A 71,229-nucleotide genomic window follows, 5' to 3' on the forward strand; every position below is an offset into this window, starting at 1 on the left:
TCCGTGCTGAGCTAGCGGGGGCTCAAAGCCCACCGCAGGCACTGCCGAGGAGCCGCGGCCGGGCAGGGTAACGACGGGGGTGGCATTTTATGCCCTCCTTACGCGGGGCCACGGCACAAAACTGGGTGCAAGGTTCGGTGCGCCAGGCAGAGCTGGAGAGGGGACCCGGCTTCCTCGCCCAAATGGCTAGTTGCAGACGTGGAAGGATTTTGGTCCCGGAGCTGTTAAAGTATTTTACCTCACGCCCGTGAAACCTAAAATACCTTGAAGCAAGATGGCAGAGCGGGACTCAGGCTCCCAGGGAAGCGCCTCTTTGGCGCTGGGCTACGATGCCGTGTTTCCCCTGGAACAAGAAGAAAGGGCCGTGACTCAGGTTTTCCCTGCGCAGGGCGCTGCGTCAGACAGGATAAGGTAAGGAGCGCCCCTGTCCCAAACGCCGCGGGGCAGGGCAGTGAGTCAAGAGCCACGCAATTGCAAAACCTGGGGCTGCCTGCGGGCAGGGCAGAGCGGGGCCAGAAGAGCCTCGGGGCTGAGCGGCCACGCTGGCGGGCGGGCAGGGCCAGCAGAAGGCAGGGCCACCCTGCAGCCCCGGGAAGGTAAAACCGTGTCCCCCAGTGGGACCCCCGCAGGGCCACAGGGCCCGGCCCGGGCGGTGCCACGGCGGAGGCAGGGCCCGGGATCCGTCCTGGGGAAGACGGCGCGGTTCCATCACCGAGAAAAAGGAAATGTTTTTCACTGGCATCATAATGGCCCACATAAGCACGTTTACTTTTGGGTGCCTGGAGAAAAGGTGGTGGGGGGTGAAGAGCGGGGAGGAAAAAAAACCCCAAACCCAAAAGAGAGACTCAGAGTAGGAAGAGCAGACTTGAAGTTCCACTCCTGTTGGCTTTATAGAGCTTAAAAAAAAACCATCAGAGTTTAAGAGACAGCGTTTCATTGGTCAGGACACATACTGATGGACACTGTACTTTGTTTTGAGGTTATTGTCCTTGCGAAGGGCTGAGTTCTGCTACAGAGAAAGAAAAGAGAGGTCTGTATTAAAGAAAATTGGCTTTATTGTAAACAAAGTATAAAGTACAACATAGGAAATGTGCAAATCTTTAAAGTAGTCACAAAAAGCGTATCTACTACACTACTTTCAAACTGTTCACTTTCTGATATGTGTCCTCAACATAATATGATAAAATAGAAATAGCGAAAGTCGATGCATTATTTGTCACAAAAGCTACAGTTCAAATTCTAGGCCGGTGTCTTTGCTGCCTCCTTTTACTTTTTGAATCACAACCTTCTAATTTAAGACAATACATAATATATCCATTTCATTTTTAGTATAAACCGTCTTTCAAAGAATGGCGCGATCAAGAAGCCTAAGATTCTTGGTTTTCTTCCTCAAGCAACCCGCGCAGTTTGCAGTTACAATGTTTCTCTTAAAAGTGCACTGTATCCCTTTACGAAAAACGCAGTGGTACAGAACTGTGAGAAGGTATGAAGGAAACCATACGCAACACAAAAGCAGAAGCATCGTACGATGCCCAGGTACAACCAACTGTAATAATCACAAAGCTTGCCAAAGAAGCTGGGGAAATACTACAAAGCCGAGGAGGATCCAGAAACGTTCCGACCCTCCAACTGCCCACGCGGTGCCCCTTAACACCCGCTCCAAGCCCCTCGGACTGCAAGGTAAAGCCGGGCGTGTTGAACGCCCCGTGCGGGAGGATAGGTCTAAAATCTCCAGGAGTTTGGCACCAAATCATCACCTATGACTGGGCCGGAGAACAGATAGGAGGAAAAGATTCCTACCAAGAAAAGGTGGCAGAAGTAGGAAAACCCGTTTAGATTATCTCACGCAGGTGCGTTGTGGGCTTTCAAGCCTGCGCCCGTACGCTGCCGTCTTCCTAGTCTGTGCTGTACTGAAGATTGACAACTGAAAGTTAAAACCAGAGCTGGTCTCAAGCGTCAGCAGCAAGCCTTCAGTAACACTTGGGCATGGCTGATCTAGAGAATATATGAATAGTTTGCAAAATTCAAAACGGGCACAAGGTGTGCTGCTCTGCTCTAGAACCTTCCCTCCCTCCCTCTCTCTCCTCACCAGTGCAAAAGACACCCGCTACTCCAGTCAGCCACCGGTTCTCCCAGCAATGTTTTTTGTGACGGAGCACAGGCTGCCTCTGCCTCTGCTGCACCGCCATCAGCAGCCGGCGCCCGAGAACCACCGACCGGGAGCAAAAGCCTTTGTTTTAGCTGGCGTATCCCAGCGACAACAGTTAATTCCACCGTCTTCAGAGTGAGTCCTTTCACTGCGCGGTCGCAGATGCCGGCGGCACGGCAATATCGTTTAACTTGCTCACTTCCATTTGCCAGTTTGGCAATTTCTTAGCCGATAAGTGGCGGCGCGCATGTTTCGTTAAGTGGTCGCTCCTCATGAACCGCCGCTCGCACATCGGGCAGGCAAACTTCTTCTCCCCGGTGTGCGTTCTGCGATGGCGAGACAGTTCATCAGACCGTGCAAACCTCCTCTCACAGCCTTTCCAACTACAACTAAACGGCTTTTCTCCTAAAAGAAAAAAAAAAGACAAAGAAAAAAACCCCGTGAGTACTAACCGAGCAACAAACACTACTGGCAGGATTTGATTTTTTAAAGAAAAGTTTCTATTACAACTGTTGAGCCAAAAATCTGCACAAATATTATTTTTATATATATGAAATGTGAAAAATCGTTCACATACCAATATTTAAACATGCAGACTCACTATCCTCAAGGCTAAGTAGTACAAAGGGTTAGCAACTCTCTGGAACCAAATAGTTTGGGATGCTCTTTACATCTCCAGACAGCTGATTTTAACTCTCAGCTCTGCATGAGCTGCAGATCACGATGACTTTGCATTCCCCCGAACTACCCTCTGAAATGCAACCTGTAATATTTTATGTAACGGAGCTCTGGTAGTGCACTGTGAGCCAATGAGAAAATACACATGACTCTCCCCGCTACTGCAACTAAAAGCTGAGGTGTGGAGATGTTACTCTAAAATAACCACGGTAGGAATAGTTTGGAGTGGATCCTTATATTCTTTCACAAAAGAATCTCTTTAAGTTTTACCCACTTCTGACAAAGGCATTCTTGTGCAGAAGCCTAGTAAGGCGTCTAACTCGGGAAAGCACACTCTATGTTGGGCAAGGCCTTGCTTCCACTCTGGTAAGAAGCATTACTGAACGCCGTCTGACATGAAGCAAGTCCAGTACAAACAAACTGCTGAGTCAACTTCCCCTCCGGGAGATTTCCTGTCAGAGATCAGGCAGCGTTATAACACACAACGCTGGCAAAAGAAAGTATTTCATTGCCGCCCTACAATTTGTTCCACGAACAAATCTGGCAATCACTAGAACCTTAACAAGTTGTGTATATAGCCGCAATTTCGCAATTTTCTGCATTCATTTTTACCATCCCAGCAACAGCGACTAACCTGTGTGCGTTCTGACGTGAGCCTTCAGATGGGAGCTCTTGAAGTACGTCTTCCCGCACCCTGGGTAGCTGCAAATGTGACTTCTTATTCTTGAAGAATCAACCGGTGGAGTGGTTTTTGCCGCAGAAGGCACGAAGCCGGGAGCAGGGGCAATGGGAGAGAGTCTCGTGCCGTTCGGACTAACAATGGGAGCCTTTGTGCTCTGCACAACCGGCTGGGGCACAACAAACATAACAGCACCTTTGGGAACTTGGGTGCCCATGAAGACCATGGGCTGACAGAGGGCCGGCTGCTGGCTCGGCGTGGTGCTGGGCACTACGGCCGTCACGACGTTGTTGTTCGCGGGCAGCGGGACCATCTGGCAAATCACTGGCACGGGGGGAGCTCCGCTGCCTTGGGCAGAGCACGGCGGTGCCACCGCCGCCGACTGCTGCGCCGACCCGGGGACGGGCTGACGTCTGCTGACCGAGGGCTTCGTCAAGGGCACCGGACTGACAGCTGGTTCTGCGGTTTTTCCCTCTGCCGCCGGCAGTTCGCCGCTCTCATCGCTGGCTCTGCTGGGCGCCACGGCGGAACACAGCGAATGCTCTGCTTCGGCGCTTTGTTTACTGTTTGTTTCCCTCGAAACGCTGTCCTGGTATTTCAGCACGCTGGCTGTTCTCACCGGGCAGGTTTTGCGATTACAAAGCTGGGCATCGGCCGTGTGGCGGATAACGCTCGTCGCTTGAGCTTTCGGAGGCCCGGCTGCTGGAGGCCTCTCCGCCTCTCTGCGAGGTGCGGCCAGAGGAGGCTTGGCAGCCTCGGCCAGCGACTTGCCGAGCGCTGCGGCCGGCACCGGTGTCCCCGGATGGACCACCTGCGACATCTCCGAGTCGGAAGGGCTGTAGGGGGGGGTCAGGCACTGCATGGGGGAGACAGACACGGTAAGGGGGGGTGTGTTACCAGCACATCGCCACACTGATTATTAAACACACGCACGCGCACGTACAAATTCAAAAACTTACAAATGCTGGTATCGCATTAAAGTCCGCTGCTCCAGGAAGCAAAGTCTCGTCGCTCTCTTCTGACATATCAGATGCTGGAGTTATAGGTCTCATTTCTGCATGTTTTTTGAAGTCTGATTTCCAGTTGCAGCTCATAGAAATGAGGGCTTCTACAGCCTCATAATCGCTTTTTTCAGGAGTATTGTTCCAGAAACACCTAGGATCTCTCTGTTTCTCAGTCATCATCTCCATTTCTTCCTCCTGTTTCAGTTAGAGGGAAAAAAGGAGACTTTAAACCTGATGCCAAGTTTGAATATTTTCCAGTGATTTATCAGAAGGCGGCATAAAAACCAAACAAGGCAACCTGTGCAAGATAAATACGCTTGGTCATGTGGGGGGTATGCCTGTATGTTCCTGCCCTCTTTCTTATGTAGGTATGATTTTTATGAAGCCGTTAGTGGGGAAATCTGGCCATCTGGTGAAGATGAGATATTTTCTTGAGACAAAAGAACTCACCCCAAATCTTAAGCAACAGTTTAAATTATTCCATACTGCAAGTGTTGTGTCTGAAAGCTTAACAAGAATCTTCACCCCCAAAAGAAAGAAAACGAAACTTCCTCCCCCATCCCACGCTCCTTCCATTTTTGCTTTACACACAGCCCTCAGTACCGTGCTTATTTTGACACGAGAAAGGACCGTGTTGGGACCGATGCACATTTTCTTCCAAAGGTATTGGCTAGCAAAAATGCTCCAGAAAATACGCAAAAGGTCTCTCTCAGGCACATACATGCAAGGAAAATCACCAACTCTGAGAACTGAAATGTATGTATGCCTGTATATTCGCTGTCTGGCCGATCACCACGCGGAACCCACCCAGGCAGAAGCCTCCGAAGCTCTACGTTCCACCGTTATCCCTAGCACGGCTCTCGGTTTCTGAGGGATGGTGCCGGCCGCGGCAGGCGGCTCCCCCCGCCCCGATGAGACGGGCTGGCCGGGAAAGCCGCCTTTCCGGAAGCCGCGTCGCCAGGCAGCGGCAATCGGAGGGGGAAGATGCCCCTTTTTTGGGGGGGAGCTGCCCCCGGGCGGCGGGGGCGGGGCAGCCCCGGCTGTCACCGGCGGCCCCGCAGCGCGGGAGGGGGCGGCGGGGGCGGGGCGCGGGCCCCGCCCCCGGCCGTTGGGCGCGCGCCACCCTCACCTCAGCGCACCCCGCCGGCGCTCCCCGCCCCCGCCCTCCCCCATTGGCTCCCCGCGCCGCGCCGCGCCGGCGCCCATTGGCCGGCGCCGATCGAGGCGCGGCGCGGGGCGGGGGCATGTGAACAAAGCGTGATCGGCGCCTGCTCGGCGGCGTGGGTACTGCCGCGCGCCGACCTTTCACCCAGTTCCCCGCGCGGCCGCCCCCGCCCTCCGGTAGGAAGGCGCCCGCCACGGCCGCCGCGGCGGGCGGGGCCCGGCCCGGCGAGCCGCCCCGCCCCGCCTCGCCTCGCCTCACGGCCGGCGGGGGTCAGCGCCGCCACACCCGGCGCCTCCCGCCGCGGGGGAAGCGAAGCGAAGCGGCGTCCCCGCGGGGGAGCGGGCCCACGGCTCGGCTCCGCCAGCGCCCCGCGGGGGCGGGGTGAGGGGGCTGCGGCTGCCTCTTCCCCGCAGCGCCGGCCCGCTTCCCGGCCCCCGCACCGCCCGCCCGCTGACCCCGCCGCGCCGGGATCCCCCCGGCTCCCTCCTCCTCCTCCTCCCCGCCGCCGCCGCCTGGCAGATGCCGCCGCGGAGCCTCTGCCGCCCACGCCGCTCCCCCGCGCTGGGCGCGCCCGGGCACGCACGCACACGGGCTGCACGTCGCCGGGCCGGCGGCTCTTTCCCTCCCGCGGCTTTCCTCGCTCGCCTGCCCCGCAGCCTCTCCCCGCGGGGGCTCTCCCGCTCCTTCCCCTCGCCCCGCAGCCCACGCAGCAGCCCCGGTCCCCCCGCCGCGGCTCACCCTCTCCCTCCAGCCGCCGCTTCAGCCCCTTCTCCCGCCCGTCCCGCTGCTCCCGGTGCCCCCTCCTCCGGCCCGGACCCCCGGTGCCCCCTCCTCCCGCCCGGGCCCCCGGTGCCCCCTCAGGATCCCCCTGTCGCGGGATCCCCCTGCCGCGCCATCCCCGGGGACTCCCCCGTCCCCCACCGCCCCGCACACCCCCGGGGATGCCCTGGCCGCCTTCCCCCCGCCGCAGGCCGGCGCTCGGCCCGCCGGGCGGGGCCGGTCACTCACCGCCGGCCGGTGGCAGGGAGCCGAGGCTGACCGGGCCGCGCGCCGCCGCCGCTCTCCGCCCGCTGCCTTTATTTTCCTCTTTTTGTTCGCCGCTCCCCATTCAGGTGGCGGCTGCCCCGGCCCCGGGCGCGGGGGGGCCGGGGGGTAGGCGGGGCTCCCGGCCGCCCGCCGCCAATCGCCGGCAAAGGTGTGTGAGGCGGCAACCAATGGGCGCCCGGCGCCCGCGCGTGATCGGCGGCTGCCCCGCGGCGTGGCCAGTGTGTCAGGGCGGCGTGTGCGCGGCGCGCGGTAAGTCCCCGCCGCCGGCTGAGTCAGCGCCGCCCCCCCCTCACCCCCCCCCCCCCCCGATGGGAGCGGCGGGGGCGGCTCGGCGCTGCCTCGCGCATGAGGTCACGCGGCCGCGGGAGGGGGGAGCAGCCCCCCCCCCCCCCCCCGCGCGGCCCCCGCCCATCCGCCCGCTCCCCGCCGGCTGGGGTGAAGCGGGGCCGCGGGCGGGGGAGGGCGGTCGCTCCCGCCTCCTCCGGCCTTTCTGGGCCCCCCCCCGGAGGAAGCGCCGTGGCGGGGCGCGCCGGGGTGCCCGCGGATGTGCGCTGGCGGCGGCCCCGGCTGGAGCCTGCGCGGTGGGGGGGGGGGGGTTGCTGCCACGCGTCGGGACCGCCCCGGCCTTGCAGGCCGCAGCCGTCCCGGGGCGCGCCGCGAAGAGCCGGGCAGGGCCCCGGCCTGGCTGCCGGGCGCCGCCCGCAGCTCCCGGGGGAGCCCCGGCCCCGCGGGGCCTGCAGGCACGGGGGCCGTGGGCCGCCGCGGCTCGGCCGTGTCCAGCTGTGGGCCGGGCCCCCTCGCCCCGCCGGGCCCCCTCGCCCCGCCGGGCCCCCTCGCCCCTCGCCCCGCCGGGCCCCTCGCCCCGCCGGGCCCCCTCGCCCCTCGCCCCGCCGGGCCCCTCGCCCCGCCGGGCCCCCTCGCCCCGCTTCCCGGCAGCTGCCGCCCGGCTCGCTGGGGTAGCAGCCGCCCGTTAGCTGGGTCACAGCTAATTAATTACCTTACAGCGCGGTCTGCGGCGCCCCAGGAGGGCGAGAGCCGCTCGGTATGTTCTGCTCGATGGCAGGGGTGAAGGCGGGTTCTTCTTCCTCTCGGAAAGTTTTAATAAAAGCAGAAAAGGTGGCTGTGTGTGTCGGCACCTGAGAGGCGGGACCCCGAGCCAGGCTGCAGCTGTTGAGTGCTGCTTGTGCCAGAGTGCTGTTCTGCTCTAGAAATGCCGTGGATGCTTCGTTACGGTTCAGTTCCATTTCTCCTATTTATTCAGCTTCACTTCATACATCCCCCCTCCTCCTCCCAGGCAGTCCACCCTCGTTTGCTCTAAGCATTTTTCTACTTTTTTTTTCCTCTTCTAACATACATCTTCCTGTCTTTCCCCTTTTCAGCGGTGTCGTGGTCTGATATTATTTCATTCTGCCTAATTCTTCCTCCCCTTGTCAGCCGATCCCAATTGACAGAGGGGGTCTGAGAGCAGGTTGTGTCCTCCTGTAACTTGCCTGGAAACTTCCCCAAATGTTTAATTATTTCTGAAACTGGAAAAAAAAACCTCTGCAAGAATAGCAAGCGAGCAGTTTCTTTGGCCTGAAGGAAGAATGAGGATATAATAATTGCAAAACATGAGCGCGGAGTAAAATATAGTTTAAAACAATTCTTAATTAGTTCAAAGACGTGTATTGACAGAAGAGTGGTAACTTTGTTCTCAGGAAGACACTTTTTTTTGGTATTGCTTTAATTCCAGCCTTTCCACCGGTACATTGTACAGCTGGAATTTCTGTTACTTGGCTTCACGCCGGTACCCTGTACCCGTCTGGTGGGATGCACTCTCCCGCTGTGCCCCCCTGCACCAGACTGCCAGCGGTGGGGTCCCTCTCTCCTCACTCCTGCAGCTTCCACGATTGCCACGTCTGAGAAAACGTGCCGCTCGACAGAGGGAAATCTGCGTCTCCCGTCTTCTGTTCCTGTTCTGTAGCCTGCGTATCTGCCTGCCTTTTGGCTGGATTTTATAAGATCCCTGCCGCGCCTGCAGAGAAACTGATTGGCCTGACTGCCTTATCTAGAGGGAATTCCCAAAGGGAATTCACTTCAGGATGATCCAAATCCTTCTCACTAGTAGTAGCCAACAGTTGGTTACAAATTACTCCACCGGATCCCACACCTCTGGGTGTCTTAACAGCAGAAAGTGTGTTTACTGTGTATTTCCCACTGAAATCAACAGGAAAAAATGTTGATGAAATGGTTGCTTGACTCCCGGGACGTGCTCTCCTTTGCCAAAAGGTGCTACCGTCACGCGGGGCACAGCTGGGGAAAGACTTCTTGGCTCGTAAGCGCGCCTGTCTGCATCCGCTCTGGCTGAAATAAAGGTTGTGAGACTAATACACAGTACTTCTTGGTGAAATTCTGTGTTTTCTGTTATGGCAGGTTCTGTTATGTTTTTTGTGATTGCAGTTGTGTTTATTTAAAATGTTTTGAAATACCTTTCAAAGCATATTATTGCCCCTAAAACTAAATCTGTAAAACTTGTACCAGCATCACAATTTAACCCTACACAATAACTTCACTCACAAAACTAAGAGCTTCTACCTGCACCTCAGCAGAAAATTAGGCTGATCTTTGTCACTTCTTTCACCCTTAAACGTAAGTAATGCATATACACAAAAGTTTTATGGATATAGTGAGAACTTCAGTGTTAAAAATCCAGTTGCCCACATGAGGTAAATGTCTGTAACATGAAATCCTGTTACCATTTTTGGTTTGCTTGCTGTGGCAAGGTGTTGGAGGTATGTGCTGGACTACTTGTGGAAGTTAAGGTCATTCTGCAGTAGTTTTCTAGAAGTAGTAAACTGCTCTTTGGAGAAAACACAGTTATTTTCATATAAAATGGAAAGGTGAAGAAATTAGTATAGTGATGTTTGATCTGGATCCCGTGCCTTTTAGATCTGTCATAAGGGTAGCTTTTGGGGGACACTGAGCGAGGCTGTTGTAAATGCGTTGGAGTTTTGGCCGTAGCGCTCTCCGTTTAGGCAACATGGAGGGGTACTGACTGGTACTTCTGGACTCCGCTGTGGTGTAACGCTGGGAAAATAACAAAGGGCTGACTTGCGGTATCAGCTCCTGCTTCAGGTGGCCTGTGCTGTTTCATTCTTTTCCTGCCTGCACTTCTCTCTCCTCCGGTCCTTGCTTTACCCCCTTGTCCACACTCGCTTTGGCTTCCCGGTAAGGCTGCTTGGCTCTTCACCCTTGTTGCTGGGGGTCCTGCGGGACCGCCCTTCCAGCAGTAATTCTGCGCTAGCCCTCACAGCTCGCCTTTCCCAGTTGCCGATCTCATGCTCTTAGCACACGCCCTGCTGCTTAATCCTTAATACTTCTTAACGCACCTTCCTTCCCGTGACATCCGGGCTGCTTTTGCTCCGTGAAAGCCTCTCCCCGTGGCCATTCCCAGCGCGCCTGCCAGAGCCTGCTCTGCACCGCCTACGGCCAATCTTGCCCTGCCGCCTCCTCGGTCGTTTCTGGATCCTCCCTATCCGCTCCGACACCGCCAGCCACTCCACCCCAGGGTGCTCCCTCCCCAGCTGCCATCTTTCTTTGCTTCTTTTAACCACCTCGTTTCAACTTCAATTTCCAGAGCGACCCTCCACAGCTGCTCTTCTCATCAGTCTGCTCTTCTGGTCCCTTGGGAAACCTCCCACTCATTCTCCCTCCTCCCACGTTAGCGTCTCCTCTCACCCCTGGGGTTTGTTCCCACCGTGTCAGTGCTTGTCTTCTGCTGCTGCCGTCCAGGTGCCACAGGACCTTCTGGCCCCACAAATTTCGTGTTGCACGCTGACCAGCTGCAGTCAAAAGTGCGCAGAATGGCTGGGGCTGGACTGGTAGGTCAAAGTCCTGTTATCCTTTCCCTCTTCAGGGTCTTTAGGCCAGATATCTTCAGGTGAGGTCTGGATGCTGATCGTGGTACTTGGCAGGGAGCGTGGGCTCTGTAAGAGACTGCCTGGGGGTGATGGGGATGCAGCCGGGGTGAGGGACTTTGTGTGACCGGGTGGAGGGGGGCTTCGCCGTGCCCGTCCTCCACAGGCAGGCTCGACTGTCATCTCAGTACCGTGTCCTGAAGCAGCACTGCTAGCAGCTGGCCTTGGCTTGGGAAAGAGCAGCCCTCGGAAGTGGGGAGACTTAACTGCCCCTTGACTCCCAAACACCATGGGAGCTTCGTGACCCCCCCCCCCCCCCCCCCGCCAAACCTTCGGTCCCTCCTGAGCGCACAGCCAGGAGCCCTGCATGTGTGTTGAACTGCTGTATCCTCCCTCCTTTTCTCCCCCTGCACAGAGGCAGCCCGCCCTGCGCTCTGCCTGTGAACTGCAGGGCAGAACTGTCAAAACCACCTCTCCCAAAAATAATCTCTGCTTCAGAGGCTGGAAAATGTGACAGCTCATTTTCATATGCAGAGCGATGCCGGTGGGTGTCTGAAAGCAGCTGAGGCTGAGGGGGTGGCCAGGGAAAGGCAGCTCTGAAATGGCAGGAAAGTGGCAGCTGGGGAACATGAGAGGCAGGACGGAAGGAAGGGAGCAAACGGGGAACCGGGAGTGGGCGGAAGGAGGGCCGGAGGCAGCAGACGGCGAGTTCAGGGCAAGAGAGTGTTGTACGGTGTGGGGCTGTTCACTTTTCCCTGGCACGCCGACTGCTGCTCGCATTCAGTTGTTAATAATTGGAAAAGTGTCCACTGCTACAGACGGCAGCTGCAGAGCTTTATATGTGTCCTGATTTTGGCTGGGATAGAGTTAATTTTCTTCCTAGTAGCTGGTATAGTGCTGTGGTTTGGATTTAGGTTGAGAACAATGTTGATAACACACTGGTGGTTTCGTTGTTGCTCAGTACTGCTCATGCTAGTCAAGGACTTTTCAGCTTCCCATGTTCTGCCAGGTGCACAAGAAGCTGGGAGGGGGCACAGCCAGGACAGCTGACCCAAACTGCCCAAAGGGCTATTCCATACCATATGACGTCATGCTCAGTATATAAACTGGGGGGGGGTTGGCCGGGTGGCAGCGATCGCTGCTCGGGGACTGGCTGGGTATCAGTCAGCGGGTGGTGAGCAATTGCATTGTGCATCACTTGCTGTGTATATTATTATTATTTTCCCTTCCTTTTCTGTCCTATTAAACTGTCTTTATCTCAACCCACAAATTTACTTTTTTTTTTTTTCGATTCTCTCCCCCATCCTGCTGGGGAGGTGGGGGAGAGGGTGAACGGCTGTGTGGTGTTTAGCTGCCTGCTGGGTTAAACCACAAGAATATATCAGATAACTGAGGAGGTGGAACATACAATCAGCAACAAGGCAGCTTGTCACCTTTGTCTCCTCTGAGTTCTTTTCTTCATACCCCATTTTCCTCACACATTCCAACCTTAGGAAAACCCTGCTTTGTCCTGGTCTGCAATTGCTTATTACAATATGAGGTGAAAACCAGAACTTACTTGTCACTAGGACTTCAGTTTATGGGTTTTAGTTTGCTTTACCAGTCTGATTGCCAGATGGAGTAAGTCCTGTTTGGCTGGCAGTGCCATGTTCCTCCCCAGCCCTGCATGATGCTAACCCTAGTTTCTGTGTACGTGCATTTTACACAGTATTGCTCGTGGCCGCTTTTCTCTGGAGCATTTGTGGCTGTTCCTGACTCACTGCAGTTCCAGTCCTGCCGTGCCTGCTCAGCGCCGTTCAATGGAAGGCTTCAGAGGCTGTTAGCAGCGCTGATGTTTGCACTGCTGCCATAGGAGACAGCCTGGCGAGGGGGGGAAAAAAACTCAAACACCCCTAATGAAGCCTAGGACAGGTAAGAGAAACTTCTTTTTGGCAAGTGAGCAGTTTTCAGCGAAACTGATTTTCTCTGGCAATCACTGGAAGCAGCGAAAGGATTGCTGTCAGTTTACATGTATTTGTATTTTCCACTGAGTTTACCAGAGAAGCTGGGGATGTGGTTTTATGCCGCCCAGGAGAAAACGGACATGTCTGGGGTTTTTGTTAGGAAGATGTTTAGGATTTCGACTTTTAAGCACTTGTGGGTTATTTATGTATGCCTATTACACTATATCTTAAGTGGTTTTCTGGGAAATTTAAACTTATCCAGCCTGCAGGTCATATTCTTCTGATGTGGAAAGCTAAATTGTCATGGGATTGGGAAGATAAATTAGGGAAGAAAATTGGCAACACGGCTGGTAAATCATTGGCCAGCTGTGTAACTGCAGTCCTGTCCAGCAGTCTAGGGACTGAGGCTAAATCAGGCGAAGCTCCAGTCTCCTGAATTTCACCCTGCTCTTAAGAAATACATCTCTGTTATCTGTGGCTTATCTTGGCTTTGGCATGCAGAATTCAGAAGGTGTTTTAAGTTGCTCCTTTATCCTAAACTCTTGGCTTCTACATACTAATAAGCAAGAGCCATTTTCCACTTCTTGTGATGGGACATCGAGCGGTATTTTTAACCTCTGATGTTAGACGTATACCTGTTTCACAGAAAACTGTGGGATAGATGGTTATTTTAGTCGGCGCAGAAAGAACCTAGGTGAGTAAATGATCGCTTCAGCATTCGCTGAAGATCGTGAGAGGTTTTATATTCAGTTCCTTCAGTGCGGGATCAGGTTGTATGCCAACCAGAACCTTCCTCAGGTCCTGTGGCTGTCACAAGAACTGTGTTTCTTCTCAGGACACTGGACAGGACGATGGTACCAGCTACAGCCCTGCTTCCCATCTATCTTTTTGGAAGGGCAGCCAGAATGGGTGTCTGGTCAGCTCAAACCAGCCAAGTAAGTAGCTTACTCGCTGCATGTCCAAGAAATCCTGGGAATTCTCTGTAGTGGAAATCAGGAGTTAATATTGGAATGATTTGTTGATTCTTTCCATGTAGATCATGCTTCCTATTTCACTTCACCTGGTGTGACCACGTGTTTGTTTAGTGTCTTGCGTGGGCTTTCTTCACTTGTGCAATGCTGGTGGTTTTGTTGATACCTCCAGTAAAAGGCAACATCGTTGGGTCCTATGTGTGATGCAGAGATATGCCATTTCACAAGAACATGGGTACCTTTGGAGAGCTGTGGAAGAGTATGGCAAAGTGGCATTGTTTATTTGCAGACAGAGCTTGGAAAATACCAGCAAACAAGACTGAGAACCTTTTCTGCTTGTGACGATGACGTATGGGTCTGTGCGTTCCACCACTTTGAATGGTGTATTTATTATATTCAGAGTTTTCCTGGTGTCATGATTTATTTAACTATTTAGTATAAAACCTACCTGATCAATTTGAATTTCTGCTAACAAAATCAGCTACTTAGAGGCTGAACCATCAGCCAGTAAGATAAGAAGGAGACACCTTCTAAGCATTGTAGAATGAGTTTGTGTAGCTAACAAAGCCACCTGTGGGTGCTATGATCAGATAAATGTTTTTCCCCACGGAAGCATTAGAAACACGTTTGTGTGCTTTTTCGTGCCAAAACAGAATTTACTCGTTACGCAGTGACTTAATGGCTGCTGCATTTCAAGAGTTCCTCTGAGGGGCTAAATCCTGGAGGTATGAAGGCAATGAGATGGTAGTGTGGCCAGGGCATCTCATGTGACTTATCAATACAGTATAGAAGTCCTCAGGGACAGCTTTGCCTTTCCTCCTAACACAGGTAACAGCATTTCTACACCTCCCATTATATGTATTTTGATAGAAGCCTTGTGAACGAAGGTCCTTCTTTTCTTTAAACCTATCTACCTTTCATAATTTTTGAACTATTGACTAGTTTCAGCCCCATATGACAGATGAGATAGAGATGTTAATAGCTCCTGCAGTGTTAATTTGTTGATGCTAATACTCGATCCCACCCCCACTGCATACCTGTTAGTTTCTATTCAAGCAAGCAAATAGTCTCTGGTTAGGAAAATGCAGGTGCAGAAATGCAGGTAGCATGTCCTACATACAATACAGTCTAAACTGCATTCAGTTTGGCTCCCTGCACCCAATACACTCCTCCCGTACGTGTTGGCAGGCCTTGAGCTCTCCCATATCCCGCTGCTGACTCTTGCCAAATGGCTGGCTCACGTACCACACCCTTGGCATCATGGTACAAAGCACACCACTGGCATGCTGTTAAGCAATGTACTCAGTATTAGTAATTGATTTATTTTCTTTTTTTCCTTAAGATGTCACAGGAGCTAAGGGCAGAGAGCACACTTGAGGGACCTGTGGAGATCAAGGCCTTGTGTTTCATTTAGAGACATCATAGGAGTCACAGCTTTGCTGCTTAGATGGCAGCAATATAAGGATTGAGCAATACTACTTCAAGTTTTTTAAAATAAGAGCCTATGTGAAAGCCAGCTTTGGTGCTGCTCAGTGCAAGTGCCTCCACTGTGATCTCAGGTCTGCGCAAGGGGCTGCAGAGGAGATCCCTGTTTACTCCCCAAATGCACAACGTGCAGAGATGGTGTTGGCTTTGTCAGAGACCACAGGGAGGGACCCCCCGTCAGTGAGGTTACCCTCATGACCAGAAAAACTTGCCCAAAGATTTTCATCAGGTTTGCCAAACCCCTGGACTTTGCAGATCCCTGTGGAGCGGTTTAGCTGGAGATCATGCAGGTTACGCAACGTGCAACCCGTCCCAGCCATCTGCGTGGCAGCAGGGTGCTGGCATCTCACCGCTCCCTGAATTCTTCTCTGTGTGGTTCACTTTGCTCTTCCAGCGCAATTTTGGCGACATGCAGCTCACTCCCACAGCTCCCCATGGGAGATACGCGGTTTGGTCTTGCAGCTCACTGTTGGAGAGAGTCACCTCTGTCCCGCAGCTCATCCTCGGAGACACGCTGCACCTTGGTGCCACAGACGTTCACTCTGCAGGAGCCACAGTAACAAGGAGAGGGACCGCAGACATGCAGAGTGGCACCCTGACCTCATGGAAGCTCTGCTAGAAGAAGAGGGCACTGTCTTGTCCGTAGTAGACAGGGCATGCTTTACCGATAGGATCTGGCGGTGCAGACTGAGCCCATGTAGCTGGTTATGGTACCCATGACTCTGCAGTGATTGCCAGCCTCCAAAGGGTGGTGACAATTCTCCGGTCTGTTGAGATGGGGACCCAGTGAGTTGTGTGCCGGAGTTAAAGGGTTGGCAGGCAGCCTTGTAAAGACCTCATCAATCTGAACCTGCCTGTCACTGCTGTCTCCCTGGTCCAAAGTCTCCTCTCCATGGGGGGAAGAAAGGATGGTGGATGAGGTCAATGCCTGGAAGGGTGTAGATGTGTAGGCACATGTCTGTTGCAAAACAGCCACGGAGGGCTGCGGAGTGTGGCCTGTGCTAATGAGCACGCTGGCGCGGGAAGCCGAGGAGGCCTGGGGAGGTGGGAAGTATGCTGGCATGTTCCTGCTCATGTTTTCGTGGGTGCAAATCACCTGCGCCAGAGGACCCTTGTGAGCAGCTGGGAAGCGAGCCAGTCTGTGCTGTTTGACCCTGGGCCCAAGGTTGTTCTGGGGTTCAAACAGCAAAGTGAATATAAATGTACCCAGAGTCACTGTGGGTGGAGTTCATCTAAGATTAGGCGCTTATAACACAAGCATCTGCTTTTATAGCTCTTTTTATAGTCGGTGGAGTTCTAGTAAATATAAACCACAGCGTTCGGGCATGTTTCATTTTTCCCTGATGTGAAATGAATTGCACCCTGAGCTCTGTTGACTCCATCTCCTGTGCCGATAATGGGAGGCTGAGCAGCTGCCACAGGTGGGTGAATCTACAAAGCAGGTGGAGTGAGGTGAGGTGGATCCCACCATGAGCGGCTACAAGGCCAAGGTGAAGCCCCAGCTGGGCAGAGCAGAGTTTCGTGGAGGGACGGACCGAGCGAGCTCGGGCCTGCCCGTGTGCTGGCTGCTTGGCATGCAGGCGTTCGCGTGCGCGGCTCCAACTTGGCCGCAGCACGGACTGCCCTTTGCTGCCAAGAGACTTGGGTGAAAACTGTGGGGAGAGAGGAGGTGCTGTGATGGGGGCTCAAATTTGGGGGAAGTTGAGGAAGCCTGAGGATCTTGCGAGGGCACAGAGGAAGTGGAGAAGAAGGGATACTGCAGCTATTGAGATGGGGCACGTAGAGGACAGTTCCAGACCCTGTAGGGAACCAGGCTCTCCCAGAGCAGCTGCCCCAGGGAAGAGCTTGGTTGCTTCTATCCTGTGTCAGAAGCTTCCATTTTCCCCCGCTCCCCCTCGATGTGGGACGCAGCATGGCAGCTGACTGTCGCCGTCTCTCGGAGGTTTGCTCTGCTGCGGGGCAGTGGCTCTGTTCTGCTGGGCTTTTAGAAATGTACTTGTCCACCATGAACCTCTTCTTAGGCCCCTGGGTCTGTCTCTTTGGGTGTAGCCATAAGACTGGGGTCAAAGGCTTTGTGATCCCTGTGGTTTTCAGAGATGATTCAGAAGCGTAGCTTGTATTTAAAAATAACAAAAAAAAAGTCAGGAGAAGGCTTGCATATAACAAGCTCCGTTCTCCCAGAAGAGAATTGACATTTGTTTCTTACTACTTCCAGAAATGTTTGGTTTTGTGAAATTTTTTTTTTCTTTCACTTTCAACATTTTTCTAGTATTTTCCTGTTGCTGGGTTAGCTTGAGATGGGTTTTGCAGATAAGCTCTGTTTCTACACCAAGAGGAATGGCTGAAGCTTGACTGGCGCATTCATTTTCAGCATGAACTTCCATGAAGCCTTTTCATGGGTGCTGTTGAAAAGTAACTGTCTGGTTTGCAGTAGTGGCAGGACAAAATGATTCTTGCAAAATACTATTTCATCTCCCTTTGTTTAGGGACTGAAAATGCAGATATTGGGCAGAAAGAAAGAGGGTGTGATTCTGCAGTTGTTGGTCCCAGTGCAGTGAACTATTTTGAGCAAGGACTGAAAGGCGGAATGTGAGAGGTATCTCTCTACCAGAAGAATGCTTGCATCCAGTTGTGGGTTTCAAGAAGCACTCCTGAAGATCATTTGTATTTATTTGATTGCACCAGTTGTAAAAGAAGCATTGATGTTGTAACGTCTGTGTGTGTACATGTGTTTGTTTTGCAGCTGGAACAGTTTTAACTATCAGAAAACAGCTACGTCCCGCTCTGCGCGGTCAGGATCGTGCACTTACCGTCTTCAGAGCCCTTCCAAAAAAGGACATTTCCAGCATCGATGTGAATGTGGGTGGAAGAGAAAGCAGTGATTGAGGGTCGGGGGGGTTCTTGTGCCTACAAGAGGTTTTGTCAGATAAGGTGGGTCGCATTTTCCACACTTACTCTGCTTGTGTATTCAACCTTCTGCTGCATGAACCTGGATGCACAGGCAGTAGATGCCATCCTCATGGGTCCTGCTCACGATTGGCGAGCTCTGGCTGGGACCAGTGCTCAGACATGAGTACAGACAAAAGGAGGAAGGTGGAAGCCCTTTAACTTCCTTTGTGGTTGGGAAACTTTGACGTTATCCTCAAATCCAGGTCAACCTCATGAGACCTGTGTACGTTAGAAGCTGTAATGTATATTCCCTGGAGCGGGTAACATCTGTAACAATTCTCCAGAAACCTTTGCCTGCTCCTCAGTCAGGCAAAGGACCTCAGGTTCCCAGGACTTGTAGCTTCTGGAGAAATCCTGGGAACTCCTAAAGCTGGTGTGAGACCCCCCTTCTCCTCCACCCCAGTATTTTCTGCCCTATGTGAGCTGCGTTGTCAGTCTGTCACAGTTTGGATCTGTTTCCTTACATGCAGTGAATTAAAGGCTCAGATTTCACGTAAGAGCAACTAGAGGTGTTGTGAATGCTGGCAGTTGCAGTGAAATCAGTGATATGCTGTCCTGGTCAGCATACCTATGGAAGGCAAAGCTGAGACACTAACGTAGGTATATGTAAAATAAGACTGTGTCTGGAAAGCATCTGTTAAACTAAAGAAACAGAGCGTAGCAACCCATGCTGAAGGAAGCTTTATGGATCCGAATTAGGATGACACAGATGATACAGAAAAGACATGGTTTTTAGGAAGCAGACCTATGTGTGGCCCTATGTGCACAGACCCCTCTCCCCACTTTGGGATGACTATTAATAGCACGGGGTCTGGCCAGCCCAAACTCAAATGGTGTGTGGGTCTGTTTGGTTACTGCAGGACTATTTGGCAACTCTGGGTGAATGCCCTTAAATTATCCTGCTGGCACTGTGTGTTGGAGAGCTCGAGGCTTTAGAAACTTTTGGGTCAAATTTACTCATGTTAAATAAACAATGAGTATTGATTAGATCATATGACAGACCAACCGAGCACTCTTTCAAATACCACAACTCACTGGAGTTCATTTTTTTGTATTTATAGACTCCGAATGCCTTGAAATAATTGCTTTGGTGAAAGAAATATTAAGTCTTTTACTCATGCAGCTCTATATACTTTTATATGCATGGCCCTGTGCACACGGATAGGAGGATTTTTGAGGCTGCTTATAGGATTTGTATGCTCACTTTGTTTGGTTTAGTTGGAGACTTGAATCCCTTAGGCAGATTTGAAAATCTCAGCCATAATTCTTTGCTTATGTTAGTACATCGGGGCAAGACCTGTTAAAATAATTTCTAAGTACTCCTCTCATACTGCCATAAAATAAAAATGTGTTTAAGTGGAATTTTAAGAAGCATTTATTTCTCTAGACATATCCATTTATGTTACTCATTTGCTGTTTTGTTTACTGAGGAAGTTCTTAACTCACAGTCTGTTTCGTACTGAGTAGAGTAGCGAAGAGCTTGTCAGAACTAAGCATACAGATTTATAAAAGCCTTTCATTATGATTATTTATACAGCTTAAATGTCCTGGAAAGGTTTTCTCATCTTAAATCTCTCAGCAGTACAATTACGTATCTGGCCTCAAATATATGTCAGGAAAACACCATATGGCCCTGCCAAACGCAATACCCGCGCGCGCGCGCGCACGCACACATACACACAAAGGTATTGGTTTGCAGCGGGGAGAAAAAAGCGAGGAGTGAAATATGTGAACAGAGTTTAGTGGGTGAAAGGCTGCAGGGGCCGCGTGCGCTCTGTTTACGTGGGTCCCGAGCGGGAAGCGCTCATGTTGCACAGGCCGTTTTGTTCGGGCAGGAAGAGGAAAGCACAGCCTGTCTCGGTGTCGCTTCCCAAGGCGGCTCGTTACGGTAATCCCCGTGCCTGGCGAGGTGCTGCTCGAAGCTCGCGGGAGCTGCAGCCGCAGGGCGTACGGTCCCGCTGCCCTCCCAGCTGCTCTGCTGCAGCCCCCGCCTCGGGGGAGGCCGGTGCAAGCCAGGGGCTTCTCCTCACCTCTTCTCTTCTCCCCAGCGGTCTCCCATGTGGAAGCGGCTGTGGTCAGGTGGTCGCCAGCCTCCTTGCCCTGTTAGCCGGGCCAGCAGCGCGGTCTCGGGCGGCGCAGGGTCAGCGTTGCCTTGCCGAGCTGCCCGGGGGACGCGGGAGGGGAGCTGCCGGACTGCCGTGTGCTGGAGCAAGCCCGGGTGCGGGGGAAACAAACCCGTCCTCTGGCCTGGCTTGGATCTCGGCGCCACTCTTTTAACGTTGGGTTTGACTTCTGGTTTAGGGTGACATTCTTCTCTTTTACGCCCACCGAGGAGGCGGTTTCCTTTGGAGTAACGTGCCAAAACAAACAGGACTCTCTGGAATTTGCTTTTACTCATAGTGAGCAGGGGACCGGCCATGCTTTAGGCGCACGTGAAGGAAGATGCGAGTGAAACGGTTTAGGCAGGTTTGTAAACATTACTTTGCCTTCCCTGCAAGTATTGAAATGTCATGGACCTTAGATTTTGTTTTGCTTGCCAGTGCTGGAAATGGTGCAGGTGTTTTGTTGAAGAAAATGCTCACAGGCCACTGTCCCCAGCAGTTTACCAAAGGCTTCTCCCCCCCCCCCCCCCCCCCCCCCTCATTTCTTCTCTGGTTTCGAGAACGAGAGCTGACAGGTCAGACTCCAAGCCCTGGAAGGACCGCATGCCCCACAACTCCCCCTGCGACGGGAAGAGCCGAGTGCTCCCGTGGAGTGCCAGCCACCTGCCTGGAGCACCGGCACCTTCTCCGACGCTCGTATCCGCTAGCCTTTTCTTTGTTTTTTAAATTGTGTCTTAGGATGTGGTCCCGATCACAGTCTAGAGAGGAGCCTGTGGCCGTCCCAGATGTCTGCGGTGCCCGCTGTGGGTGTAAGCCCCTCTGCGGGACTTGCTCTGCCAGGCTGAGGACGTGCTCCCCCTGCACGCTCCCAAACACGCTCTGGTGCGACTCTGGCCGAACAGGAGCGGCCGCAGAGCAGGCTGGAGGCGTCAGCCCCTTCCCCAGGGCTGGCCCCGCTCCCCCGGTGCCCTCCACAAGAGCAGCCCCGCGATCCGCCGGGGCGATGGGGAGGGCCCGGCAGCTTCTCTCCGCTCCGTGTGGGAGAAGTCTCTGCTGTGGGCTGAAAGCACCGGCAGCAGACGCGGGGAGTGACGGCTCGGTGGCTGCATCCGGCGTCCTTCGGGAGCGCCTGCAGACACGGTTACTCATCCACAACTCGTGCCAGCTCCAGGGAGGCCTGAAGGACATGGGCAAACCACGTCACCCTCCTCCTTTGCTGTTTCTCCACGAGCAGAGGACAGCCTGTGAACCACGGCAAAAGGGCCTTTTGGAAGTCTGTTGCGAAACCCCATGATCACGGATTTTAAAAAAAAAAACCGCAAAAGCCAGAATCATTTAATAGGCCTGTGTCTGCTCATCCTGTCCCGTGATTTGTAGACAGTGCAGAAACTTTACATGAATTACGAACTAGGTACCAAGCCAAACACTAGGCTTTCATCTGGAGCATTAGAGTTCTGCTGCTTGCTTTTATCAGTTTGCTCAACTGAGCAAGAGCTGTGCAGAAGCTGAATTTCTTTGAAAAAATGAACAGTCTACTTAATGCTGAAACAATGCCTTCTGACTTGCTGTTGGGGCCCTTGGCTAGTTTGAGCTCAGCTTATTCCAGACCAGGCTGCTTTATATGTCATGGCGCATGTCCTCAACTTCCCCCTTCCGTTGTATGCCTTATCTGAAACCCTGCTCCTGGGATTTGCTGTCGCTCGTTCAAAATGAAAAATGAGACAAAGAACCTTAGGTCTCATTTGAGTGCATAATCAGTGAGAAGCTGGGAACTGTACTGGGTGAGGAACTGTACTGGGTGAAGAAGTGACTGGTTTATCGAATGTCTGTCACACGCCGCAGAAGTGTCCCAAAGCCCAGCGTTGTGTGTGTGTGTAAAACACAGGTATAAATAGAGAGCTTGTGAGACAACGTGTCTTAAGGTGAAGTTGCTACAGTATGAGACAAACCCCAGAAGCTCAAAGGGACAATGTCAATATGAGTTTGGGGGATCTTAAGTAATCCCTGGAAAGGCAAAAGAAGTTCACACATAGAAAGCAAATGTGATCCTATGGGAACGTGTAGCGAGCCCAGCTGCCCTCTCTGCGCGCCCTGCCAGTGCCACGGGCAGCACACGGGGCAGAAGGGCTCAGCCTGCGGCATGGGGAGCCTGCACCGGCTCCCGGAAAAACTGGGTGCTTCAGGGAAAAAGGTGCCGTCATGGGCCGCGGGGGGCTCTGGCGTGGCAGGGAGCAGTGGCAGGGAGCAGTGGCAGGGAGCACCGGTGGCACCACGTCCCCTCCCTGCTCTGCCCCGCTGCCCGCGGCATGTCTGGGGTTGTCTCCTGCAGTGCTGAGCCCCGTCCTGGCGAGCCCGCGGCTGTGGCTGGCGGCCGCGGAGGACGCCCGTGCCCAGGGGCCGGGCCCGCTGCTTGGCCGTGGCTGAGGTGCAGGGCTCCGCTGTGCCGACCGTCTGCGTTCCTGCGCGCGGGGGCCTGCGGACACCATCTCATCGTGGGTGCTTTAGTCTTGCGTGAGTGCGCGTTAGGACGCTTGGCTGGTGAGACAGAGTTCCCTCTGAAAGTTCCCTAACTCCGGCGTCCTCCGGGGTTTTGCACCGGGGCAGGAGTTTGTTCCTGCTCGAGCTGCATCTGACATAACTGCTCTGCAGGTTTTACAAAGGTTTGATGTCAAAGAAACCCCCCGCTCTGAGCAAGGGGAGTTGCCTCATGGTTGCCAGTGACTGCTTGGGCCAGGAGCAGCTTTGTGTGGCTGTGCCGGGCTGGTAGCCGGAGCTGCAGCCCCGCGTGCTCGCAGCCAGGTGAGCGGCACCGGCAGATCAAGTGCTGAGCACGGAGGTCCATAGCCAGACCTGTGCGTGGGCAGTGGGAAGGGCACTGCTGGGCTTTACGTGCCTGCCCTTTAATAGCCGGGCTGTGGATCAGTCCTCTTAGCTTGCGAACAGCTTGCTTTGAGGTCTGAGATGGTTGAACCCCACAGAAATGCCCGAGCAGGTGGCATCCTTGGGCTCGGGGGAACAGCAGCTGCACCCCGGCCGTGCAAGCCGAGCGCCAGCAGCGCTTGGAGGCGGGTGCGGATGGGTGCGTGCCGTGGGCGCAGCGGGGCCGGGGCTGCGGGCTGCGGGCTGCGGGCTGCCTGCTGCGGCTGGAGCGAGGGTCCAGCCCTTCGGCAGCGCGGGCGACGGGAGAGCCCCTGCTCCAGGGAGATTGCAAAACGGATTTGGCAGGAGCACAGGAACAGCATGCCAAAATGCGCTAAGCTAAACCAGCTTTGCTCTGCGGATTTTTTTTTTTTTTTTTTTTTTTCCGCAAGCCACTGAATAAAACGGCGCTTTGGGAGCTGAGCTGAAGTTGGGAATCCCTCTTCTGTCCCTGCCTTTCCCCGTGCTTGTGGCAGCCCAGCCCTCCTCCGCCTGCCCACGCCCTCGCAGGATCCCACCCGGCCCCAGCAGCCGCTGCAGCAGCTCCGTGGAAAAGCCGCGCTGTGGCTCCGGCACGCTCGGCGTGCTGGCCCCGAGGGACGAAGGGCTGGGAGCGTCGGGGGAGCAGCGGGCCAAGCTGTGCCCCAAGCCTGGCACGCCGGAGCGCAGGGCTCTCCCCTGTAAGGCTGCCTGTGCAGCGGGAACTCCCTAAAGCCGCCTGGAGAATGGTTTAAAAGCAAACATAGCAAAGCATTGTCTGGCCTTCCTCTAGCTAGCAGGGGGAAAAAAGAAAAAAAAAAAAAACCCACCCTGGAAATCTATTCTGGCCTTGCATGCATCTCAAGTGGAAAATTTCGGCTGCACTGATTTAGGTTGGCGGGGTTAAGGGAGGTGAGGCCCGGCTGGCGCTGGCTCCGCACGGCAGGGAGGGATGGCTCCGCGCGCCCGTGCCTGCCACGCGGGCAGGGCCGGGTCTGGCAGCGGCTGCCTGCAACAGCAGCCAGCGCTGCGGAGGGGAGAGGAAGGGAACCCGAACCCAGGGGAGCGCGGGGGACGATGAGGCCTTCAAACGGCGTGGCAGCCGCTGCCACCATTCTATGTCCCAGCCTGGAAAATAAAAACCCCACCAAACCCGTCCCCGACTACGCAGGTGCTGGGGGATGGCTTTCCTTCTTGTCCCCGCCACCCCGCTGCCGCAGTCACTCATCTCGCTGCAGCCGGCGGAGGGGTGTAGCGGCGCGGACGTCGGGCGCGGTGTCTGGGGGCTCCCAGTCCCCGTCCCGCAGGAGCGACGCCACGCTGTCGCCGGCAGCGCTGCGCCCGCGCCATGCCCATGCTGCGCCCACGCCGTGCCCACGCCGCGGGTGCTGCCAGCCCGGCGCCGCTGACGGCTCAGGCCTTGAGCACCGGCCTTGAAATGGCGGCAGGGCAGCTCGCCTCGGGCCGGCGACTGCGGGATGGCGGCTGCGGCGCAGGAGCGGGCGGCTGTGAGCGCCGCGGGGTCGAGGACAGCCGGGGAGCAGGCGGCTGAGCTCCTCGGCCTTTCCCTCAATCCCGGAGTCCCAGGGCCACTCGCTTCGGGACTTGAGGGAACTTGTCGTTGAGGCATTCGTTGTTGGAAAATAGTAGTCATTCGTTGAAATTGAAACAACATTAAAATGGGAATGGCCATGTGCGTGTGGGAGACTGAGCCGCCGCAGTCCTGTGTCCTGGAGTGTGTCTCCCCCCTCTGCCCTCCAGCTGGTGCCAGCATGGGTAGGTCAGTCCCGTCCCTACGCGGAACAGGGTTTTGGACCCTCACACACCTCGGAAGAGAAATGGCTTTTTCCAGCCAGCCCCGTCCATGCCACCTGCTAGCGCGGCTGCAGCCGGGTGAGCCGGCACGGCTTGGGCAGCGGGGTGGCACAGCTCAAGCTGAGGGAGTGTGTGATCCGGTGTCGCAGGATCGTGGGGTAATCCCGTGGGGAAGAGGCCCTGGGAGGTCTCCATTCCAGCCGCAGGGTCAGCCATTGGGTCAGACCCGGCGGCACAGGGCTTCGTCCCCTCGGGGCTGGAAAAGCCTCGGGGATGGAGCGCGGCGGCCTCGCTGGGCACCCCGTTGCGATGCCTAACGCATCCAGACCGCCCCCCCGGCTGAATTTCCAGGGGCATGCAAGGCGCGGGTGAAAATGTCATGCGGAGGGCTGCGGGCGGGCGGCTGGAGCTCCCTGCCGGCGGGCGGCGGCCGGGACGCCCGGGGAAGCAGCCAGCAGCTGCCAAAACGCCGTCGTCGGGCTGGGAAATGGGGTACAGGCGGAGGCAGCTCGGCCCTGACGCCCCGGTGCGGCTGTTCGGGATGCTGCTTCCAAGCAGCAGTACCTGCGGTAGGGCTCGCTAGGCGTTTTGGTTTGTTTTTTTTTTTAAGGGGATTTACGGGGAGGAGTGTGTCAGACCACAGCACTTCTGCTGAGCGCAAGCCGCTGCAGCCCAGCACGTCCATTTGCTGTCTCCATTTGCTGTCTCTGCATTCACCTCACCGGCCGCAGCAGCCGGTGCAGGAGGGACCTCGGGCTGCATTGCTGCCGCTGAGACCTGAAGCATCAGCTCCCCTCCGCTTCACCACCTAACAGCAGGCATTTCCATTTGAGAGGCGTAATAAACTTGTGACACAAATATCTGAGTGTTTTTCTTAATGATATGAAGAAGGGTCACGTCCAGAGACTGTGTAGTTGAGCAAAATATACACTCGGGATCTAAAATCATGCAGGTACTAACTAAATCACACCATAAATTCTTGGGCCTGAAATAGTTTTCCCTCTCATTTTTGACTGATACCACGTATCTGCCCTATATTGAAGTAGCGTAGTGGGACGTGTCGTTATATGATGCACGTTTGACAAGAGGTTGTGGTCTGTGCTGCTGCCTACCGCAGCATTTCAGTCAGAGAACATTAAAATACAGTATTACATTCAACAGAACTGAGGGCAGCGGCAACACACAGTCTTGGGAGAAGGCCCTACCTGTCACCGGAGGCTGCTGGCTCTCAGTGCAGAGATGAGGAGAAGCAGCCGGTCCGAATGAAGGCTCCTGCTGCCACCTTGCCCAAAAGCTTCTCTTTTCTGCCTCAGCCTGACAAGCGCAATTAGCTCTGTCCTATGTAGCTGACAGGGTAATCCCGTTAATGCCCCTAATTCAGATTACAGACTACGCAGTTGCAAGGAGATTAAAATGCAAAGTGAGAGAAAGCTCGTTATTCCCAGGATAGGGACTCTAATGAGGGGGGTCCACACAGCTCGCACTCCCACCGCTCCCACCCCCTCCCCAGGTCTGCAGAGCAGACGGGCTCCTCTCCCCTGTCCCTCAGGCTCCAGGGAACAGCCCCGCAGCCCTGGATTAAGAAGATGTTCGCCTGCCTTCCCTTGGTAGTCTCCGCACAGGCGGGAAGCAGTGCAGGCGGGAAGAGACCAGGCTTTTCCCCCAACCCTCAGGGCAGGTACTTGAAGCGCACAGCTCTCATCACTTGTCAAAGCGATAAATAGTAATAGGCTGTTGTAGTGAATTACATGCCACTAACTTCAAATTTTGAATTTTACTAAAGGGAGGAAATAAGAGTTCAGAGAACGAGCAAGAAGCCCACAGTCAGCATAGTGCTTCCATCGTAAGGAAAAATTCAACGTGCATCGTCTTAACACTTTCCTGCAGTACGTGAACTGGAGGACAGCAGCAGTCGCAGCAACACCTTTCTCCTCCGGTTACAGTCAGACCGGTTCAGACAAACCAGCCTTGGTGCACAGCTGGCTGCTCGCAGCGCCGGGCACAGCCAGCAGCCAGGGCTGCCCCCAGGCTGGGCAGAGCACGGGGTTTTGCTCTTCAGCTGCTGCCAAGGCCCGGGCAAAGCCCCCAGAGCAGCGCCAGGCTACTCCTCTCCTGAGGAGACCGAAGGCAGGGCTCCCAGGGAGTCAGAGAGCAAAGCAAAGCTGATCAGCAACATCAAGCTAGACCCCAGCATGGCAGCTACCCAGCTATCGGGGACTAAAAGCAGGCTTTTTTCCCCAAGGGGTAAGTAGAGCTACAAACCTGATTTTTCACCGCATGCTCTACCTTTTAAAGCATCCGCTTCTGTTTAGTTCTGGATTTTTTTTTTTTTTTTTAAAAAAAAAAGCAGGGTTCAAACCTGCTTACTATGAAACACATGAACAGGCTACTCCACTGCCCCCCCCAAAATGAAGAGAATACATGAAATGGCAACACATCCGATGGTGGATCCAGGGCACCAACTTTTATTTTGAGCCAATGTACGCCAGTTTGCGCTGCTGCTTAGACACACAAGGAAAAGGCAGAATCATTTTCTCCCGTTCCTGAGGAGCAATTGGCACCACTAGTGACACCATGTTGTCTGGGGTTGTAGCCCTGGATCTTCCTTGGGAAATGGTATGCAGACTGAAGGGCTGTACCAGGGAAGTACTTCAGGCCAAAGCAGGTAGGATCTGTTTGGCATGCACTGGAATAATTATATTATACACCAAAATACCATTTGCATATATCGGTATCAAAAAAATTCCAGTACTGCAGCTAGCTGTACCAGCAGGGCTACAAGGAGTTGCAGACATGCATTGAGCATGACAGAGCTATGTTCGTTCCAAGTACTATATAGAAACCATTCAGCTTTTATGTTTTGAGTAAAATTCTGAGTTGTGATTACACTATAAATAGCAACAGTTAGCAAATCAAATTGAGATACATGCTGTGTTTGAACTCCAGGGTGTTTTTAATGTCAAACTGCCTTCAAGTACAATAAATATTTCTGCTCTGACCACTGTATCATTTATAGAGGAATTTTTTTAAACTGATCTGTAAGTTAACATAGAACAACTCTCCTTAAGACTGCATAACAGAATCCTGTTAACTTACCTTTGACAATTGTAATTTGTATTTAGTAAAAAAAAAAAAAAAAAACCAAACCATGTAGCAGTCTGTTTTGTCTAGGGGAAAACCTCAACTGGTAGACTGAGGTACATATCACTTCTTGAAACATGGGGATGGCTAGTAACTTTAGGTATAAAAACGCAAAACAGCTTTCCCACTATCATAATTTACTCCCTTTCCTACTTCCACATTTAATTCCTGATTCCAGTAATTAACTTTTCTTAGATTGTACCTTCAAAACATTTGTGCCTCTTAGCTGGCCTGTAAAACTGTTCTGACAAGTTGAAAAAAATTCTCAATTGGGACTCACTTTCAAGTTCATCAGGTTTTATGAAATCTTTGCTTTACAGAGCCAGAAGTTAAGATTTCCTACCATCTGGCACTCCTGTAAAATACACTTGCAACCAAAAGGTAGAAATTTTACCTCCAACTGAAGGGTTAAAAAAGTCCCCTTTGACTGCAGGATCCAGAACTTAATGCACCATTTGAAAGCCCTGACACCCCTTCTCCTCCTTCCCCATTTTCAAGTAGGGGAAGTTAAAATGAGAAAGAAAGAAAAGGACCTTGAAATCAAGAGGCACCAGTAACTTATAAAGAAATCCTCTGAACAGGTTCAGCAGTTCAGTTACTTGATGCAGCTGACATATGTACTTCTAGTAGTGTGCTTTACCTTCACTTTGTGGATATCATTAAAGTCCAGCACAAGAGAGCACTGAGGTTTCTGAAGGCTTGTGTAGCCCTTCTCTTAGGAGTCAGCACTACACCGAACTAGCTGAAGTCAAAAGTTAGACTCTTCAATAACTGCCATTAAAAAAGCTAAAGGTTCTGTGACAACTTGCAGAGCTGGACTAACCCATGCTGCCCCAGGGGCACTACATGCACATTAGCTAAGACTACCTCTCTGTTACGTCTCTCTATTGCAGGTTTGCTGTTTAGTGTCAAGAACTAAAAAAAGCACCAAACCAACCCCCCAAAAAACCCCACACACCACAAATTGCCTTTTGGCTTTCCAGAAACTTAGGACTTTCACTTCATGCAGGTTTATCAAGCTTAAATTATTTACGGTTTAATACAAAGCTGAAATAATAGGCTAGAGAAAAGAAGGCTTCTCAAAACAATCCTGTATACATCTATTTTATAGCTACCTCTTCTGCCTAGCCCCTCCCAAAGTTAGCCTGAAAAACAGTAAAATCTACACAAAGTTTTATTGCAATCATACAAGGGATACATCAAGGGTCAAATACAACAAATACTATGATGCAATTTTACATTTATTAAACTACAGTTCAAAGCACAAATTTACACATTCTAAATACACTAAACATCTAATGAAGTCACACTGGTCTCCCACTGACATTCGATATATCTGGGCGAAAGACAATAACTTTACAAGACTGTTCTAACAGGAATCCTTAGTATAAAAACTGTGTACTTGTATGTAAACTGTTGAAGAACCCAAGTGATGGGTTTCCATCTCCACTAAGTCATCCATTTTGTTGCATATTTAAACGCTCAGGGGTTGAATGAACTTGATTTTAAATTTGGACACCATTATCTAACCCTCCCACCCCCCATTGAATTGTACCTGTAGCTTGTTTTGCCTGGTCCCCATTAGCTAGTACTATTTTTTCAAGTTTTGAAGAGAATGAATTGAATTAAGATTGTTCCATTTCTTCCACACTGGAATGTTGACCAGACAAACTACAGACTTGCAACTGCAGGTCTAAATGAAGCGTTAATGCCTGTTTAAGCTGCAGTGGAAAAGCGGTCTTCTGGGCTCAGCTGAATGCAAGAAGGCACAAAGAAGAAGTTCTTCATCAATGTGTCTGAAGCAATTCCAGCATCTTGCATCTCATCCCTGCAGCAGAAACGGATGAGAGTTGTAATAAAGTGATTTCACATACAATTTCACATCAGAAACTAGCCTTGAATATAACATTTGAGGTCTGCTGCCCCTGGACAGACTGGCCCCAGTCTCAGCAGAAAGGAGAATGAGGTCTGCAGGTGTTTGGCAGGCCCGGAAAGGCCGTGACTCTCCACTGGCAGAAGCGCAGGGCCCTGCTACCTCGGTACTGGGACAGGTTACCCAACTCCCACCATCACCACAACAGCCTTGCTGCCCTTCCTGCCTACAGCAATGGTGCTAACACTGTACGCAAGTTGCGGTTACCAGTATTAGGAAACCTCAACAGCTGATGTCAAGCAGTAAAAGGCTATTACTCAGCAACAACTACCACTACGCTCAGTCCACAGCGGGTATTTTGCCTTCCTTTGGCAACCCTAAAGCAAAGTTAGGCATTTTATCACAGCTCTCAGTTTAGTCTTAGCAAAGTCAGACAGAAGAGTAAAAAAAAACAACCAAAAAACCCTAAAAAGTCACACTTGTGCTCAGTTGCATCCTCCTGAATTTGCCATCAAATATAATTAATATTTGGCTTTAAGTGTACACTCTTGAAGGAAAGGAAAACAATCGTGCCACGATCAAGAGAATTTTCTTACCAGTCACTGAAAGACATCATGTAGTAAATCAGTGGCCTCTGATAGTCATTAAAGGTAGACTGTTCACCTAAGGTACCAGAACCCATATTATCAAAGATCAGCCAATCTCCAACGCTCAACTCGGGAAGAAGACACTTTTCCACAATTTGATCAAGCTCATCACAGGATGGACCCCAAAGGCTGCTTGCAAACAGAGGCTCATCTTCCTTGTATTTCTATATGGAAATGATGCAGGTAATTCAGGCTTTAGTTTATTTAATAAGAACATTTTCAAATATACATAAGGATGACTTTATAAATAATATATAATTATAGAAATATGAACTGTTAAATGTATATTAAAAACATAGGGATAATAAGGACTATCTCTGAGGAATATAGAAGGACTCACCTTGTGAACCTCTGGGATAGTATTCAGTTTCTCAGACAATTTACTTGCAAAAGAACCATAAACACCATCATTTATGTAATATGTAAATACTGGTTCATCATCATTCCTGGTTTGCTCCACTGGAAGTAAAAAAGAAGTTGTCTTGCATGCATTTTTTGTCATAAGTAGTCCTTCTGCAATCTAACTTAAGTCAACTGCTTTCTCCTGACAAGGGGGTTCCATATATACTGGAATGGGATAATTACAAGCAGAGTAATCTGTATGAGACCAGATTATACATTCAGTTGTAACATTAAGTGTGAGGCTTAATAAAACTAATACAGCAATAATCACTGTTAAGAACATAAATGCGATTTCTGCTTTAGCAGAGAAGCAACTAGCTCTATGATATGTTTTTCTATGTTCTTCTAATATACAACCTTCTAATACACCTTCTGTAAAGCAACCAAGATAGGTTTAACCATTGAGAAGTCAAACCTGGTAAGGAAACAAGTGCCATATAAATGTAACAAAGTGAGATACACAGATAACCATATGTTTATGGTCAGAACCCAAAAGGTGGATTACAATTCAAGTGTAAGGGAATATATTAAATATATGCTGGGACAAACTAGTCCACCCTGACTAAAAGATGTGTGCAGTTATCTGTACTGATTTATAGTGTGTAGAAGATAAATACGACCCTTACCTCCAGAAGGAAGAAGTTTATCATACTCAACAGTCTTCTTTGCAATGATGTTAACTGCTAGTGTAAATGCAGACGAAACATAGTAAAATCCAGGCTCTGCAATCACATTAACACCAGATTCCTTAGGAAAGTAGACATCCAGCAATGGCCTGATGGCATGATTAACCTAGGAGATTGAAGTCAGAGGTAAGGCCAATGAAACTCAGCTTATGTATATATCAGATACACACACACTTTCAGTCAGCAACAGTTCTAGCAAGCACACCAAAAGACTACTCTTCTCCTCTATTCTCTGACAAGCACCCTTCCCAGAGGTGCAAAATTTACGAAAGTGTTTAAGAAAAATAGGTCATTCTGCTAAACACTGAAGACTGAGTACCATGAGTCTGTGTACCACAGTCCCTCCTCCCAACCAAAGTTCAAGTTGTGGTACATTCAAGACTGCACAAGTAATTTCAAAGTTTGTCCAGCACAACAGGTAATGTAAAATTATGTATGAGTGCAGAAGAACAAGGACATGGCCTTTTGTGATCAGTTCTGAATAATGTCATATTAGAAACAGAATGAATTATTTAATACTGATGCTCAGATCTTAGGCGAGATATTTGAAGATAAACAAGTATTTTGGACAACTAACAGAACAATTAGAACTAAGAAAAGCCCTGATTGTTGTTAGTAACTTTTCATTGAATCGCTTGCACTGTCCTACACACAAGGGGTTTGTGTTTAAGACAACATAACAGTGTAAACAGGTTATTCCGTTTTATGTGCTTCTGCATAAAGATCGCATTTAGGCCAAATCAGTATTAAGAGGTTTTTTTTATTTAAGGCTAGCCAAAGCAAAGATAAAAGCAAGACCTTTAGTCTTCAGTTCTAGAGCAAAGTACTAGACACTTTCATACAGCAGCAATATGGTTTATGACCCAAAGCATGCTAAGCAATCCTGGCCCAAATGATGCAATAAAGTAACAAGTTGGACAACAGTCAACTGCCAAAAAATGGAATTACTACTGTTAAGATGGCTTAGGATAGTAATTTAATCTGTGACATGCTTAAGTCAGCATTCACCCATTACAAACAGGATTATAAAGAAATAATGATCACCTCCAAGGACTGATTACACTACCTGTGATAAAGAATATAAACGCAATTAATTATTCAGATCTTATAAAATTACAGTCTACCATGGAATTTAGACTAGGTTTCAGCTATCAATGTTAGTTGCAGTTTGAAGGTTAAATGCTTCAGCTTCCTAAATCAAAAGTAGAGTTTCAACTTCCAATATATTGCATACCTCTTCCAGCTGAAGTTCTGAACCTGTGAAGCCCCCACCAATATCCAACATGTTCATCTTAAAGCCAAATTCTTCCTAAAATACATAGACAGAACATAAGTACACAGACAACTGTAACTGTAAAAATATTTTTTGTTGCTCCTTACTGTGGTTGGTTTCTATGTACTTATACTTTTGAGCATATTTAGCAAAGTATGTCTAGTGAGGGAGTCACGGCGTAGTAAAAAACTAGTATAGCTCCATTAACCTAGTAGCAATAGCATTGGTATGTCAATAGGGGCTGGTTACACAATTCTCAGGCAGAAGTCCCACAGCCATGTCAACTCCCATCTTGTGGCATTTGTTATATTCAGACAATATTTGCTGGACAGGGCAGTGAAAAAGTTTTAGGAATTTACAAATACGTATAATGCAGGTCTTTTGGATAGTGCTTATGTGACAAGACTGCTACAATGAATTTGCACAAAGATCAGTAAGAACCTCAGTTCTGTTGCCCTCTGTGTGTTCCCAGTTACAGCTAATGCACTAACTGCAGTAATAAGAGTAATAAGATTTGCAGTCTTCTCTATTTAGTTTACGAGCTTCTCATTTGCAGGAAGACAGCTGTTCGGAGAAGGGATTTTTGAATTTTGCAGTATGAGAAACACATATAGAACATGTAAAACTCACGAGTCATCTGAAGCATCCAACAAATACATTCTTCTTGATCCAAATTTGGATATCCCCCCTCCCAATATGACACCTTTATTTCTTACGATGCTTATAGTTATTCATCTCAGAAATCACATGCACCAAGTTAGTGGTTAGATCACTGTAAATGCCAGCACACAAATCCTTAATATTTTAATAGAACTTGAAAATGTCAACTGTGTATTTGCAGGACTGAAATTTCAGTTTCAAAAAGCCTTTACCAAAAGCAGGAAACTAATTTTTCATTTGAAAAGAGCATACAGGGCTACTGCCTATCAGTGGGACAGTATTCATTAGCCTTCATCCACAATTAGGATATAAAGTTTGTTTTACAGTGGGACAGTATTCATTAACCTTGGCCCACAATTAGAATATAAAAGTTTGTTTTACCTCTACCACACATCTCACAATGGAGTATTTAGTCCCTTACTAAAAGTTCCTACATGGATATATTTTGGAAATAATGTAGTTGGCTTGTTAGTATGATTAGAATAGAATGCGTCCTCTACTGTAGCAATTGTATGTGTGTATACATCTACTTACAGCCATGTCAAACACACACCGAGCATCAGATATAGCATGAATGTACGCTTGCAGTTCCTTGCAAGAGCCTGAAACATGAAATCTGAAAGAAATAAAAACCACAGTTAATACACTGATCTGTTCAGCTTTCAGACCAAGCAAACTGTTTTAACCATCTAAAGCAGCAATAGAAGCAATTCATTCCCAAGTGGCTCAAGACAAGCTTGCATGATAATATAGTAACTGTGCCAAGAACAAGCTCAGAAGATGACTGACTTTTAGTCTGTTGGATTTGTACTTGACATCTGTCTTGATTTTAATGCTAAAAATGTCCTACAATATTCTCATCTTTAAGGGATAACAGATTTACTGAACCTTCCAGTCTTCACTATCAAAGTAGTTAAAATTTTTTCTTCAGCGGGTGCCAATGCTAACACAGTACCTGTATACAGTCTCCCCTCTCTTGTCCTACTTTGTGTTGCCTTGCCTGCATACCCTTTCTCCTAGGCCAACCAGCTTTCTTCCCAAAGCTAGGGCTGTACTGCACACACTATTACTCTCTCCAGCATTTGGGAGAGGGTGAGGAGAGGTGTGTCCCACTGCCACCCTGTTCTGAAGCCTCTTCACCCCAGGCCAGGTCCTAGTTTCATAGCAAGGCTGAACAGGCTGGTGAGCAGCTCATCAGAAGCAGCGAAGTACCGATGCCTCCCACAAGCTCCTGAATCCCCTCTGGTTCCTTGTCCAAAAGGTTTAAGTAGTGCCATCATACTGGTAGTAACAGAGGTGCTAAAACAAGCACCAATACTCCCATGGGCATCCTAAAGACTAGTATGGTCTGCTGGTTCTGGTCAGACCATACACATACCCATCTGAGCCATTACACTCTCTACTTCAAGTCTGCTCCTTTAAGGAATGCCATTTTGATGCAAAGGTCACTTTTCAAACTTACTTGCATGAATCCACATGTGGATTTTTTTTTTAATAAAGAAAAAGCATAAAAGCCATGAGATTTTTGTTAAAATTAGTTTAGATGTTATATAAACAAGGTACATTTTCTCAGATTAGTATCATCTAATTTTTAAATACATTTGTCATTTGTAATGATTACAGTACATTCATGCTTTAACATACATTTCAAACAGATTTACATCAAAACAATTGTGGTTTAAATCTTCAAAATCTGGCTTCCATTTTAAATACTTTTTTTACCATCTTGATGACCCACCCTCTCTTACGTGTTTGGTTGCTTTCTTAAAACATTCATGAGCATGTGATACATTAGTAGCTGAAGGTAGACAGAACAGACTTGTGCATGTATTTTTCCTCCATATAGTAAAATCTTTGACGAACTTCAAATTAAAATACCACAGATCATTTGGAAGCTCTCAGAACATTAGGATTCATTCCTGCCATCTGCAAGTCAAAAATTTATCTAAATATTATGTCTTGATATGATCAAAGAGTGACATAGGGCCTGACTCTTAGAAAATTCAACCCCATGTTCATCTTGTTCAAAGTCTGTCCAAGATACCCCATGCTATACTAGCATCTTATTTCTGGAAAAATACAAATCAAGTTACCATGGAGATTCAAGAGCACAGCTAGAAAACAGGAAAGGCTTCTAAACTTTGCTTTTATGCTGACCAAAGGATTTCTGATACTCTATTTCAAATTGCTTTGATGTCTATAATAGTTAGTTTGTTTCACACAATTTTTGCTTGGATATTAGCAAAACTCACAATCCAAAACGTTGTTGGGGTTTTTTTTTTTTTTTTAAACCCCTGTAAAATAGTGGCAAGAGGGGAGAAAAATTCTTTTGTATTCTACATCTTGAGTACATCATACAAACATCTGCTCAGCCAGCAGAGAACAATAAAGTTACTCACTTGACACCAACTATTTGGACTCCCAACTCCTTAGCACATTCCATGAGGTGCCTACAGTTCTTCAGGGTGGTGCCAAACTTCATATTCATCTCCTCATCAGCAGTAATGTCTTCTGTGGCAATGTGCAGTAAGAGCCTAAGAGAAGGGGAAGATGATTGGGGCAGTTGGTTTACATCATCAGCACATGTGAAGCCTGAAGACTGTCAGAAGTGTGTTGATTATGTTGTCAGTACTCCAGCTCCATCGATGGATGAGTCAAGTGAACCTAATAAAAACAATCCTGTACAGAGAAAAAACTAGCAATTAGGGGCTAAAACATGGAGCCAACAAGGACAAGGGATTTCGAAATGCAGCAACTAAGACTCTTTTGTAGCAGCAAGAGTCTGTTGAGTGCTGTAATAAAAGAGAATGTTACCTTCCAATAAAGTATACCTTCCTCATAAAACCACTAAGACTGTAATATGCTTTTCCCATCTCTGTCCCCCTTCCTAGCCAAGAGGAGAGTGTGGAGATTCCCCTTCAGTCACGTATCAGATGTGGTTAAACTCAGATCTGTACACCAGGCTGACACACTGAAAGCACACCCTGGCCACACCCCTCCACCTCCCCTCCTGGCTGAGCATATGGACTGGGGATTGGGTGGGGGTGTCAGTCCATCCCCTGCCCCTTCTTCCAGGGCACTTGTGGAGCAGGGAGGCAGTGAGTACCGTCTCTTAGTCTTATGCAGCGAGACAGCTTCCTCCCTCCGGTCAAAGCCTCATTCTGCGTAGATTTGGCAAACTGCAGTGCCAGTGTTGACAGTTTTCTATATTAAAGTAACACTGGAGTGGCAAAGGCATGTTCATATCAAAATCTCTAGAGTTTTGATATGCATATATGCCCAAACTCACAAATTCAAACTGCTGCCCATTAAGAAAGTCACTGGCTTCCTCCTCCTCCCCCCCAATAAAGATCAATAAATTAGCCATGTGGTAAAACAGTCAGAAGTTGTGTCATGACATACATGCAGACTGCACAGAGCACATTACAGTTAACCAAGATGGAGAGCATAAAGAAGTGGTAGAAGATCTGCACCCAAAGTGAAATAGTTCTTTTCAAGACATGCAACAAGCAAAACTTAGCCTAGCCACTACAAAATACTTGTTGGCTTAACAGCTACCTTGGTTTTTAAAGCCCTTTCCAAATGTCTCATGATGTGCTTAAAATCCATTTTGTAAAGAGCAAAAAATCCTAAATTTTCACACAGGTTGCCCAGCAATCCTTGTTAATTTTAATTTATACCACTTCATCTTGAGAAATTGTGACTAGCCTCTTATTTCCTGCTTCTCCACTAGCACAGACAATTCTGTTCAAGTCTGTAGTCAAACAATATTTTGTAAAACATTTGGGAAGAGTGCTAGATATAACAAAAAATTGTCAAAAGTTAAACTCTTCCAAATGTAAAAAAATTTCAAAGCCATAGCACTATGGTTTGTAACATCACATTAAGAAATGGTTTTGTCCAATCTTAAAGACATCCAATATTAAATTTTATTCATTAATTGTTATGGCACCACTGTGAGTGAGTCAAGATATTTTTCTAGTGCAAACCACAGAAAAAGTGTAATTCTGATTTCTAGAAATCTAGTAGGATACTTCTTCCTGGGTTTCAGGCAGTTAGAGCAGGGATAGAGGATGATGTGTGTGTTTGCGTTTTTAATTTATTTTTACAGAAGCACTGATACTTTTAACAACCATGCCTCTGCTGGAGCTCTTAGGACGCCAGCAACCTTAACAGTTAAACTTTGCCTGGAAAAATCCAAGGTATAAAGAAAAGAAAGACTAAGCATTCCGTTCTGACATTTCTCCTCTTTCTTAAAAAAAAAATTTTGCAGTCATTCAAGTTACTAAGACTTCCAAAGACAACCTAGCTATAACAACCACACAAAGGAAGAACAAGGCTATATAAAGGCTTTGTCTTTTTCAAACTATGCCAAGGAAGAGAAAGAAGAAAACTCATAGCTGTCCCTTCAGCATCAAAGTTTTAATGACTTGAATAAGAGAATTCTAATAAAACAAGCAAACAAATCTCTACCCAGTAGAAGAGCTGGAGGTCAGGTTTCTAGAAAATTTAGATGGCAAACTGCAGTTCTTTTGTAGAAATTGAGTTTCTTGTCCTCGGTAAACAGTAACTTTTTCAAATATTAGACTGTGGGATCCTTGAAAAGTAGTGAAGAGTTTATGTCTGTTTTCTCTAGCTCATGAAACTCCATCATTCTATCTCCCAGCTTTACAATTTCTCTGGCTCAAGAAAAATCTGCATCCTAACTTCTCTTGCTGTGGATGTTACGATAGACAACATCTTCTGAAAGAGGCTGTTAGACTCAAGGAAATAAATCAACATAAAAACTAACAAAACACTAAGAACACCAGTGATAACTGGTAAAACACTAATGACGTTAAGAGACAGCTCTAGCATTGTTAAGGCTTTCAAATGCATGGAGTATGTCAAGGCCAAGATTTTACACACAATTATTTATCATAGATAGCACTCTTTACACAGTAAGTACTCTCCAGCATGCAAAGCACTGACAGGCTTCCATGAAGATGAAGTGTAATCACTAGCAATAGCAATATTAGTACTCAAGGTAGTCTAAAAAAAGAGAAAATAATAACCAGGTAGAATGAGCAGAGTCTCCTGATACTGAACTCTGTAGAATCTTCCCGATTCTACAGCTATGGCCACAGTTTTGGGAGAAGATACGACACTTTAATAAGGACTGTCTAGAACTAAGGGGTTTGTAAGGGATGTCAGGAATTCAGTTTCTTAGTGCACTCTGATGATATTTGTGGGAAGCCATACCTTGTTAATCACTGGAAAGCACTGTAACATTCACTTCGGCTCCGACTCCAAATTTCTTAAATGTATGGCCCAGAGCCAAAGCATTGCTATGTGAGGGACATGATGCTTAATGACATGAGTACCTATCAGTCCAAAAAAGACCACGATACATTGGCAGCAATAAAATTCTTGTATTTAACAACCAGAACATCAGCTTTGATCACTTCTCTACACGAAGTATCTGGGCCAACACTGAAGTGACTAAAATAGAACTGAAGTCACATTTCTCATTGTTTTAATAGTGGGGAAATACCTGTAGGTCTATTAAATTAGACCTGCAGAGCATGCCCAAACCCTAGATGGGACCCAATGCACACGCTCATTCACTCACACATCTCAGCCCTGACTTCAGCTGAAGCCACTAATAATCCAAACAGAATACCCTGAAAGAAACACTGAAGCTACAACAGAGCAGGAAAATGTACTTGCAAATGACAAGGTGACAGACTTCTGAAGTTTAATCACCAAAACCTTTACATTAAGATTGCCATATGAAACCAAAATGCAAGATTCCTCCCAAAACAAGGGCATTACTATCATGTTAGGAAGCTGAGACCCAGTAGGGGAAGAGTTGCAAAAGCACTACCTTCAAAAGTGGCATCAGAGAAAAGAAAAATACATACAAGTGGTTTGTATTAAAGATACCATGTACCTTGATTGCAACTCAGACAACCCAGAATGCATACAAAATTAGATTCCCACCACATAAAAAGCAAAATCAGAATTTTGACACTTACTTAGCATTTAGATGGTTACGTGCAATTTTCTTCAGCTCAATATCATTGTCACAAGTCATGATGTTTATCCCAGCTTTCGCTGCATACTTTATCTGAGAGGCTTGCTTGCAAGGATTTGTATATATAATGTTTTCAGGAGAAATACCCAGGTCTTGTACCAATGCCATTTCAGACTGAAAAACAGGAGCATACCAGAGTCTGACACAGTCCAGTGCATTATCTTTACTCAATTTTTATTAGATGTGCTCTAGTACTGGACTAAATAGTCAAATATACTAAGAAAACTATCCACTGCTGCTAGGGTGGAAGTATGGATGTGCAACAGCCAGTTACACAGGAGTTCACAATTTAAATTATATTATATGTAACCATGGCACTTAATACCAAAAGCTGATTTAAAAACAGCAGACAGATGGAAGAAAATAAGGCACACATACACAGAAAAAAAACCCAACTTACTTTACTGGAACATGCAAATCCAACACCAAGGGTTCCCAAAATTTCAAGTACACCTGGAGTAGAATTGCATCTTACAGGATAAAATGGTTTTATTGGTGCCATCACATTCTGCCATTGTATGTTCTTCTTTACAAGCTTTCCAAGATCACCAACATAAAATGCTCTTTTTCCAGTCTAAAAAAAGGAAACATAGGAAAATAAAACATCTGAAATTGTGGGTTTACTGTCAAAACATAACCAACCCATGAAATAATGTCTTAAAGAATTATGTACTTTTTTTTTCATCCTGCGATTAACTTTTAGGTTTGACCTTGAACAATCCTCTTGTTTTTACTTTCACCTAGCAATCTGAACTAGTTTTTTAAAAAAAACCAAACAAAGGGAATACCTACCACTTAGAGATAAGAGATCTTATGAATGCTATTTAGACAATATTCTGAGATTCCTGAACAAGAGATACTACTTAAATGCCAAATGCTGATTTTATCTAAAAATACAGACTACATTACAAATCTCTTCCAACACTGTATTTTCAGAAGTCTGCAATTTTTTGGAGGAAGAAAATCCACTGGGGCAAAAGCTTCCACAGTCTCAACATAATTTATAGCTTATTAGACAAGAAATAAAATCTAATGCACTACCATTATTTTAGCATCTAGCTAATAGCTCATTTCACTGAAAATTTATTTGATAGTATTTTACTTCAGGAAGTCAAGTTTGAGACTGTTCTCTACATCTTGTGAAGCACAAAGTTCAAACAGAATTTTAAGAACTAAACTCTGTGTTAAGGTTGCAGAGTCATAATCTTCAACAAAATGCACAGACACTTTTCTGGAAACTGTTAACAGTCCCCCTTGTGCATCTGTTACCATTGTCTTTCTCAACTTCAAGTCATGATGTGGATGTAGTGGATCAAAATCCAAACAGATCGTTCTATATTTGTTTATAATGTGCACTCAGTAAAATTCCTGTAAATGAATGGCCTACTGTATATCAATTAAAGACCATCACAAAATATATGATCTTTCTGAATTAAGACTGTACATCAAATGTTAATTCTAGCACTTGACTTTTGCAGATATGAAACTATGTTGTGGCTTATTATATACAATGTCTTTATTTCTGTTTAAAAAACACAAATAGAAATTCCATCGGGTGGAAGCATACTGACCCCCTGTACGGGTCACCAGCAGGAATGGGATCTGGAGCTTTAGATCCATGGCACAGGCCTCTACCCCTTGAGCTAAAGGAGTAAATGAAAGCAGCAGGAGGCAGCTATCCTCTGTGAGCCAGCCAGTGGTTGGAGACATGACATGTTGCCAGTAGTTTACCTATTTATTTGCTAGACAGAAAAAGAGTATTAGGAATCAGGATTTGGGAATCCTACACCTGAGTTCAGAAGGCCATGGGATTTAGCTATTTGCTGTACCATAGTTGAGCGCTTGCATTTGAACATGAGTTCTGCTAAACCAAGGGAAAAGTGAACAACTAGATATGGCATATTAAGGATACAGTATCTGCTTAATGAAATCTCATTTTTTTTAAAAAAAGCTCACTCTTTCTACAATCTTGTCTATAAAACAAAGGCTACAACATCCTTCTGCCTCCTAAGTAGTGAGTGAAGCCTTATTCAATAAAACAATTATTGTATACACAGAATTATTTAAGTTTCTTCCCAGTAGATTACTAAACCTTAATAGCTTTTAGAGCAGTTTATTTTCTTGAAAGAGAAAAGGTAGCACCTCACAATGTGCTTGTACCCATGTTTCCAACAGAGAGAAGGGTAATGGGAAAAATGTATAACCATACAACCATGATCTACCACAGAAATTTTAAACATGGCTTTGAACTGGCTCAGCATACATATTTGTCTAAACTTTGTCATATTTTTAGGGAAAGAGCAAAAAACCCATTTCTAACACAGCTATATTCACTTGCCCAATTTCAGGTTCCTGGTCTAAACCCCATTGATAATAAAATCTCTTCAAACAATGAGACGGGAGCCTGTGTTTAATTACATCAGCAAGACTACTTTCCTGCTAGCCACACTCGGGGAGGTAACAATTTTTGCCCAAATTTCCCATTTCCCCAACATAATTCAGCCCGAGGCAAAGAAACAGCAAAGTAGAATTTGAGGAAACTGTAAGATGAGTTTTAGCCAACTGTTCCTCTGTTGCTGTCAGCTCATCAGTACCAAATACCTTGACCTAGTTTGAAGACAGAAAACTAAACCAGAAGATTTGGAAAACTTATAAAACTTACATGAGTGTGTTCATAAATACAGTTGTCAATAACATCTGCAAGAGTTGCTCCTTCATCCAACAGGCCAATGGAGTAATTTGCATCCTCAAGAAATCCTTTCATCTCAGCCGTATTCCACAAAGCCGACAGTCATAAACCAAGAAACACAAGGGATGGGCTTCCAAGCCTTATATCCGGGTCCTTAAATTATGCAACAAACTGTACAAAGACGACATAAATCAGTAACAAGAGAGGCACAAAGCATACTATGCCACTATTTAAAAATTAGAAAGAGCTTTTTACACCTGATGTACTACAAACAGTAACACACTTTCTACAAAAGTCAAATATTTTTTTACTCTGTCCACCCTCCATTTGCCAGGGATAAAGGGTAGTGTAATTCTACTGAAGCCAAGAATAAAATAGAAGCTGTGTTCTTTAAATCTGATACTAACTTAAAGAAAAGTAAGAAACCACTGATGCAAGGCTGGTCTTGAGAAGCATCCCAGACTGTGTGCACGCTGACCTGTGTTGAACTTACACAACCTATGAAAATACTGCAAATGTAGCATACTTGTACAAACACCTCGGCTCAGCTATTCTTAAGCATAGCATCTTAAGATGCCATGTGACATTAGTATTCAAGCATGCAACTAGAAGACCGTCTGTAATGCAACACTTCTGAATTTGTTACAGAAAACTTGCATTTATTGATTAAATGTTAGCATTGATATTTGTTAAATTCATGTATTTGTGTTAACATTCTGGATTTTGTTTAGATGCTATTTTATAACCACTGCCTTCACACATTGTATGTACTAGACATTTATTTTGTTGTTCTGTTCATAAGATTACCTACAACGCTTAAAAGTCTTCACTTCAATAGACGTTAACAGAAAGAAGACACTAGCTAGACAGTTTTAAAAATGACAATTGAGTAAGTGGAACTGGTATTAAAAGAAAGTAACAGTTATAGCCTAGCTTTATTTGCATCTTGTTTATCCTCAAACCTTCACTACAAATTAGATGTTGCTTATAAGCAGTGTTTTCCAAAAGGCAACCTGAATCAACAAGATCCCAAGATAGAAAACATCATTAAACATACACAGTCTTACAATATGGATTAAACAGTCAGTCTCAAGTAGAAGTCAGTAGACAGCAGAAAACTACCAACAGCTGGTTATATACCTTCATCAGCCTTACTTGATGAATATAACAATGTGTGGTTTACATCCCATTAGAGTTGTAGGTCTTGTTTAAAAGCAGTTTATTAGTTTATAGCAACTGACTGACCAGACTTTTTTGTTTCAACTGTCACCTTTATAACTAACACGAAACTGATCAAAACCAGCCAGCTAACTAGATTCCTTCTTTACATGAACACCGAAGACTTTTTAATCTCTCAATGGAAGTTACACAGTATTTATAAAAAAAAGACAGTTATTTTCTAAAGCCACCTGTACTTCACTTTAAAATAACAAAATTATTTTTCTAATTAAAAGTGTTGATAGAAGCCAGAAACATTACAGCCGAAGGTAAAAAATGCTTCACTAAGACTCTAAAAGCTAAGGTAATTTTGGCTTCAAATGGTCACAACGCCATGATATTAACTCCATCTCATGTTTCTTCCACTACCTCCCTAGAGTAAAGAAAAATCCACAATTTGCAACATAAGTTTAACATTGTTAAGATGAACAAAGTTACTTTTGCTCAAGCTAATACTAAGACAACTAAGCAGCAGTTGTTCCTGCTTGCCATCACACCTCATCAAGGGGAAAAGAGCCAGCAGAGTTTTGTATGCTTTCTGCATAACTCAAGTATGCCACCTATGTTTCTTAAGAGATGTATTTACTACCAGGTGAATTAGCTCAGTGGCAGCGAGAATGTTCAGTTATACTCAGAAGCTGAAGGATAAAGGCAAGTATTCTGGGTGAGAACATACCTGTCTCTCACATACAGTGACTCATATGCTTATTTAAGGGAACCCTGAAGATCCAAAACAATCATGAAAGAGCAAGATAATTATCACATTGATGTAAGGATTTAAGTAAATTACAATTATAAAAATAATGACTAGGTGGTAGACACTATAATAACCAGGAAAAACATCTTCAGTCAGTCACATCTGTCTAAGTTTGTAACAGCTACAACTCCTTAAAAAACACCACCGACCAAACAATGAAAAAAAAGAGACAAGCTTGCGAACTAAGTTTGACTTAGAATCAGTGAAACAAACATGAACACCACAGTCATGTTTACATAGCTACTGTCACCCTCTGAACAGGTACTTCATCAGTATCCTCGATTTGCTAGCTGATTAGCACAAAGTCCTCAACACGTTCATCTCCATAAAATATCCATGATTTCCAGGAGCAGAGTACCAAAAAGGGCTGGGTTTGTGGGTTTTTTTGTGTTTTGTTTTTTTTTCCCCTGGAAAGAAAAGCCAGCATCAGCATTTTACTGAAATTTTCATACAGTTCTGGAGTATTCAAAACATGAAGATCAAGAGAAGAAAAAAGCTAACAGCAGAGTTTAATTCTTTTATCATAATTTCTTTATACTATGACTTAAACAGCCTAGTGTTTAACTAAGTATTTTTTGCATCCTCAGGAACATGCTGGTTGTATAATAAACACATTAAACTTTTCCTCTACAATAATAGCTCTTTTGTTGTCTTCTTGCAAGAAAAATAATACCCAAAAAGAGGAATAAGTAAAACAACCATGGTGAACACATGCAAGAGCAGTCATTTCCATTTTCAGATTATTCAAATGTAGCAGATCTGTTAACCATTCCAAAACCATAAGTTTTTTAATCCTTTTATGCTATAGAGGGGTGCTAGAGCAAAATTTTCAAGTTTTGAGTATGTTTTGTGTTGCATTTAAATTTGTAACATCTTTTAGGACAGATCTAATCTGTCCTATGACTTCAGAAAAAGAGTCAGGCACAAAAAGGAATCCATGCTAGTACAAACATTGTCAAATAGCTTGCAAAAAGCCATAAACAACCCAGTATAACCTCTCCTAGGCTGCTAAACAGTGATTGCTTTTTCTAAGCATGTCTGTGACATCTAAGCTTTTTTGTTTAGCAAAATTCATCTAGTAAAAAAAGCTAACAACTTCTGTCCTCAGAGTCACAGCCCATTCCTCTCCTCTCCAATTTCTCCTGCTCTGGAAGAAAGTACATCTTTTCAGTCTTGTTGATGACAAGATAGGAAGAATATTCTACAAAGGAAAAAATGGAATTCCTACCAGCACTGCTACAGCACCACCACAAAACAGTGCATACTTGAGAAATGTTTCTTTAAGGGGTTAAAACCTGTAGTAGAATTTGGGGTTATGCTATAACCTTATTCTGTTCTGACTGGCCCCCCTCCTGCGTGGGAAGAATCAGTGATAAAATTCATGAAAGATCAAAGGAATACTGGCAAAAGGAAATAGAGAGGATGGTTTAAGACTTCTTCTGTGTCTGTAAAAAGAGTCAGAAATTATTACAGTACACAGTTCAGTCCTTGCTGGAAGTGCTGACTTGCTGCAAGTCATGATTTGACAGACTTAGCATGGTAACACCACCCATTTTACCACCTGAAATGTTAGTCTGCACAATGCTCTAGGACATATATTTTAGGGCAAACAAAAGCTGTCAAGTGGTATGAGACTTCTACATAGGTGTGCAATTGCTTTCTTTGAAGTAAGCATTACATCCTCAGGCTCTTTAGGGTTTAACACAATCACTTCCCAGATGAAGAACTTTAAGATAAAAGCTTACATATTTAAACACCGCAATTACTGCAGACATCTGGAATAGAAGAAAATTAAAATGCTCTGAAAAGTGACTAACTAAACACATGCTTGTCATATACAAGCATCCATAACAAACACATCATTTTCAATGTTTTTTCTTTACATTGTCAAAACCAGATATTGTTTGGCCTGGGAAGAAAAACCAAACCTTGAGGTTTGGTTCTTTCATTAAAAACTTCCTCTGCAAAGAACAAAGTCTCTGCAAACCAAGCAGGCTCCTTAAAATGCCTCTAAACTGCATGTCTTAAGCAAAATAAATATTTATGAGATTAACAATTATGCTGATGCAAAAATCAAGAGGTAAAATACATTCACCTCACATTCCTTACAATACTGGTTCTTCAGGGGTAACAGATCAAAAAAGTAGAAGCGTTTTGTCACTAACATTGGCAATTAAGTACAGAACACATATACTAGAAAAGTAGACACACAAGTCCCCTGTCTTCAGTGCAGCAAATGCCTACTTATAACGGGAGTTATGTGTTAAAAAAATATTCCAAGATGCCATTTCACCAACACTCATCCAGGTAGCTGAATGCAGCCACCAACCGATGGAAATGCTGAAGCCGGTGCCCCTATTTACAATGGCAGTGGACAGTGTGCATTACCCAAGTTGCCTCTCAGTACAAGTCTGCTGAGGGTCATAGCAGAGTACCAGTACAGCTTAGATTAGTTGCATCCTACCGTTCTCTCAGGAGTGTTCCACACAGTTAAATGAGTAATGTAACAAGCGCATCTCTGCTGAAGTAAGCAAGCAAAGAGGGTAGATACTAAAAAATAATGCCCCATCTGACATCTTCTACAGGAACTGTGCTTTCAAGAACATCTTTCTGTTTTCTTGAAGTTTGAATACATTATTCAAAGCCAATAAGCTAGCAAAGCTTACGAAAATGAGTACTCTTGTAAGTGCATGTATACTTCTGTGGTATCACACCAGCACTTCCCCTTCATGACAGCACAAGCAGTTACTTCCCCATCCTATCCTCTTAATTGCTTAGTCAATATTTGGTCAGTATTTGGTCTCCCCATTGCCCCCCAGCCCTCCAAACTCCCAGGCCTCCTGTTCCCCCATTGCCACCCAGTCCCATCTAGACAAAGTCAAGAGAGCTTTAAAGGCCAGCCAATCCAGATAACTACTGCTTCCACTTGGCATAGACAGGGCTCATTAACAGATCAGATTTCCATCACTAACTCCCTCCATTTCCAATCAACCAGATGTGGCAATAAATAGAACAGATTTTCAAAGGAGCAAGACTTCAGACCACAGCTGCCAGACTGCTCAGGAAGTCAGAACTTGAAGAGCAAGACAGAACTAAACCTCAAGTTCTTCCTTGGCCAGTGTAATTCAAGAACAAAAGTGGGAGGGAGAGAGTTATAAAAAGGAAGCCAGTTCAATGGGAATGTAAGTACACCTTCAGACAGAAGATTTTTATTTGAGTTCCATTGGAATATAATATTAATGATTGTATTTAAAAGCTCATTTGACCCTTTTCCCATTAAATGACTTTGCAACTTGAACAGGACCCAAAACTACCAATTAGCTATCTAGCTTACATCTTAGCTGCGTTTGAGGCAATCACCTGTGCTTCAGCACACCAAAACAGGTACAGATTTACTGGCAAACACTTGCTGACTACTGCTACCTACATCACCACTACATGCAATACTAAACTACTTATATTAGTGTACAGTATATCATTACTGAAGACATAACAGATCCAAGCTCAAAATAACACAATCATCTGAACATTCAGCTACAAATACAGCTAATCCAGTGGCACTTCCGTTCTAGGACAAACTATACCTTGCACTGTTTGCCAAAACACATCAGTCTACCAGTTAGAGAAAGAATAATCTCAATTAAGATACCAGAACAGCCTTCTCCTCAAAGAGAGGAAACTTCAGTCAAAGCCAAAATTCCTTTGGAACAGTTTTAGAAACTAAAATGCATTTATAGTACCTTTATACTTTATCCACTCCTTCCTCCTAACAGTAGTTCTGCCTTTCCTATCTTTTTACTGCTTTACTTTATTCCTGTTGAAGTGCAAAATGTCATGCAAGAGTTCTACCCACATACAAGAAAGAGCCAAAACTCAGAAACTGAACAAGAGAAACAATCTTCTCAGATCTTTTGCTTATATGATTTTTTTTATAAGCACGTACAAAATAACATATTCAGAGAATTTTCAGTGTTAACTGTATTCACTTGAATAGAGCAGTCATCTACATAGAACAAGATATATGTGGTTAATTCAGTAAGTTTCAAACAAAACAAAAAGAACACAAAGCTCACCCTGTGCCTCCCTTACTGCAGTATTTTCAAAAACAACAGGGTCATCTACATTAAGTACCTTATTAGGAGACATACTAATACAACTGGCATTTGGACTCTTTGTGGTCTTTAAAAAGTACCTGGCTCAGTTAGATGCACTTAACCATTCTCATTCTCAAGTTTTACATTAAAAAGCATTATGTAATTTATAGGTACTAAGCCAAACAAAAATGCCTTCAGCTAGACAGGAAAAAAAAGTAATACTGTATAAAAATCAGCTTAACTCAGATATTACAAATGCATTTAAGGCTATTGTTAAAACCACATAAAGCTATTGTTTTATGTTAACAGAACAGGATAACCACACACATTCCAGAGTTTTCTGTGCTCCTTAAGATCAGCTATGCACATGCATTTGTTTTCAGTTATCATGGGTTTTGTTTTTCTTTAATAACTATTTGCCTCTTAAAAATATAAAGGCATTTATAATTGGTACACAATTTCCATCCAACACAGAATTCCACATTCTACTGTAGCTCAACTACAACTATTTGTGGAAATGGATAGTAATTAGCAAATAATGGAGACAGGCATTTGGGAAGGCACACCTTTCATGATCAGCATTAGTTACCATTTACAATAGCAAATTTTAACTATTTCAGTATAAAATACTGGAAGAAATCATACAGTACTCAGCAAATCATGATTTCCTGCTAACAGTCATGCAGTGCCAATTCATGACTTCAGAATTACCACTGAGAGACTGAAGTTACAGCATTTTATTTTAGGATTTCTGCAGCCAACAGCCCTAATTCAGAAAACTAACTCTATTTACAAATTTTACTTACACATGCTTAATTTTCTCAAATTCATCAGCTAACTGTTGAGAAAAGTATTAGGCGAGTAAAATTTATAGTCCTCCCTTCAATGAAAGCCCCATATAATATGCACGCTGCTATTTTCAAATTTTGATAAAATACATCAAGACAGTTAACTTGCTGATCAAAAAGCCAATAGATGCTGTTTATATTCTTGAAAGTGCTTATCCTCCTGCAGACAGATGAAGAGAGAAGGAAAAGAGACTTACATGGACAAGTTAGGAGATGGAACCCTACTATCATCAGCTAGGTTCCCAAGGTGGCTCAGCGTTGAAGTCGAACTGTTCTCTATAAAGCACTTCTCCTAAGCCCTCTGGATAGTTGTAAACTTGATCAGAGATTTTGCCCTGTGGGAGAAAATACATACAAAAATAAATTTCATAGCCAGAACAAAATAAAAGCTTTATCTTAAACATGTAACAAGTGCCTTTTCAGTATTGCTTTTAAGGAGGCTTACAACACCCCACCATGAAAGTTTATAATCACATAAAATGCCCAGTTTTCAACAGTGAATGTAAACGCTGAGCCAGATCAAGTCAGATATATGAAGAACTGCTAACACACATAAATTAGGCATAGGAAACTGCTTGTTTGTGCTTATCTTTCATAGTCTGAACTGGAAAACTTTCAAAACTGAAGGCAAAGAGCTCTACATGATCCTGCTTTAGGGTAGTACACCTTAATACTGGCCTACCCTCCCAGAAATGTTTTTAACCCTGTAACCACTGTGATTCTTCCCCTCCCCACCTCCTTTCTATTTTAGAATTCCCTTGCCATGTTCTTTCTTCCTCTGCTGTGAATGAATACAGCATGTGGGTGAAAAAGCTATGTGGGTGAAAAATAGTGCTTTATATAGTGAAACTGAACACCATACAGACAAATCCAGTGACAAGCAAGACAGTAAAAAGAAAGAAACTTATGCTTGCCTTCAGGAATGAGGAAACCTTTCAGCTGGCCCTTCAAGGCTATTACATACAACACCAAAGCAGCATTTTAAAGTACAAGGCTATCTTAATCAAATTAAGATAAAGCAGTCACACAAAACAGTACAATGAACATAAAAAGCAGTCAAGGAAACATTAACCAGCCCTGCTGAGAAGTTATTCCTTCTAAAAGGAACTGTCATTTTCATGGAATTAAATACAGTACAGAGCTGGTCATGTGTAAACCCAACATACAACAAAGTTTCTACAAATTCACTGTGGTCTATGGCATGAAACATGGAATGTACCAACCTATTTTAAAAATAAATCTTTGCTGCTCTCATTATTTAAATGAGACTACATGTGCTGACTACAAAAACCTGGCTTCTGGGAATCACCTAACCCAAATGATCATCTTTTCAACCGCATTACAGTTAAGCAAACTGCTGAAGTGTGTTTTTCCACTTATACTTGCTCTTCAAAAACTGAACTAGTATAAAGCACTGAATTACAAACAGAGTGAATGCAACTTGAGGGTAACTGTTTCACAGCAACTCCACAAAACAATCTCTTCAGCATTACCATATAAATTAGCATTCAGTAGCATATAATATTAAAAATAAACCTCAGTGCTTCAAAATTAATTGAGATGTTAAGGAATTTTGCCAGCTAGAAATAATGTATATGTGGTGTATTTAATCCTATCCCTTTCTTCCACTAAAGCAAGAAGTCAGTAACATTTAGTGCTCAGTACACACACAACAGTTTTAAAAGCTGGCAAAACTTTCCTTTTGTAAAATTAACTAGTAGCTCCGCTATTTTCTAGTGCTGTTTTGATTACACTCAAGAACTCAAATTTTCCAGTGATTACGAATTAAGTTTACTTTCCTAGCAAAACAAGTCATTAGAAACAGGTGCTTCTAGGGAGAGTGCATGACCTTTAATGCAAAACTTAAAAAGCCATGCTTCATACAAATATCACCTGCAGTACTATTCCAATAAATATTCTCACATGACCCAAGAAGGACGTGTGCAGTGAAAGTTCCCGTGGAGCTGGAATGAAAACCAATCATTTTCTGTAGCAATACTCAATTCTGAGCTGCACCGAGTTCCAATTGCCCTTCAGAACTTCTTTTAAAAGAGAATTATTTACCCGAAGGATCTACACAAACATATAGAAAAATAGGCTGACTGTCCTCTTTTGTGCAGGTTTGCTCATTAAATATCCAGAGAGGAAAACAGTGTGATTTGAACCTTTCAAATCATAGTAATTTTACTCTGCTTTAACAAGCACAGTTAGTTAGTTTGCTGCACTGTGGCAGAACAGGACTACCATTTTAAGCAGCAGAAGGGTATTAGATGTCCATAGCCCATATGGACAAACCCAGTTTTAGAAAAATTGCACATGTGGTCAGCCACAGTGAAGCATTCATTGTTTAAGGGTCTTAAAGTAGGTATAAAATCATTCTTTACTAAACAGAGAGCTTTGAGTTGCAGGAATAGTCATCAAGGCAGCTTTGCCTTTTAATACCCAAGTGACACCTATATGTATGTATTTGTGTATCATCCCTTAGTATACTCTACTAGCAGGCGCCTCAGGTTTGACTGCAGCTCAACCAGCAACACTGTACTTTGTACTTGAACAGTAACACTCATATGAGGAACAAAATAAACCCCCCACTCATCCACAGTGCATAGTTTTGCCAGAACAACTGCATCCCCACAGAAAGCCCTATGAACACGAGCAGGCCAGCTGGGGCCAGGCCCTTTCACCAGCTCAGCAGCCCCCTCAGCTCCCCATGTCTGATACAGACAGGCCTACAAAACCAGGCATCGATTCATTTTCTTTGGAAAAACCGATCCACTGCACCTCTCCATTTCTGAGAGGAGACCCTTTAGTGACCTGAGCTAAAATGTCTGTGAACCAAACCCCGAAAATACGGCAATATGATGACCTCACATATTTACACCAACTGACAGACTTGGAGGCACCAAAGTTACTCTGGTCCACAAAAAAACCCAGCTATTCTTCTGTTACAATAGGCTTTTTCCAGATCAGGGCCAGGGCGTTGTGGGAAGGCTGTCCCCAGGGGGAAGCAGGTCCTGAAGGGAGCGTGGGTCCCCGAGGAATTGTCCTGTCAACTGCACTCTCTTGCTCCAGTGCTGTATCAACAGCATTTTGAACTGAAATTTGCCATTATACCTCAATCAGTCCCTTACACAATTAAGCCTCCCTTTCAGGAAGGGACGGTCTTAGTTCTCTTCCAGAGCACTTCGTCTCCCCTTTAATTGGAGAGATGGAATAATTTCCAGACTATACAGCCCAGCACTGCTGCAAACACACACCTGCACCAGCTTTCCAGCACAGGGAGCAGCAAGAGGCACAAGCTGCTTGCCGGGGGGCAGGCTGCAGCACTGAAAGGCAGCAAGCCTGCCTCTTGCCTCCAGTAAAACTGTCCCCACGGGAGAAACACTCCCATTGCTGTTCACCACCAAACACCACCCTCCCGGTTCCCAAAGTCTTGCAAAGACCCCTCTTTTTCTGGGGTTTAACAGCCTTCCCCCAGAGCTCAAGGCCCGGCAGGAGGGATGGGGGGGGCACAGCAGGCTGGCTGGCTGCGGGGGCTCGGCCTAAGGCAGGCAGAGCAGGCGGGGAAGGGAGCTCACCACAGCCTGAAGCACACGGGGAGGGGGCTGCCGTGTCGCAAGCATCAGCCACGGCGGCAGCAGCATTGTTCACACGGTGACAGGAAGGAAAGAACTAGACTGGACCAGTCCAGACTGGAACAAACCCCTCCTACCATCACCATTATTCACAACCCCCACCTCCCCCCCAGCACCACTGCCTCCCACATTTAGCCAGGGAAGAATAGCGGGCAAGTGCAGTATCCTCAGAGCCAAAAAACCAGCAGCCAGGGTGGGGGCAGAAATGGGGCAGCACTCACCCCCCCAAACCCACCACCACACAGGAGACCCAGCCACGCGTCTGGCTGGGAGGGTAGGCAGGTCTAACCCGGTTTATTGGACACCACACTGTTTTCCTTCAGGGCAGCTATATTCAACCGGGACTACACAATCAAATCCTGCTCGGTCACCAGAGACTGCTGCAGAGGTCTGAAACGCAGCGCTTCTCCTGCCTACTGGCACATGTCATCTGTGCAGGATTTTGCACTGCAGGAGATGCACTTCAGAAAGGCTCAAAAGAAGATTTAAGCTCACTTGCTTCCCTCTTCACCACAACCGGGGTCCCCCCCAGCACAGATATGCATCTTCTTGGGCTCTGAACAAGCCCAGACTGCTGACTGGAAAAGACCTGCAGTGCTGTCTAGTAATGAGCCATAACAGCATCCTCCTCAGCCACGCCAGCTGCCCCACGTTCCTGGGCTTGCACCATACCCCTTACACAGGCATGAACCCCCCACTCCCACACCGTAATTCCAGCTCCCATACAGCCAGTAACAGGCACCTCTGCTGACCTCTGAGCACTATAACCAGTAATGAGCACCTCTGCTGACCTCTCAAACAGGGAACGGCACTGCAGCGAGCACACACATACTCAGGATACCCTGACATCCACGTACATACGCACCGAGCCGGCAGCTGAGCACTAACTGGACCCTCTTCTCTGTACTTTCCGAAAGCCACCAGTACAGCAGTGGCTAATGGGACCACAAGTACTGTCAGAGGCAGCCAAGCCAAGGGGGTTGAGGCTCAACCAAGAGAGTTCCAGAAGGACCGGCAGCACCAAACCTGCTACTGCTACACTAACAGACTGACCAAGGGGAGGGAGAAAACATGCGTCCTTGAGACAACCAGGATGGAAGAGCTCCACTTTCCATACCCCGGAGGACCCCCCGGCCCCTCTGTGTGAGAGCAATTTGCCCCGTCATCCCAGCGCTCGTCCCCAAAAGTGTCACTTGTGCAATGCCCTTACAACTTGCGCAGTGCCCTGACAGCTCACGGTGCCGCCCTGCTCCTTGGCGTGCCCCCCGTCCACCGTGCCAAGGGGGACAGGGTGAGGCCTCATGCAGGCACCCACAGGCGCAGCTCAGGTGAGGGGGAACAGGAGCGTGACAGTGGGAGCCCGGATGGATAGCCACGGTTACAGACGCACAACATGGCCTCTGAGAAGCAGGCAAGCGGAGACGCCGCGGCCGTGCCACCAGCACTTCTCCGGCCTCTCTGCCTCCCGCCAGCCAGGCGGGCCTCGCAGCCTGTCACACCGCTGCTCCCCCAGGCCCGAGGGGCTTCCTGCGTGCAGCTGCACCCGAGGGGAAGGGATCGGCCGAGACCTGCACGGCAGTCAGCGCTCCCGAGCCCGGGCAGCTGCCACAGGGCGAGGGGACAGCACGCCGGGGCCCGGGGAGCCCCTCTCCCCGAGGGGTCCAGGCGAGGACGCCCCTCGCCCCCTCCCCAGGAAGGGGCACACTGCGAGGGGCAGCAACGCCATGCGGGAACGGGGCACTAGCCCCGGCTGCTGAGGGGGAAACACCACACAGCCCCCCTCTGCAGGAATCCGCCATGTTAGGGCGGCCGCCGAACCCCGCTCCCGCTCCCCGCGGAGCCGGCGGCCCCGCCGCCCTCCCGCGCCCTGCGGGGTTGGGGCAGAAGGGGGAACGGCGGCCCCGGCGCAGCCCTCGCCCCGGTCCCCGGCCTCCCCCTCCCGCCTCGCCGCCTCTCGCACGCAGGGCTGTCCGCCATGTTAGCGCGGCAGCCGCTGACCCCCTCCGCCCGCCGCCACCGCCCTCCGGGGCGCGGGGGGCCCCGGCTCCCACCCGCCCGCCCCCCCCGGTCAGCGGCCCCGCATCGCCCGGCGCCTCGCTGCGAGCCGGGGAGAGGGGGAGCCTGGGCTCTGACTCATCCCGCCGCTCTCCATCTGCCGCTGCCGCTGCCAGCCGGTCTCGCCCCACGCCGCCGGGCGAACGGGGAAAGGGCAGCGGCAGGAACCGGCCCCTTCCTCATCCCCCTCCCCGACCGGCACCGCCACGGCGGCGGTGCTGCCCGCCGGGCGCTCCTCCGCCCTCCCCGGGTGCCGCGGCCACCGCTCCCCCTTCCCCTCCTTGCGCCGCGGGGTAACAAGGGCCTGCCCCTCCCCAGGCTCCGGGGAGGGGAGAGCTGCTTCCACTCCCTCCCGCCGCCGGTGTCAAGGGACGCCCCGGCCCGCTCCGGGGCTCAGGGTGGGCGTCGCCGCCTCCCTCCCTCCCTCCCGCCGCCTCCCCCGCGGCGGCAGCCCCGGCCCGGCGGGGAGGCCGGGGGCGCCGGGACCCCCGGCACCGGTACTCACGTGAGATAACGGCCCGAAAGATTTGGTAAATCGTCTTCTCTTTTTAGGCGGAATTTTTAAAGAGGGATGTGGGAACCTACAGCAGAAATACAGGCGGCGGCAGCGGCGCCTTCCAGGGCCATAGGCTGCGGGGGCGACTGGCGGGGGAAGCGCAGCGCGGCGCTGGGACGAGAGGGCACAGGCGGAGAGAGACAGAGCCGGAGCGGGCCGGGGGCGCGGGGCTGCGGCAGCGGGGGGCGAAGGCGGGAGCGCGGGCACCGGGCGGCGAGGCGGGCGGCGAGACGAGCCGAGGAGACGGGGCTGCCGCCGGCAGCGCTCTTATAGGGCGGGCGGGCGGGCGGGCGGGCCCCGGCGCCACGCGTCACCGCTCCGCGGGGCGGGAGGCGCCGCCGGAACCACCCCCGCGGCGGGAGGCGGCGGGCGGGCATGAGGGAGCCGCCGCCGCCGCCGCCGCTCCGGGCCCCGCCGCCCAAAATGGAGGCGGCGCGGCGGCCCCTGAGCTGCTGCCGCCGGGGCCGGGCCGGGTGCAGGTGCGGGGGGAGGCGGGGCTGGGCCCGGGGGACGCGACCCGCCCGGCGAGGCTGGTGCCCCCGGTTGGGCTCCCTTCCGTGGCTGGTACCGCGGGTGCTGCGGGAGGGGCTGGGGTCATCCAGGCGTCCCTCGGGACCGCAGGGCAGGCGGTCGCCCGTCCGTGACAGCCGGGATCTGTGCTCCAGCAATGGCTTCCACAAACCCGAGACCCGTCCTGTGTCACTGCAGCTTTCAGCAGGGGGGAAAGGAAACCGGGGAGGGAAGCCGGGGCTTCTGGGCCGGTCAGAAGCCTCATGCACCGCGTTGAGCACAGCCTGCTAACTCGCACCGGTCACTGAGCCCTGGTAAGCTGTAGGTAACGCTCGCCGGAGGCGGCTGATCGCACTGCCTACCTGGCAGCCTCAGTCCGTCACGGATTTTGGGCCTTCGGCACCCCCGTAAGTAAATACACGAACCGAAGGATTTAGCTGAGCCATACAATGCACAGTGGGACATCTTCAGCGCATCCCAAAGCCTTCAGTACTTCCCTAACACCCGTGCGAGGAAGCGCGGCTCGGCTGCAAGTGGGAAAGAGCCACCCGGAGACCGGGTGCCACAGTTAAAGCTCCCAACGCTCTTCCAACATGGAGCTGAGGATGAACCCTGATCTGCCAGCCCCAGCCTGCCGCATCAACTTCACCAAGCCGCGCAGGGCTGTGTTTTTAAAATCCCATTCCAGTAGTCACAATTCTTCCCAGGCACTAAATATGTCGTTACGCAGTTCACTGAGACCCACCAAAAGATACACTTGTTCCGGAAAGTAATTGTTCATCTCGGGGCACGTTCCTTTTCTTTTTAAAAAGGTACATTAGTACAGTTTGGATTTTCTTTTTCCAAAGCAAAGCTGGGTTTGTTTAGTTTTATAGCATATAAAATACAGGATACGCACCTGTCATCTCTTCAGAAATAAAACAGAGACTGAGGTTCCACAGCATGCAGGGGTGGAGTTTGTTTACTCTTTTCATCTGTCGTCACCTTCTCTTTCGCAAATCATTTTAAATGAGGAGGAAGTGCACTGACAAATATATGCAGTCTCATTACAGTGTCTCATCTTTCCTGACAACAGCGCTAGCAGGTTATGGATGAAGTCAGTAAAAGCAGGCACACTGAAGTCAGAAGACCTCTCACATACATTTGCAACAAACCTGCACTGAGGACTAAAAATGGAGTGGTTTACACTGCTGCTTTCTCAGGTATGTTCTGTATTGCACCCTTCGTCCGTGACTTACCTGTCCATTTGGGTTCCTATTCCAGAATGCAAGCACAGGAGGAGGAATCAGTATATAAAAAAAACCCAACAAACCAAACCAAACCAAACAATAAAAAAAGGTATAGAGAGATAGGAAGAGAGATTTGGGCAGAGCTTGGACACGGCACAATAAATGTGAATTATTAACCGGCAAAGAAGGGAGGAAGGGTTAGAGGGGAGGACAAAGGTTATAGTGATATATGCAGAGGAGCAATCCAGAAAGCTGTATTCTTTGTGAAGGTAGATTTTTAAAACACATTTTTGGAAGAGATTTAAACTAGAAGAAGGACTTGACTAGTTTGGAGGTGTTGAGGTGCAGCCAAAAAATGATCTAGCAGGGAAAAGGCAAAGAGTAAGTCCGTACTAGTTCTATGTAGAACTATATATTTTATCTATGTTCTTAGACATCTCCTGATGGTAATATCTGAAGATATTCCAGCAATACATGAGTGATGTGACTGCCACATCAGTTACTGCCACCTCGTCTACATTCATCTTCCCAGAGGATGTTTTTAATATTCGTATCAGGAGTAAGAAAACAGATGGACTATTTAAGAGGGAAGGACAGTCACGTAGGACAGGAAAAAGAACTTCAGTTTGATATGCAATTAATTGGGGGCACTGTCAGCTATTTTTAAAACGTATGGAGGGAGGGAGGATTTCCTGCTCATATGGAGGAAGCAACACTAGAAAAGAGAAATAAACTTCATCCTCTCAAATCTACTGGAAAAAAAAGAAGAGTGGCACACTGTTTGGGAGAGTACAAGACTGAACTGTGTAGTCACTGTATACAAAACGAGAAAAAATTGATGAATGCTTTTTACAGTGTTTCCACTACCACTGGTGCTATTAATGCAGAACTAGAAAACTGATGCCACAGCTCGATGTATATATATTTTTAGTATAGTGCTACACAAAACAGCAGTCCTGTTTTGTCCGGAGAGGCAAATGTAAAAAAGCTAACATAAAATTTCCTTCTGCCTCATTAACATTTCTCCATGCTCAGTTTTAATACTTGGATTCCTAACCTTGTATGGCTCCATACACGCAATATATTTCATAGATTACTAAAGTAACAGTTCACATTTTGCTCTCCAAAGATAAAAAGGCAGCAGAGCACAAAATACATGTCCAGCCCTGAGTTCCCCTTACTTCCAGCTGTGAGGCACTTCTACCACATTTCCTTTTTTTTCTTGCCTTCATGTTTTCTTTTCAGCACAGTTCACAGTTGGATGTAGACAAAATCAGGTGTTATCCCTGCGGTTGCAGCAGGAAAGACATCCTTCCCCACCTCGTCTTTTGGAGTGCAAAAAATACCTACTGGTGAGGCAACCCAGCAGTTGGGAGCTTCAGATTGGTTTGGACAGATGTCTGAAGGCTGCATAGCCCAATGACCTTCCCCGCTAATCCCAAGTATTTCCTTCTCTTTACATCTTCCTGCGGGCTACCTCTTCTCTCTCCTCTGGTTCTTCCATTTCCTCTCCCTCTCTGGTGCACCTTCTATCATCAGGCGTCAGCAGCGGGGTCGAATTCCGCTCCTGCAGGTGAGAGAATGAGATTATTTCCTTCTCCATCTCCTCTTCCTCTTCCCCCACTGCTGCCAACTCCTGCAGCAGTCGGTGTTTTTTCTTAAAGCCTCAGGTGCAGGAATTATGTGATTACGCAGGAATTTCATCTTCCATTGAGAATAAGATGTCCCTAGCTACTGAAAACTCAGCACAACAGAAGACAAATACAAATAACAATCCTCCTTTGGATGTAGGGAAAAGGTTGCTTAGATTTCTGAATGCTTGAACTTGACAATATGGTCCCTCTCCTGGCTCCTCTTCAAAGCAGTGGCACTCAGTGCCAGGTATAGCTAACAATCTGTAGCTGTCCAGCCAGAGCATCCAGCTGTTGCAGTGGGAGGAAAGAATCAGTTCAAATTGCATTTTTGTCTGAGCTGCTCAGGGCAGGAACAGCAGCTGCACAGGGCAGAGGCACAAGAAAAGGAAACTGAAGGCTGGGACAGTTCTCAACCCCTCGTGCCCACAATGGTATAGAAATACTAGAGTTCAAATAGTCTCTCTTTTTAGTAAAACGACCTGTATAAATAGGACCCTGTGGAAATAGTATCAGTTGATACTCCGATCCTCAGACCTCTTTCATTGCTGCATACTTTGGAGCTATCACTGTTCCTGTCCAGTTGACAGAAATACTGATAACCAGCTGGAGGAATGATTCATAATTATTAAAAGCCCAGAGGTGGTGGGAGGAGAGACCTCTCTGCCTTAACTCACATGGAGCAGTCACCTCTCACCTATATTTACTGAATCGTTTGCTGGATCAAAACAACTGGGGCAGAAGTAAGGTCCCAACTTCCTAGTATGGATTAGTTGGGTTTCAGAAGAAGAGTAAGTTTAAGTGTAATTTATACACAGAATAGTTATAGAATAGATCTCATACTCATGCTAAGTCATTTGCACAAAGGAAAGGTTAAAAAAAGTGTGTCTACCAGCATTATTTTCACTGACTTAGCTTCTATAGATGCCCATGGGGTGATGTCACAATGGAAGCAGCAGCTCAAAGCCCTATATAAAGATGTCACAAGTGACTAAAATTAAGTTGGGGTTGTTTTACAAAATCAAAGGTAGAAGGAAAGAGCAAGAGAAAATTGCAAGAGAAAAACCCTGTTTTAGGGGTATCCAGCAATATATCATAAGCCTAGTTTTGCTTTTTACAGCTATAGTCTCCTATCAGTCCAATGCTAGAATGTTTTTATCTCCAAAAAGTCTAGACCGGATGGACAGAGACTAAAAGAAAATGACTGTGAACTAAATATCTGAGGTATTAAATAAGGATATTTAAAAAAGAATATTCAGATATGAGCATTACTTGAGAGTCTAGCAACCTGCATGCCTACGCCACATTAACTAGTAAAGAAGACTCAAAAGCTTTAAGTATCTGCAACAGGGTATGGACTTTCTACTGCTAGGAAATGTGCCCAAGTGCAGCCCAGGTTAGAAATGACTTGGGCTCATTATGTGGTAGATACCAAGTTGTGTATTAATCACTTACTCTAGTTCCCAGTATCCACATGTCATGGATCGCCACTAAAATCTGAAGGATCAGCTGGAGGCTGAGCGTTAGGCCTCCATGGAATTTATCAATTAATTTAACTAATTAATTAATTGTAATTTCTCATTACAAATATCTCTGGATTGGAGAAGAGGCATGGGCTTTCCCTCTGTGGATAAATATGAGGTGGTAGTTCCTAGAAGAGTGAACTAGTCAACAGTGGTAAGACTATATCAACTTAAAAATACAACAGTCTAAACACTTATGAGGGCTAAAGTGTTTTGTGTACCATGCAAGGAGGTTAAAAATATGCATAGCATGTGCTGTTACTGGTGGTTACCAAATGGGGAGATTCTTTTTTATTAACTCTTTTGGAATGAATATTCTCTTTGTTGTTTGTTGCAAGGGGTTTTTGTTCCCAGATGTTTATTCTCAGCCCTGTAGTTCTTATGTAAATAGTCTTCCCCAAATGTGGTCCTAGCTCTATGCAATGATTGAGTGTTTTCAGGCTGCTTGGCTTGCTAGTCATTCTTGTCAGTCACCTTCCAGCTTTCCAAGCATGCACATGTTCTCTTAGTGATTTCTAGACACACTGTTCCCCAGCAGCCCCCAGTTTTGCTGAGCTTCCCCTGGCTGGTAGGGCATTTCATTGAGAGTGAAGGCTCGCAGTCTTCAAGAGGAGGATTTCCAGCTAACCCCTGGAGAGGCACTTTCTACTTGTCAATGTTTTTCATCATCCTCCCAGCTCTGAGAGGTGGTGGTGATCCCTTGTCATCCAAGAACAGCAAGAAGGAAAATGATCTCTTGAGATTGCACTATGGTGCCATCTGAGATGCCTCCAAACATGTGCCTGCGTTTTCTGTTTCATTGACAATGTTGTCTCACACATGTTGGGGATGAGAGAACCATAAGTCAAGGCAGAGGCCTTTCCCACCAGGGTGAAACGGGCAGGAGCCTTAAACAGACAAAACCCTAGCAAACTCTTTCACTGCTTTCAAAGCAAGTGATGACACATTTGAAAAAAAAAAAAATATTTGACCCATTTAAGATAAATCCTGTTTACTTTGCTTGCATGAATAGAGCTGCTAATGTTAGCAGGAGGAAGATGAGCAGAATGTGGTACTACTCGCTTCCCTCTGCATTTGAATTTTCTGTAACACATGCATTTTTCACTTAGAAGTTGACAGACCTTTTCAAAAACGATTTTTTTTTTTCCCATAAAAAACAGAAAACCTGTAGATGATAGGCTGGCAGTAGTGAACAGCATGGAATAATTGCCCCTATAACACAGTTAAGAGCATACAGAAGGATCTGCAGGATCCATGTCACGTACGTACAGGAATGGAGAGGCTCTGGACTTGTGCATTTGGTTGTCGGATCACTGCAGTAGCGATGCTGTTGGTACTCAGGGCCTTGAAACAGGTGGCCTGTCAACATGCTTTTGAGACCCTAGTTGTATGCAACCAAGTTTGATCTTCACCTCACGGAAACTGTGTTCATGTACCTTCTGCTCTTTCTCTCTTGGGGCTGGCCCTTAACTCTAAGATTTGTAGCTTGCAATTTCTTTTTCCAGGCTCAGCCTTTCTGTGGTCCTCAAAAACGGGGAAGGAAATCCCTTTTTAATTTTGTTGCCATTAGGATCCCTGATCTTGTTTAGGCCTTTAGCCACTGTTGGCTCAAGAATATGGGGCAGTGTGCTGGCTCAGACATAACATTTTTGGAAGTGAAACAATAGCTACAGATATCATCTGCTCAGGATACTGTGTCAGTTCTATCCCTTGGCTTTGCTATTGCCAGTCAAATATGCAGAACCAATAGGAAAGTTAGCAAAGCAAAGCAGCCAGGGCTGGGTTATTTTTATTACACTCCATTTCCTCACAGATGGCCAAAATACTCAGTACCCTCCAAATCTGACCAGTTCGAAATGCAAGCGAAAGCTGAACATGAAGGGAGCATCAGGCAAGGCTGGGGCAGTGTCTTCTGGTTAGTACCCCATCTTCTTTGTCACGCCCCATTTTCAGCAGCAAGAATGTACAACCCAGTGTGCACACTCAAACCAGAAGTCATAGTGCTAAGCCAGAAGATCTCAGTTAGTTTTAACATCTCCAAAACCCTAAGGCAAGACCCTAAGGAAGACATCATGTGGAGCAGCAGGGTCACACACAGCCAAGAAGCACCCGGGAGCAGCGCGGGCTGCAGCTGAGGTCCCACCGGGTCCCTGTGGAGCAGGAGGACCAAGCTGCTGAGAGCTGTTGAGCAGAGCCCAGCCTTCAGCCCTGGGCAGCCCTTGGGGGTCCCCAGCCCTCTGCCAGCCACAGCGTGCTGCTGGGGCCGTGCCTCTGCTGCTTACCTCCCCACAGAGAGCTCCCAGGCCAGGGGACAGCAAGGCGCCTGGCCCCTGCAAGCTCAACCACTGAAAGGAGGAGAGAGATGGTCTTATTCGAGAAGCTGTTACTGGTACCAGTAAGTATGCTGCGGTGGCTGCTCCCTGTCTACTTTGCATCTGCTCAGGAAAAACACCACTGAAACTAGCCTTGGCCATTAACTTTGCCTGGTGCTCCAAGACTGGGATTTGGGGTTTTTTGATAAAGGCTTTCCAAAGGGGCAGATAATTGCTGTTCATTCTTGAAATTTAAAAAAAAAAAAAAAAATCTTTCTTGTTATATATCATTTCCTTGCATAATTTAGAATTTGTTTTCCCCTCTTCTCCACTGCCTGGAAGGGTAGGACAGGGACCCAGCACAGCACCTGGGAGGCTGCTGCAGTCCCACGGCTGAGCTGGACACCCACATCAGCTCAGGTGCTGCTGGAGCTGGAGGGAGAGGTGGCTGCCCAAGTGTCATCCATCGCAGGAAAGAAATGCCTAAAGCAGCATGTACTTAAGGTTACTGCCTCCCACATGGTCCTTTACTCAGGACATCCCAATATTTTTCTAGTTATGGAGCAGGGCTTTGGGCTGAGGTTTACTCTGAGAAGCCAAAGAAATGTTTACCATTAGAAGTGGAGTTTAAATGAATGATTATAATAATATCTAGGGAGTGTTTCTGAGATTTTACCACATGTAAATGCAATCATAAGCATAATCAATGTAAATGACTTCCATTTAATTCTCAGACAAAATTTGCTTTTAAATACCATACCAGATTTGACACAATGTCCTGGTTTCGGCTGGGGTAGAGTTAATTTTCCTCCTAGTAGCTGGCATAGTGCTGTGTTTTGGATTTAGAATGAAAATAATATTGATAACACACTGATATTTTAGTTGTTGCTGAGCAGTGCTTACACTAAGTCAAGGACTTTTCAGCTTCTCATACTGCCCTGCCAGCGAGGAGGATGGAGGTGCACAAGAAGCTGGGAGGGCACACAGCCAGGACAGCTGACCCAAACTAGCCAGAACAATATTCCATACCATATGATGTCATGCTGAACAAAAAAACTGGGGGGGAGTTGGCGGGGGGAAGTGTGGCTGCTGCTCGGGAACTGCCTGGGCATCGCTTAGTGGGTGGCGAGCAATCGCATTGTGCGTCACTTGTTTTGTATATTCTTTTATCATTATTATTATTTTCCCTTCCTTTTCCGTTCTATTAAATTGCCTTTATCTCAACCCACAAGTTTTACCTTTTTTTTCTGATTCTCTCCCCCATCCCACTGCGGGGGAGCGTGCCAACGGCTGTGTGGTGTTTAGCTGCCTGCCGGGTTAAACCACAACACATGGCCAATGATAAATGGAATGCAATTAGTTCTACTATTTGCTTTGATGATATGCTAAATTATTTCTTACAACAGACCATTTATTATCCAAAGCTAATGGTTATACTCTTGCATTTAACAAGTCTAACATATTGTAAACCGTGGAAAACTGATAAGTTTCAAATTGAGATATTAAAGTCTAGGAAAAAACTCATTCCATGAACGAGTTTCATCTAATAAATCCTTGTCAATGCCCAAGTCATCATTTTCACAAAGAAATCTTAAACTGTAAGAATTTTGTATGTATTTCTCATCATTACATAAATACAAAATCTTAATTATGCTGCCTCTTAGTGATTTACAGTCACTTAATGAATATATAATCTTAAGGAAAATGTCTGAATTTAAATGTTCTTATGGCATTTTTAACATAATACCTCTTTTAATTGTTAACAAGACAATTATTACTTTTTTTTTCCCCTGAAATTTATCAGGAGCTTATCGTGGTAATTGCAAATTGATGAAGAGAGTGTAGTCCCTGAGAATACAAATATTTGATCTTATGAATTGTTAGCCCTTATGCTGCAATGTTGCTTGCCACGGAGCTTACTCAACTGCTCTGCACTCTGAATTTCCATTATCACCCCTTTCTTTCAGTATATGCCTTCTTCATGTGGACCTAATCCAGCTGAGGAATGTAAATGCCTTACAAAATAAAAAGCTGAAAACAGGTAGCAGCAGAGCACCTGATCCCAGTTATCATCTTTTGGCCGAAAACGTAAGTGCCTGGACTTAAGGAAAAGTGTCTTGCCCAAATTTTACCATTTCTGCAAAGTATTAAAGCTACCTTGTTAATGTCGGGCTTTGGTATTTCGATGCCTGTTGAAATTCCATGGTGGCAAAAGCAAGGCACACATAAAATACCAGATCTCCAAGACTGTGGAAAGTCTTCTTGTAGAGTTAACTGCTACAGTGGAAAGAGTATTGAGTTTTTAATGTGTCACACTGCACTGACAGCCTCAAGTCTTTAAAAAAAAGGAGCCACACAAAATTACCACAGGGAGTTTACTGTAAGATTTATAAAAAAAAATAATTTATTCATATTTTTCACCCATATTAAAATTTCTTCCTGTCATCAAAGGACAGGTCTGTCCCACCTTGATTTTTTTTATTCCAGGTTTCAAAATAATGCAGGCACAGCAAATTCTGGTTGTTATTTAGAGAAAATTCTTTCCTTTCATAACATGAGGGCTTACAGAAAGGGTCATTTAATTCCCCTTTCTGTGGTTACCTTACTAACAACAAGCCAGGCCCTGGGCCACCTACACCAGGGTGCTCTGCCCCAATCCCCCCTCGCCCAAACCCCGCTTTGCTCTCCCAGTCCTTCCTCCCCTCCCTCTTCCACCCATGCCTGGCTGCAACCCCACCAGGCATATCTCTAGACTTACACTCTTCTGTAATTCCCCTAATGCTGCTTCTTCCTTCTCTTTGTATGATTCCTCAGGGATCTTTTCTCATCCTAGTACCTTTCCCCATTTTCTGAGCTCCAAATTTTTTGCTCCTTTTTGTGCAGGGGACTCTTCTTCTCAACAGTTTAATCCGTCTGCAGATGATAGGAAGAGGTGATCACTAGGGATAAAGGCAAACTCAGAAAATGTACCAGTGTTTTGTGATGAACACTTAAAACACCTCAAATACCTTATTGTTCTCAGTATAATCTTAAAAATTAGCAACAATGGATTGCCCCTTCTGCCAAGGGCTATGTAGAAATGGGGATGTAAGGGCATCTTAGCATTTTTCCTGAGGAGAAAAAGAAATAGACTAGACATTCAAATCATCCTTCTTATTCTGCTGTCCATACAATGTGTTCATAAATCTGTTCACCTTGAATAAAAACAGCAACCGCACAGGAAGGTTTGACATGGATAATCCCACTTGCAGGACCACAGCTAAGATGCTGCTGTGTTTGGTACCCCTTATGCTAAAGCTCTGTCTTGTTATTGTCTCTGTAAGCTGTCTGGTTTCTAAATTCTGGTCAGAAGAATGTTCCCATCATCTAGATGATATCCTGTCTCCTGCCAACCTTTTGGCTGGGATAACATTTCCTTGAGGTTCTCTGTCGAGGTAAAAGAGCTCTCAACAAACTCCACATGACTGGCCTAGGGCTGCCTGAAACAGCAAGCTCCGCTTCTCTGCCGCAAAACTCCATAGTACGTATTCATCCCCCCTGCATTTATCACAGCAAGATTCATAAAGATTTTTGACAGATGATACATGACTTCTAAACTTCAGTTTTCCAACAGAAATACCAGAAAGCGGCAGACAGCTGCTTCTTTTTCAGTTTGAGGGAAGGCTACAGATACCAACAGTAGCAGTCGATCATTGCAGCAAAGGCAATCCATCGTATTTGCTATACCTTCCCCTCGGCTCCAGTTGGATACAGCTCTGTGATTTTAGCACTCCAAAGTCTCTGCATTTCTCCAGGGTAGTACCTGTCTTTTTCTAGGGCGTCATGTTAAAAGTCCCACCTGCAGCAGGTCTGGTCTTCATCTTTTTCTTCCAAGTAAAAAGGATTTCTTCAGCAAATAGAGTCCTCTTCTTTTGGTTGGGAGGGCACCGGATAAGATTCACATTCTGCTCATCATTTTTTTTCTGCAGCAGAGTGCAGCGAGATGAGGAGTCAGCAGGAGCTCAGCGATCATCTGCTCTGTTTCGCCGGACAGCAAATGGCTTGGACCAGCCGCAGCGCTGCCTCCTCCCCAGACAGCCCTTGGCAGGTTACCGTGGGCAAGGGGTGTTAGGGGATATGGGGAGAACGTGGGGCTGTGGAGAAGGAGGGAGATGGGGATGTGATAGCATGAGCTAGGATTTCTGCAGTGTGAAAAATAAGGCACAAATCATAGGAAGCAGACATAGTTACTGCTGATGTCCACGGAGCAAATTGTCTCTTCCTACCACAACCTCGATGAAGGGCCCACGTAAGGTTTCCGTTCGCCAGAGTCCCATACGGGAGATTTAAATCATGCGTTCACATGGCATCCTTAATGACCCAATGAGTGAAGTATAAAATAAAGGTAATAAAGTGCTGCAGTGAAATCCCTTAGGACATTGATGAGAAAGCACGTAGCTCTGCTTCCCGCAAGATGGGTGCTGATTTCTTCCGATGGCAGTACCAAGCTGTCACTGTGGCTGCTTGCTTTAGCGCGAGATGCCAGCTGCACGATACCATTAGCATTCCTCATCAGCCGCGGCTTATGTCTCTCTCTGTGCATGATGTTGGAAAACCAGGGCATTCTCTTGGCTCATCCTCCTCTGATAACTCCTCTTTTCTTCCACTGCTGGGAAGCTGAGGACAGCGTAATTAGTTTTCACTAATGTTCAGCTCTACGTGCAACTGCTCTTGGCTCAAGCCAAAAATGAAGTTTTCACATAGTTTCATGCCCTATTAGGAGGGAAACTTGAGACAAATTTGAGAGGTACCCATTTTCCTTGTGTTATAATGATTCAGCTGATATTTTTCAAAAGACTGTAAAGAATACTAATGACATATTAAGCTTCCAGTACTTGCAGAACAGAGAATAAATGAGTGAGATTCCAATGAAAATACAAAGTTATATACCTACCCATGCCAGATAACAACTGGTACTGCGAGGCTCTCATAATGAGCAACCCGAAATCATGCCCTTAAGCAGAAAAACTGCCCAAAGTTGTATTTAACTGCTTGGGGTTTGCAGGCAGATCAGAATCCTGATATTCCAAAGAAGCTGCAGGGGAAAGTAAAAAGGAAAAAGTCAACCCAAACTCCAGACCAGAGGTTCAGATTTTCATAAGACGACAGTGGAAATGATGGCTTTTAAACCTGCGAGGAATAAATTTTGAGAGGACTGTATGGAGTATGGTACAGAGAGATAAAGCAGCGAACTTTACTAAAGGTCAAGTGATTTTGTACTGTGGGTAAATACATAAACATAAATGCCCATGAAGAGTTATCTGGATGGTACAGTGGAGCTTGTATATTGTCAGGGTAACCATATCAGTAATTAAAGCTGCATTAATGTGCTTGAGTGATGCTCTGAAAGTGTCACTGTAATGGCAGTCACAGCATCAACTGAAGCAACTAAGCTGTGAGAGGAGGAGCTATGAGCTACAGAGACTCCTTGCCAAGAATGTGCTTAGAATTTAACATGCCGGAATGCTATTAAAAACCCATGATTTAAATAATAATAATAAAAACTCCACAATATTAGTATCCACTACAGCAAGTGCAAAATCAACTGAATTATATGCAGTATTTCAGGAAATAAAATATGAAGCAGAGAATGCGTTAACAGTCATTCATTTTCCCTCATCACCAGGTGGTCTCTTTGGAAAGAAGCACACCAAGTTTCAAGGAATTAAATTGTGTTTTGTATACCTTGAGGGGCTGGGAAAGATCAGAGGGACCCTGAAATTGCAGCTGGAATTGGTGACTCTGGTAAAATTTAAATTCCTCTTTTGCAGTGATTTAGGTTAAGAAGTCCTAAACGTGGGGTATAAGGTGTCCAAACCTCTGCAAACAAATATGTATCTGTTCATTCAATTAGGTGAAAGTTACAACTCACTGGGGGAAAAACACCAACCAGAAAAGTTTGAAGATGGAGTTAGTGGGAATACTTGTGCTTTGAAGGAGAGTGAAACATTTTCAAAAAAATTCATACTCAAGGAGAGGTGATCCTAGCTGCCCAAATTCAGCAGAGTAATTTTACAGAAGCTTCAGGTACATTAATTTTACTATCACCATTATTGAAATAGGATTTGGTCTAAAAGGCCACACAGCAGTTAAACTTGTCATAACAACTCCAGATATAATAGAAGCCCAAGTTCAAGGTATACTTCAGATGTGTGGTGCTAATTGCAGATATAATTGTCTTATTTTTCAGCTTCTTGCAAGCCATCAGGTTACAAATAGATCATGGAGAAATAACTTATTTTGATAAGTCCAATCATATATACTACCTGTTTCCTGAAGTGGTTAATTTAATAAAAGCTATTTCAGTGGTATCCACAATCAGTACCAATGTGATGATGAGTATCGTCTCAATCCTCTACATTGTATGAAAGCATTGCTTTGGTTCACAACAGGGCCATCACAATTTTGTACATATATGAGACCAATACTGAGGACTTAATGCTTACAGATGATGTGCAAAGAATTCATTCAAAGAACCCCAGGACAGAAATCCTTCTTTGAATCATTTCCAGATTAGTACCTTGAATGTTAATTGTGCTTAAAACGTAACGTGCAGCAAAGAGCATTTTACCACAACTGAGCTTTTCTTATGCATTGCAAGAAGGGAGATAAAGGAACTTCTGTGATGCTTTTAGGCCCAGATTCTTGCAGCCTACGTTCTTTGGTGATATTTAGACTATGTAAATATGGGCAATGTAAGTGGTGGTCTTATTTGTAATGCAGCTACCAAGCTGTTAGGAAGACACCTAAATCTTGCAGTTGCCTCCTTCCATAAAACAAATGGCACCTTCTTCATCACCAGAGGTGCAGAATAAGTACCCTCTAGTTAGATCTTGTACTGAAGAGGATCACAGTGTAAAATGCCCTGCTCTAGGAACAAACTCTGCAAATGAAAAAATACAAGCAGCCACAAATGTTTTTATATGTTCTGATACACATCTCCAGGGAAAAAAAAAAAGAAAGAGGTTTCCATATTCACAACATATTACAATAAATGCCCTTTTAAAAACTTTGCATAAGATATTGTAATAGCTCTGGTTTGATTCACTATTCATGTCTTATGGTTTTCTTTACCGAGGAACACCTCTTCCCACTGCCAGCCCTTGGCCAGCTGCTGCTGCTGGCACTTTGGGGCTCATCCTGCAAACAGTTCACATCCAGGCTCTAGCCATTGATCAGTTACTAACATTTACAATTGAGTAGAGACTTCCAAGGCAGAATAAAGTGACAAGAGCAGAGTAGGCAGCTTGTAAAAATCCGATCAGCCATTGTAACACGCACTGGAGGACAGCTTGAGTTTGCATATTAGCTTCTTTGTTTGTCCTTCTCTAACAGATGATACTTCTATTGCATAGTAAATGAGCAACATTATTTGGTATTTTGTGTATGATTGAAAGCTAAAAAAAAGCCTAAGTCCTCCTCTATTCTTATTTCTTGCACCCAGTGATCTTAAAGTTTTCACCAAGCTGTTGCACTAATATTCTTGTAGTCACATATCAGGAAGTGGGAAAAGTAGAAAACACTCCAGTCATAGAATCACACAATATCCTGAGTTGGGAGGGACCCATGAGGATCACTGAGTCCAACTCCTGACTCCGCACAGGGTAACCTAAAAGTTAAACCATATGTCTAGAGTGTTGTCCAAACGCTTCTTGACCACCGACAGGCTTGGGGCCATGACCACTTCCCTGGGGACCTTGTTCCAGTACAGATCTCTGAGAATATGATCTAAAAGCCATGCAAAGAGACCTTTTGTTGACAGCACTGTCATGGAGAGCACAAACCTTTGCTGTGGTTGTGCAATTGTGTTGCAAGGACATGAGAGGATAATAATTAGTTGTGTAGGAAAAGTAGGTCTGTGGGACTGAATTGACGCCCCAGGCTCTGAACATGAGCCAGGGTGGTGGAGCTGCTCAAATAGAAGACTTTGCTTCGAAGCTGGTGGAGACACTACCATGGTAACACCTGCAGTCGTTGGATCTGGTCCAGAAGGTTTGGCTCCAGCACCTGTGGCCTATTAATGTTTACGCAGTGTAATATATTACAAATAAAAAGCAGTTCTGTGTGGGCCCTTTGTCCTGCTGGTGATGAGGAAATTCTTTCCATGGTTCCATCCATGCTGGCATCTTTTATAGGAAGAATGGTTTCTAGAGCATTCATTTCTCACAAAAAATGTTGCAGAAAGAGCCTGTGATCTTCTTTAGGATCCTGAAAAATGTAGCTGTAACAGAGCAAGATCTGCCTTCGTTCAACTGCCTTTTCATTAAGAAAATGTTTTGTATGCAGATCAGCTTTATTGGCCTCCAGCTAATTGCAGTTATACATCTAAAGCATCACTGCCCTGAACATTATCCATGCATTGGAGTCCTCTACCCGGTCCCACGGGGCATACACAGCACTCATCTCATAGGTATAGCCAAACTGAGAAGGGATATTCATGGGACTTCTTTTTAATAAAATAAAATAATGGGGCCACTTCCCTCTGCCTGAAGATATATTTTAAATAAGAAAATACCCTGATGAAAATATTCTGAAAAAGGTCAGGGCAACAAATGACCCAGTAAAGTGACTGGCTCTTTGGGCGGTAATACTGC

General features: G+C 46.8%; 2 protein-coding genes across 2 annotated transcripts; both read right to left on the reverse strand.

Moving 5' to 3' along the window:
• Positions 1-2,290: 2,290 nt before the first annotated feature.
• On the reverse strand, positions 2,291-6,705 carry KLF10 (KLF transcription factor 10). The gene is made up of 4 exons (XM_075705603.1): positions 6,684-6,705; positions 4,466-4,705; positions 3,462-4,362; positions 2,291-2,554 (listed from the first exon to the last, which is right to left on the reverse strand). Exons 2-4 carry the CDS (start codon positions 4,694-4,696, stop codon positions 2,295-2,297), a joined length of 1,392 nt encoding a protein of 463 aa, XP_075561718.1. The 5' UTR covers positions 4,697-4,705; positions 6,684-6,705; the 3' UTR covers positions 2,291-2,294.
• Positions 6,706-29,119: 22,414 nt separating this feature from the next.
• AZIN1 (antizyme inhibitor 1) lies at positions 29,120-55,366 on the reverse strand. Its single transcript, XM_075704648.1, has 12 exons — positions 55,341-55,366; positions 49,343-49,480; positions 42,202-42,399; positions 39,940-40,113; positions 39,481-39,653; positions 35,863-35,997; positions 33,998-34,079; positions 32,765-32,839; positions 31,471-31,636; positions 30,783-30,901; positions 30,392-30,606; positions 29,120-29,750 (listed from the first exon to the last, which is right to left on the reverse strand). Exons 3-12 carry the CDS (start codon positions 42,301-42,303, stop codon positions 29,639-29,641), a joined length of 1,353 nt encoding a protein of 450 aa, XP_075560763.1. The 5' UTR covers positions 42,304-42,399; positions 49,343-49,480; positions 55,341-55,366; the 3' UTR covers positions 29,120-29,638.
• Positions 55,367-71,229: the final 15,863 nt, after the last annotated feature.

Source organism: Pelecanus crispus, chromosome 2 (assembly GCF_030463565.1).
Source record: "Pelecanus crispus isolate bPelCri1 chromosome 2, bPelCri1.pri, whole genome shotgun sequence".
NCBI classification, from domain to species: Eukaryota; Metazoa; Chordata; class Aves; order Pelecaniformes; family Pelecanidae; genus Pelecanus; species Pelecanus crispus.

Bases quoted from the DNA above. Each gene is read 5' to 3' on its own strand.
- KLF10 (XM_075705603.1), bottom strand. From the start codon at position 4,696: ATGGAGATGATGACTGAGAAACAGAGAGATCCTAGGTGTTTCTGGAAC. The intron at 4,363-4,465 runs GTAAGTTTTTGA...TCCCCCATGCAG, and splicing joins TTAATGCGATACCAGCATTT to TGCCTGACCCCCCCCTACAG. The intron at 2,555-3,461 runs GTTAGTCGCTGT...TTTTTCTTTTAG, and splicing joins TCACGTCAGAACGCACACAG to GAGAAAAGCCGTTTAGTTGT.
- AZIN1 (XM_075704648.1), bottom strand. From the start codon at position 42,303: ATGAAAGGATTTCTTGAGGATGCAAATTACTCCATTGGCCTGTTGGAT. The intron at 32,840-33,997 runs GTAAGTAGATGT...TATGTATTTTAG, and splicing joins GGTGTGTGTTTGACATGGCT to GAAGAATTTGGCTTTAAGAT. The intron at 31,637-32,764 runs GTATGCAATATA...TCAATCTCCTAG, and splicing joins CAGAACTTCAGCTGGAAGAG to GTTAATCATGCCATCAGGCC.